This window comes from Nicotiana sylvestris, chromosome 5 (assembly GCF_000393655.2).
Source record: "Nicotiana sylvestris chromosome 5, ASM39365v2, whole genome shotgun sequence".
In the NCBI taxonomy this organism is placed as follows: domain Eukaryota; kingdom Viridiplantae; phylum Streptophyta; class Magnoliopsida; order Solanales; family Solanaceae; genus Nicotiana; species Nicotiana sylvestris.
The window spans coordinates 12,115,172-12,187,260 of NC_091061.1; the positions used below are offsets into that span (position 1 = coordinate 12,115,172).

At 38.9% G+C, this 72,089-nt stretch overlaps 1 protein-coding gene and 1 long non-coding RNA gene across 3 annotated transcripts; both read right to left on the bottom strand.

Annotated features, from left to right (window-relative positions):
- Positions 1-6,044: 6,044 nt before the first annotated feature.
- Positions 6,045-10,460, bottom strand: LOC104222364 (uncharacterized). Of its 2 annotated transcripts, none has more exons than XR_709920.2 (3): positions 9,996-10,460; positions 8,459-8,887; positions 6,045-6,302 (listed from the first exon to the last, which is right to left on the bottom strand). It is a non-coding gene; the product is annotated as an uncharacterized lncRNA (long non-coding RNA). The 2 variants fall into 2 exon arrangements; XR_011407505.1 differs by having other exon boundaries at positions 8,753-8,887; positions 9,996-10,437.
- A 6,853-nt stretch (positions 10,461-17,313) lies between these two features.
- On the bottom strand, positions 17,314-18,241 carry LOC104222363 (ethylene-responsive transcription factor 1). Its single transcript, XM_009773593.2, has one exon. It carries the CDS (start codon positions 18,122-18,124, stop codon positions 17,414-17,416), a length of 711 nt encoding a protein of 236 aa, XP_009771895.1. The 5' UTR covers positions 18,125-18,241; the 3' UTR covers positions 17,314-17,413.
- Between the last annotated feature and the right edge of the window lie 53,848 nt (positions 18,242-72,089).

The following is a 72,089-nucleotide window of genomic DNA, read 5'->3' on the forward strand; positions in this document are numbered from 1 at the left end:
AGGATTTCCTCTTCAATCACCCACGATTTCCTCTTCTAAAACCAGCGAAAATCTGTAATCACTCCACCATTGACAACCATTAAAAAGCTTTGAATTCGAATTTGGGTTTTCAAAAAACATTGTTTGTTCGGATTGGATGTTGTTGCAAAGAATTGAAAATTCTCTCTACGTCTCTCTCTCTATCTCTCAATCCCAAATTTCAGTAATATAAGAGGAAAGGAAAAGAGAGCAGCAATACCACCATTGACAACCATTAAAAAGCTTTGAAGCTTTGAATTCGAATTTGGGTTTTCAAAATCATTATTTGTTTGGATTGAGTGTTGTTGCAAATAATTGAGAATATGGTTTGGAGTTTATATCTCAATTTTGAGGGGTTTTGGTGAAGATTAGACTTGGTTTTGGCTGAATTTCATATTGGAACTCGAAGAAGAAGAAGAAGAAGAAGAAGAAGAAGAAGAAGAAGAAGAAGAAGAAGAAGAAGAAGAAGAAGAAGACATGACATACATTATATTACATAAATTGTAGAAAAATTGTATTCTGTTGTTTATTTATTTTTCTTTTATTCATTTAACTATTGTATGAAAGTTGAACAACATTGTATAAAAATTGTATTTAAGTGGTATTATATTGTAGTTGTATATAAGTTAGTAGAAATAATGTACGAAAATTGTAGATAAGTTGTATAATATATAATTAGTTGTATGAAATTTATTTTACTATGTATAAATCAGATACAAAATATATAAAAGACATATTGTATAAAATTTGTATGTAAGTTTTATGTTATTGTAATTGTATTTAACTGGGTGGAAATAATGTGTGAAAGTTGTAGAAAATTGTAGATAAGTTGTATTCCTCTATAACGGGAGATGTTGATATATCAAGTAACTTTAGTGTTCTAGACGAACACGCATGAAAATAAAGATAAATTCCGTTATAAACAGTTTGTAGAAATTTTGTAGATAATTTGTAGAAACATTAAAATTTTGTATTTTCATATTAATTTTTCGAATGATATGTAGTTTTACTGTAGAATAAATGTAGAAATTTTGTAGATATTGTGAAAATTCATACTGATATATATATTTACTCTGACATGTAGTTTATTTGTAGATAAAGTGTAGGACATTTATATACAAAAGAATTTGATATAAATTGTAACAGCAGAATACAATTTTTATACAATGTTGTTCAACTTTTATACAATAATTAAATGAATAAAAGAAAAATAAATAAACAACAGAATACAATTTTTCTATAATTTTTACAATATAATGTACTCCCTCCGTTTCAATTTATGTGAACACATTTGACTGGGCACGGAATTTAAGAAAAGAAAGAAGACTTTTGAAATTGTGGTGTAAAATGAAGCACATATATTTTGTGTGTCTATAAATCATCGCATAAAGGTAAATTGTTTCCAAATAGCAAAGATTTCATTCTTTTTGGCACGAACTAAAAAGGAAATAGGTTAACATAAATTGAAACGGAGGGAATATGTCATGTCGTCTTCTTCTTCTTCTTCTTCGAGTTTCAATCTGAAATTCAGCCAAAACCAAGTCTAATCTTCACCAAAACCCCTCAAAATTGAGATATAAACTCCAAACCATATTCTCAATTGTTTGCAACAACACCCAATCCAAATAAATAATGTTTTTTGAAAACCCAAATTCGAATTCAAAGCTTCAAAATCTTGCATTAATTTTTAGAACAAATTGGAGAAACGATTCGCTGATAATCAAAGGGTGAATTTTCGAATAACGAGGCTTATGATACAATTGCGAAAATATTTGGTGATGAAAACCAAGATTTGATGGATGAGTTTGCGTCAGTTCTGAAAATTAAGAAGAGGATAAGGGAGGAAGAGAATGTATCTTCACCAAGTAGTAGTAGTGAAGAAATCAAAGCCAAAAGGCAGAAAACTGCATAAGATGAGATGTTTGAAATTGACGTTCACTTGTCACGAGATTTGCGTTGTAAAATATTTGGAAGAATATTTAATTCTCTAATATTAGCGCGCCTAAATAAGGAAGCCTACAGGCTACAGCTACAATGATTCCTTATTTAATAAATTATCTATATTTTGTAGAAATACTATTAGCATGACGGATAATATGTAAACTATGAACATATCTGGTAATATAATTTCCTATATGGTATAGGAACGAAAATTTCCCTTTTTTAAACGGGCCCAATTTCTCTTCAAAGTTTTTTGCTTCAAAAGAGTAAATTTGACAACTGGGTTGGGCCGGAATAACTTGACAAACGGGCCAAGATAAAAGGGCCTAGGGAATAGGTTGGTGGGTCCAATTCCTCCTAAGATCCTAAGTCTGAACACTGGACTTCTTTAAGTGGGTTCAATCATATGTCAATTCATTTCAAGCAAAAGAAAAGTATTTTTACATAATTTGTAAAGAAATGTATAAAATTCATTTATTCTAAGATAACTGGCAAATGAAAAAAGGAAGGTCGCAGAAAAATAAATAAAACAAATATTAAAAGAAAAAATGGGACAATGGTAACAACGGGATGAAATATAATAGAACTGAGAAGTTAAAACTTACCGTTGTGTGGTTGGGTTGTTGAAACCTCTCCCCTATTAACCAGAGATCTCGAAATCGAGCAATGAGGATGAAAACGTAATAGACTTTCACTCCCCTTAGTTGGCCTACCCGGTATGAATCCGGACTAATCGGACCAATGATTTTCATATACCAAATGCCTAAAACCAACAGAGAAGAAAAAGATAACTAAAACTTGAATTCTAACACAAAAATCTTCTAGGCCTATTTTGTCATGAAGAATTGTTTCAATATTTACTACTCCCTCCGGTCCAAAATAAGTGATTTTTTTAGCTTTTTCACACAAATTAAGAAATCCACCTTTTAACATTAACTAGTAATGAAATTGACCATATTAACTTTTACTATCTCTTCACATAAATACTATTAACACATACTCCAACACTATTTACTCCAAGAGTAATGTAGGAAAAAAATAATTAATTTATTCTTGAAATCTGAAAAAATCACTTATTTTGGACCACAAAAAAAAAGACCAAAAAATCACTTATTTTGGACCGAAGGGAATACTAGTGAAAAACATTTATTTGTAAATGATCTTTTGACCATGCCCTTTTGTGTTTCAATTGAAAAATTGTTGTGTTCAAGTGGAATATTGAAATTTTTAGTACAAGATGTATTTTAGGGGAAGTTATAGGAGCCTAATTGAATCATAGTAAATATTATATAATTGAAATATAAAACTATGATAATTGAGAGACACAATTCTCAAAAAATAAAAATAAAAAGCAATAAAATTCTATTTAAAATGTTTATTAAATTTTTAAAGTAACTTGTATGTTTTGGTTGCATCACTTACTCGTACATTAATATAAAGAGATTATAAAGAAACGATTCTAAAAAGTTTACCTCAAAAGGTTGTGATACATATATAGAAATTTCAAAAGTTTTGGGAACAAGAAAATTAGTAAGTTCAAAAAAGGCTAAACCATCAAATAATAGGAAAAAGCAATTAGCTCATGAGCTTTTGGAGTTGCTAAAGTTAGACATATATCAAAATCTTCATTTGAAGCAAGAGAAAAAGGAATGGGTAAGTTCTAACCATATAATCGAAATTACCAAATTCAAAAGAAAAATAAAATTAGTTATAACTATCTATAATTAACACATAATTAACCAAATATTTGCTCAAAGCGTTGCGCAAATAACGTATTCACCACATGCAGATATGAATTTGTTCTGTCTTCTAATCGTAAATATCATCTTGAGTATACAGGTTCGTAGGAGTGAATGAAAGCTCGTTGAACTGTGTCATTCTCAAATTCACATTGCATGGGTGTAAATTCACACTACAAGAAATCAAACCTTTGTGGCGACCTTTGTCGCTACAAAAGCACAAAATATCGCCACTAAATTTTTTTAGTAGTGACCTTAAAAAGGGTGCTGCAAGTAACTACGTTACTGAATGTTTATTGTGACGACTTCTTGGGGTCGCCACAAAAACAACCCATTTGAGCCGACCATACTCGCCACCAAAGGCAGGCATGTACGTCACAAAAAAGGTTCCACAATATAAAATTTAAAGTGAGTCGCCGCTGAAGAATGCCTTGCAGCAGCGATTGTAGTCGCCACTAAAACCCATATATCTTCAGTGGCAACTTTTATCGCCACAATATCCTAATGTTTAGTGGCAACTCTGGTTGCCACAATTACTAATCGTTTTTTTGACTACGTTTGGTCGCCACTAATACATGTTTTTTCAACAATACTTTCCAAAATCTTATCGTTTCAGTAGCGCCCTAATTTATAAAATTAATATACATATATTTTTCTACCATTTGACAATCAATATTAAAAGCATCCGATATTATTCAACAGATACCAAAAAAAAATTCTCAAACTTAATTCTATAGATACTTCCATTACCAAAATGTCAATTAATTTGTACTACGCAATAATTCATCATTCATTGTCAATGTATCCTTATACATATGATAAGAAAAATAAAAACTGTAGTAAGATTTAAGGTCTTCAAACTCCTCCATTGTCGGCAACATTTGTGATTGATTAAGAATCTCATCCCTGTTATTAAGGGGAAAAAATAAGAGATCACTTTGACAATTCTCATAATTTGATTCTAACAAAAAAAAATGGTAGCCACAATAGATTGGAGTAAAAAGCAAAATTGTACAAATAAGTTTTCCAAGCGAACTAAGCTCAGAAATTTGAAACTATCAAACTGCCCAAGTGCTTCAAAGTGGAGCATCTAGATAACCAAACTCAAATACCACAAGCAATGAGAGTTTAAAGAAAACTCAATCCAGTTTCTTGTATAAAAGCTTCAAGAGTTAATCAACTTATTTAATTATACACAAAGTTTGTAAACTACTAAATATGATCATAAAAAAAAGTGCTAATCGGAATTTACAACACAAATAGAAAGAATGAACTTTATAACTGATTCAAAATATAGCCAAGACTTTCCACCAAAATTGAGAAAAGAAAGAGAAATAAACAAATAAATGACGGGGCCTATACTATCTGGAAGTTGATTTTAAGATTGAACAATAAACTTTATTCTGGAAAATCTTAGCTCAATTCAGCAAAAACTCAAACAATGTATGAAAAGTAAATAAGCACAACTGATCTCAACTCTGGTACTACACAAATAAATCAGCTGGTACTACAATTATCAGTTGGTATAACACGCACCTCTTTTTAGCTTATGTCAAAGTAAATAAACACAACCGATCCCAACTCCATCAAGATAAAAAGAATGAAAATGAAAAAGAAAACACATAAGTGGTAGTGCTAGTAATACTAACATAAAATCTGAATGAAGGGAAGGAGGAAAAGACTGGGCAGGTGTTTGCCAATGTAGGCAGAACTGGTGAATTCCATCAGAAGTAGGTGCACAATCTGCTGCCCATTGTAATACGAATGCTAATGATGTTTTGATGGTTGAGGATCAATTAATAAGTGCCAACATTGAGAAGGATTCAAAAAATAAGAAAGGGCAGCTTGTGGTAATTGAGGATGAGTGCAAAGTATCCAGGAACTCTATTGCACCTGCTACTGTTAATCTTACTGCAATTGGAGCTAAAATTCTGAAAAGCATGAATCCTTTGCAAGTTCTTCCTGGGTTTTTGCCTGATCCAATGGAAGGGCTGTCTCTTCAAGAGGTGAAGGAAAATAATGACATGGCAGGTGTTGGTCTGAATACATCCCAACATGATATCCCTTCCAATGATTTGTTTTTGATCGATCTGGCAACATGTTACAAGTCTCAAACGACCAACAAACTTTATCCACGATGTCGTCGGCAACAAAACAACCAAAAGAAGGGGTGTCACGATCCGGATTCCCCACTCTCGAGAGTCGTGATGTCGCCTACTAATGGGAGCTAGGCAAGCCAATTATCAAACAATTACCTTTTTACCAATTGTATTTCTCTTTAACAAACATAAAGCGATAACGCATAAATAACGGAAGTTTAAATTTAAGCGGAAGAAAATAATGAAATATCTGAAATCTGCATTTATTACAACTACTTAAGTCTTAATCACCCAAAACCTGGTGTCACAGTGTCACAGACGGTCTAAGACTGCTACATACAAAGTCTGAAGAAATAACAGTACATTGTTTCTGAAGTAAGGAAATAAACAGGGAATAAGGGATAGAAGGAGACGTCAGGGCCTGCGGACGCCTGTAGGTCTACCTTGGATCTCCGCGTGGACTGAAGGTAGCCTCCAAACTACGGTCCAAGAGCTACTCCGGGATCTGCACATAGTGCAGAGTGTAGTATCAGCACAACCGACCCCATGTGCTGGTAAATGCCTAGCCTAACATCGGCGAAGTAGTGACGAGGCTAGGACCAGACTACCTGTGCAATTCAATATATATGGCGGAAAAGAACTACAGAAATAAACAGTCAAGTATGGGAGGGGGAGCATGCTGCAGGGGAGATATCAATTCCAAATAGAAAAACATCAAGTAAACGAAATAAACAATATAACTCGGGTATCAACAAAGAATTAGAAATTAATAAATGCACGGCATCACCCTTCGTGCTTTTACTCCCGTCCTCACCAAAGCAATCATATAATAAAAATGTGCACAGCATCACCTTTCGTGCTTTTACTCTCGTCCTCACCAAAGCAATCATATAATAAAAATGTGCACAGCATCACCCTTCGTGCTTTACACTCTTTTCTCACAATCATACACGGTATCACCCTTCGTGCTTTACACTCTTTCCTCACAAAAATAATGCACGGCATCACCCTTACACATAGCAAATAGGACTCGACTCCTAATCCCTCAAGCTAAGGTTAGACCAAACACTTACCTCGATGCCACGAACACAATTCACAATTCAATTATAGCTTTCACAATTCAATTATAGTTTTACCCCTTGATTCAACCACCAATTCGCTCGTATCTAGTCACAAGTTACTTAATTACATCAATAAATGCTAAATGAATTAATTTGAATACATGAAAATGAATTTCCCAAAGTTTCACCCAAAAAGTTAAAAGTCGCCCCCGGGCCCACATGATCAAAACCTGAGGTTCGAACCAAAACTCGATTACCCTTTACCCTACGAATCCAAATATATAATTTGTTTTGAAATCGGACCTCAAATCGAGGTCCAAATCCCCAATTTTTGAAAAAACTAGGTTCTACCCAAAACACCCAATTTCCCCATGAAAATCATTGATTTTGAGTTGAAATCATGTTAAAAGAGGTTAATGATTGAAGGACATGTGTTAAAATTAACTTACAATCGATTTGGAAGAAGAGTTGCTCTTGAAAAGTCACATTTGCGATGTTTTTTAAAAGATGTGAAAATAGATTAAAATTCGTCTAAGTATAAAAGTTGCAGGTTGCAGATGTGGGAAATGCGAACATGGGTTCGCAATTGCGAACACCGACCTCTGTTAGCTTGGGAATTGCGTAGGGAGGCTCGCATTTGCGACCTCAGGCACCAAAGGAGAACTTTGCATTTGCGAAGCAGGCGTCGCATTTGCGACTGGGACTTCCGCATTTGCGAGCCAAATGGTCGCATTTGCGATCAGGCCTGCCCAGGTCCTTGTTTCGCATTTGCGATGGAGGTTTTGCATTTGCGAGCTCGCATTTGCGAAGCCTGCAGACCTAATACACCAGCTGAGAAATCTGCAATTTTCTAAGTCCAATATGCACCCCGTGGCCTATCCAAAACTCACCCGAGCCATCGGGGCTCCAAACCAAACATACGCACAACCTCAAAAACATACTACGAACTTATTCGCGTAATCAAATCACCACAATAACATCATGAACATTGAATTAAACCTCAAGATCAATGAAATTTCTCAAAACTTCTTTAAACATCAAATTTTGCATTTACGATCTGAATCACGTCGAATGGATTTCGTTTCTTACCAAACTTTACCGTCAACATATATAAATCATATTGAACTTGTACCCGGCTCCGGAACCATAATACGGGCCCGATACCGCAAGTTTCACATAACATTTCACTTTCAAAAACCTTTATATTTTACAGAAAACAATTTCTTTCAAAAATTCATTTCTCGGGTTTGGGACCTCGGAATTCGATTTCGGGCATACGCCCAAGTCCCATATTTTCCTACGGACCCTCCGGGACCGTCAAATCACAGGTCCGTGTCCGTTTACCCAAAACGTTGACCGAAGTCAAATTAATTCATTTTATAATCAAAATTTATCATTTTTGATAGATTTTCACATATAGGCTTTTCCGCGATGCGCCCGGACTGTGCACGCAAATCGAGGTGATGCTAAAAGAGGTCTTTAAGGCCTCGGAATGCAGAATTTATTTTAAAAATAAGTAATGACCTTTTGGGTCATCCCATTGACCGCGCAAGAGAACAACATGAAGACACGATTAGTGAAGACAAGTTAAGTGGTGAACCTGTCCAGAATTTAGACATGATCCTCTCTTTACATGAGGATGCCATCTAACCTCCTACCACCTCCATTTAAGTTCATATAATGAACCTGATGTGAAATTTCTACTGCCATTGTGAGAGGTAAGACTACTAAAGAATCATCATAGCCATGTATCTTTGCGGGAAAACTCAATATTGGACAAGATTGTGCATTAATGTCTTCTCCTGATATTTGATGAAAAAATATTACCAATCTAATTATGAGTGGAGATGGAAAAACGAACTCGCGGTTATAAGTCAACAAATTATCAAATGACCTGAAGTTCTTGGCTTGAAACAACATAAGGTAGAAGGCCGTGTGATAGCATCTCTCTCCACCACAGTGAAGGCAAGTCCTTTGTTGTAGTGTGAATCCCAGAACAAGCTATATCCACATAACTCTATAAAGATGACTGCCAAGAAGGACTAATCATCGTATAGTTGACAACTTTACATAAACTATATTAATTATTTTCAAAACCAAACACACATTAATTAATAAATCTAGGTGCAGAAATCGGTAATAACTAAATAGTTTCTTCCGGAGCAGGAAACTAACTGAATAGAACTTAATCTAAAGAAAAAGAAGATAATAACACTATTTCCAACTACACATTAGATCCCATTATTTCAGTTTACAAATAACTAAGAATTGCACGATTAAACATGGAGCACTATAATATTCTTTTGGGGTATAGCAGGAAAAGTTAACACAATCTATAGCAATGTTAAGCAAAAGCTACAAAATTGAAGAATTAGCCAACAAATAGTTTGGATTACCTAGCAACAGTAAAGGTCCATGGGGAGATAGGCTAATCTTCAGTAATTCTATCTTCTAAAAACATAACCTCGACACCTCCAACACCACATTTATCCTTCATGGCAAGAACAAAATTACCAAATTGATATATTCTCTCAATCAATCCTCCTTTTTCCGCTAATACAAGTACCCCCAATGCCTTTCTCTACTAACAAAATAAACTACAACAACAAAACAACAATAATCCACAAATAAACAACAACAACAACCCAGTGTAATCCCGCAAGTGGGGTCTGGGGAGGGTAATATGTACGCAGACCTTACCTCTACCCAATGGAGGTAGAGGCTGTTTCCAGGAATAACCCACAAATAAAAAACAAATAAATACCCAAAAACTATGAAAGTTCGTACTTCTGCTACCAAGAAAAGAACCAAACTCTTATAATTAACACAAAATTACTACTCGATTTTGCTAGAGAAAGAGATAGCGAGAGACTCGAAGCTGTCAAGACCGCGAATTAAAAAATAGTTTACTACTCAATTTTTTCGGAGGCCGAGAGAAGTTTAGCGTCGGACTGAAAAGCCGGAACATCCGACTCCTCACCACGGACTATTACTGTATGAATTTCCTTTTATTCCTATAGATTTTCAACTGGGTCAGAGAAATTATAGATGAAATATGCAAAATCATTGATATTATCATTCTCGCTAACTGTATATACCACTGAAAAGGGATTTGAGCTTGAGATTGGAGCACGTACCTGATGGAGTCAAGATTTTTGATTAGGGATTTTGTTTTGCTATCAAATGGATCACAATTTGTGATTTGAGCAGTTAAAATCGAGAGATTTGAGCAGAGAGGAAATTGAATGGGAAAATTTTCTATAGAGAGACGAGTAAGGAGAAGAAGACCTACATCAGTCTGTGCTTCTTTTTTCATTTAATAAGAGTGATTTTTCTTATAAAAACCTTTAGTAGTGTTAGAGGCGACTGAGTCGCCACAAAAGACCTTCAACGGCAACTTTATAAAAGTCGCTACAAAACTCTTAAGCAAAATTTTCGGTCTTAGCGGGAAAGAAAAATTCAGTGTTTAGCTAAACGTATTAGGAGCGACCTTTGAAAAGTCGCCATTAAAAGCTTACCTTCTGTAGCGATAATTATAATCGCCGCAAAAAGTCTAGCTTTTGTTGCAATAAATTAAGTCGCCGCTAAATCTGATTTCTTATAGTGTTAGCACTCAAACTTCGTACATCATCAAAATTCTAGAAAAACACATTCATAAATAACAAATAAATTTAACTAATTAAGCAAATCCAAGAAGATAATCACTCTCATGAAATATTTGGGAATAAAATAGACCTCAAGGATTTTGATTATGATTTATGAGCTTCAACAATTTTACTTTTGCAAAGTGGAGAAGAATAGATCTTCAATGATAAAACTAAAGGTAAAATCTAAATATTTTAACTTCCTTTTCGTCACTATTTTATTGGCATTGCAAGTGAATTCTTACTTAAAAGTTTGAGAACGGGAAGTTTGGTTTCCAAATCCTCTCTTTTATACTTTTACCATTTTGTCATGGCTTACTATTTGCATCAAGTGTTAAAGGCTTAGTATTTCAAGGGTTCAGATTCGTCCACGCGCTCTTCCGCTCTCTGAATCGAACAAACTGATAAGCTGAAACGTGTGCTAACTTGAAAATCGTGGCAAAACGAAACTTAGTTGTCGGTTGATTTTTCCTTTCTTTTTTTTTTGTGTGTGCTTATATGGAATCTCATTTTCTTTTAAATAGTCTAGTAGCCTATTTGGCCAAACTTCTTTAAGGTTAAAATCATTTTGTTTTTTAAAAAATAATATTTTTCTTTTAAAGTTGAAGTGTATGACCAAGCTTTTAGAAGAAAAAAAAAAGTATTTTTGAGTAGAAGTATAAGTAGTTTTAGAGAAGCAGAAAAAAGTAGTTTCTCCGTAAAAGCACTTTTTTGAAAAAGCATTTTTGAGAAAAATATACTTAGAGACACTTTTTAAAAGATGGATCAAATACTAGTTACTGCTAAAAAATGTTTTACAAATTAATTAGTCAAACACAAACTGATTGTCACCGTCTCACCGAAAGTACATTTGAGGAAAGCGCATTTGAAAAAAAATATTTCTCAAAATAAGCTGATTTTAGAGGCTTAGCCAAATAGACTATAGGTTTCACATTCTAGATGTAACAGGATTCATGACATGAACTTATAAATGAGGCAGAATCTATTATCTTAAAGTTAGGTTAGTAACTATGAGGGTGTTTTGGCTAAGCTTATAAGCTGGTCAAACTGGTTTATAAACACTTTTTGGCTTATCTACGCGTTTGGTAAAATTAAAAGTGCTTATAAGTTAAGTGCTTATAAGCCAAAAATAAACCAAAAGTCATAAGTTGGTCTCCTCCTACTTATCAAATTTTAGCTTATAAGCACTTTAAGTTTGACCAAAATATTTACTATTTTATCCCTAAAATACTTCTTTTTAAAACAAAACTCTTCGTATACCCAGTTCTTCAGCTGCATATTATTAATTTCAGCACTTTTATCCAAACACATAACTGCTTATTTTTTAAATCAATTTCAACACTTAAAAGTATTTTTCAGCACATGAAACAGGCTCTATTTCTTCTTCTCTTTTTCTATTCTTTGATGGCTGACAAATCAAGGAAATTTTTTTTTCCTGGGATCAGGGAATTACTTATATAAATTAAAATCCCAATTTACTATTTTTTCCAGTTGTCTGCCAGCTTTTTGCCTCTGCAGAGCATGATAAGGCCCTAAACCAAACAACTTTTTAACGTGTCAGATTGATGTTTCAGGAATAGCCAGTTTAAAATTCGAACAATCTCAAGATACAACTACAAACAAGCAAAAAGCAAATCTTTTGCTTATTAGCACGTCAATGGAAAAAAACATCTACTAACCTAAAATTAGCTGTTATAAAGAGGATTCTATTGCTAAGTTTTACCTGAGCCGATGGCGTATTGCAAATAGTGCCTTTATCTTTAAGGTAAGGATAATGTCAGCGTATACACTACTCTTCCCAAATTGCACTTGTGAGATATCACTAATTTATTGTTGTTGTTATTTTGTTTCTAAGCTCCAATATGCCAACTTTAGACCAAATGTCTAAAGTTTAAACTACACACAATCTGCTAATTTCAGATATTTAGGTCTGAAGTTAGTCTTTACAGTCCCAACTTTCTGACTCGTGAGTCTGACGTTTCAAATTTCATACTTATCCGTTTCAATTGATGTAAATCTGTTTAAGAAAAAATTAAATTTTTTAAAATTTGTGGTTCTAAACATGTCACAAAAGGAGCCCAAAGTATTTGTGTGGTTATAAATGTTTTTCATTAAGGGTAGAGTTGGAAGTTTAAGCTAAATTATTTTTAAATTTAGAAAGGGATCATTCTTTTTGGAATAGACCAAAAAGAAAATAAGTTCACATAAATTGAAACGGAGGGAGAACCAGCGATTCTCAATTATGTTGATTTTGAGGTGGCTAAATTTTAAAAAACTCCCACTACTCTTTAAATAGGGGTCTGAAATACGATTATTAGTGCCCTTGCCCGGTTGCCTCACTGCTGGTTCTATCTCTTTTTCTCTAGTAATTACATTATGTGATGAGAGATCAGTGTATCTATGACACCAGGTAGCCACTCTAAAAGGATGTTATTTGAAAATTAGTAGTGCATCTTGAATTTTACTTTTTCAGTTTCATTTTTTAGGAAAATAATATTCTGAATTGTCCTGAAATTAAAATTTTTAGTTTAAATTTCAGAACAAAATAAGTCATGGTTAATCTTTAAAAAGCATCCCTGAAAATAGTCATCCATACACTTGCACCGAGATCAGATGCCTTCAAATCCGGGAGAAATTAAAAAATAGCCAAATCTATAACTGGTCGTTCAAAAATAGCTCAGTTTCAAAAGTAATCGAAATTTAGCCACTTTTCATGTAAAGATAAATCTGAGCGAAAACACTGTTCAAAACTCAAAAAATATGTCAGTATATTATACTAGAGTTTCAGCATAAGTATGTTTTTCAGCATAAGTATGTTTTTCAGCTCCAGTATATTATACTCGAGTTCCAGGATAAGTTACACTAGAACTCCAGCATAATATAATGGAGTTCCAGCAAGTATAATTGTCCAGTATAATATACTGGAGTTTAGAGCACCGGTGCTCCAGTCTCCAGTATATTATACTGGAGTCAGCAAAGTATACCGGTCCAGCATAATAAGTTGGAGTTCATGCACATGTGCACCGAACTCCAGTGTATTATGCTGGACTGGTATCTGTCGCATCAAAATAATGACTATTTTTCATTAACTTCGTCAACCCTTACTATTTTTGAATGATCAATCCGAAAACTAGCTATACCGTGCTATTTTTACGAAACATAAGTTGACTTGGATAGTTGGATAGGTAACTTGACACTATCCACTATGGCCATGCTAAATGAGCAGGGTCGGATCATTTTCGACCTGTTATGTGTAAAATTTTATTAAAATTATTGCTTCCCTCCAAAAGTACTAAGAAGCACTCTTGAGTAAAATTCACTTATAACTATTTTTTAAAAGCTTGACCAAACACTAATTACTGCTCAAAAATATTTTTCAAATTAATTAGCTAAATACAAATTTCTTCTCACCACAAGCATTTTTTTTAAAAATACTTTTGAAAAAAATATTTCTCAAAATAAGTTAATTTTAAAAACTTGGCCAAATAAGCTATCAATCAATTGAGCACGGGTACTAAATGATTAAATAAAATACAAAGGAGTTCATTGTTATATAGTAACTCTTAATAATTAGGACAGTCTGAAACGTCAAAGCATCAACTTGCAAGAAGTAGCGTCTATGACAAATAATTAAACCTACATCTCGATATGTCAAACTCACAGTACAATTGACTATATGGACTACTCTACCTATGATTAGACCACACATACGAGAACGTGGAAATACATATATTATACGAAAAAAAATTTATTTTGTGTCTCATACAACTCACACTAGTTGTATGAGTCAATTTTTTTGTTTCATAATTTTGTGGACCCAAATTTCTGTAGAATTGGGATCCACAAATTTGTAAGATAAAAAGAAACCTCATACAATTATATTATTATAAATTGTATGAGACACAAAATAAAACTTATCGAATTATATGTATATCCACTTTGTCCGTGTACAATTGACTTTTGTTCATCTAAAAGGTTATCGACTTTAATGCCCCAACTAAATGGATAGGAAATTAGTATACAATGACATATTTCCGAATGGATTATTACAAACACAATAGCAATTTGACATTCGGGGGTGGGGGATTGGGGGAGTAGAAAGCGAAAACACATTTTGATTTCGAACAAAATAAGCCTGGATTTGAAATTTTGATTTTCTTATTGCACAAAGTGGCCTTGGTGCTTTACACGCAAGATATAAACTTAAGCCAAGTGCTCCCCTTAGCCCACTTAGAAGAGCCAAGTGCAATATTGTACTCCATTCGTTTCAATTTGTCTATTTCTTTTTTAGTTCGTGCTAAAAAGAATGACCACTTTATATATTTAAAAATAATTTATAGTCACACAAAATATATGTGCTTTATTTCGCACCAAGAGTTTAAGCTAGCGTTTGGCCATAGATTCCAAATTTGTTTTGAAAAATTTAATTTGGATGAAGTTTGGTTTTAGGATGAAATGTGTTTGGACATACGTTTTCAAAACATATTTTACAACTTTATTTTGGAAAAACATATATATAATTCCCAAGTTTTGGAATTTTGGCCCAAAATCAACAATGGGAGTGATTTTGGGGTTTGGGATTTGGGATTTTGCCAAAATGTGGGCAAAATTTATGGTCAAACATGAATTTTGAAAATAAATTCCAAATTTATTTTGGCAAAATTCATGGTCAAACGGAGCCTAAAAGCCTTCTCTTTTTTCTTAAATTCAATGTCCAGTCAAATAGGTTCACATAAATTGAACTGGAGGGAGTATATCTTTTCAAAGTGGAAGTGCACAAATAGTCATTTAGAATATAGCTAGTAGAGTTATTAAAAAATTTAATTGTTATAACAGTAAAGTTATAAAATAATGTTAATCACATAGAGTACTCTTTCCATTTCAAAATGATTGTCTAGTTTGACTTGACACAAATTATAATAAAGAAGATAAACTTTTGAAATACGAGGTCTTTAATAAGATATATTAATATTTATGTGGCTGTGAAAATTTTGAAATATGTTGTCTGAAAAACTTGTTAGCATATCACTTGTGTGGCTTTTAATGCTTCCTATTAAGAAAATATTAAAAAGTGTCAATCTTTCTTATAGCATATTTGGTCAAGCTTCTTTTTGGTCAAAAGTATTTCTTTTTTTATCAAAAGCACTTTTGGCCAAAAATTAATCGTAAAAAATTAAGGTGTTTGGCCAAGCTTTTGGAAGAAAAAAAAATGCTTTTGAAAAAGAAGCAGAAAAAAGTAACTTCTCTCCAAAAACACATTTTTAAAAGCAATTTTGAGAAAAGTACACTTAAAAGTAGTTTTGGAGAAACAGATAAAAGTAACTTCTCTCCAAAAATACATTTTTTAAAAGCAATTTTGAGAAAATACACTTAGAAGCAGTTTTTTAAAGCTTGATCAAATGCTAATTGCCGCTCATAAGTACATTTAAAACTAATTAGTCAAACACAAACTGTTTCTCATCAAAAACATTTTTGAGAAAAACAATTTTGAAAAAAAAAAACTTCTCAAAATAAGCTGATTTTTACAGCTTGGCCAAATGTGCTATTAAACAGACTAATAAGAAAATATAGTATTTCCTCCGTTTCAATTTATGTGAACCTGTTTGACTGGGTACGGAGTTTAAGAAAAAATGAAGACTTTTAACATTTGTGATCCTAAACAAGTCAAAAAGGGGCATAGAGTATTTGTGTGGTTATAAAAACTTCTCGTTAAGGGTAGAATTGTAAGTTTAAGCTAAATTGTTTCCAAATTTAAAAAAAAGGTCATTCTTTTTGGAATGTACCAAAAAGGAAATAGATTCACATAAATTGGAACATAGAAAGTAATATAGTGTCAATCCTTCAAAGAAGGGAGTGATAAACTTTACTTATTATTGTAGCGAATTCACATTGGTAGGTAGATATTTTTATTCTAGTGGATAAAATTTAGTTAATTTACTACCGTAATGTATAAGGTTTAATGACTTTATTGTTATAGCAAGTTAAATGAAGTTATTTTTAATTAAAATACTAATTAGTGACTTAGCTCTTATGCCATCTCCAACCCTAACATCAAATTTCACACTAAATTTATTCCAACCATTACATCATTTTTTATACTAAATCTTCTTTCTTTTCTATATTATATTATTATCTTCTATTTACTTTTCATTTTTTATTTCCTTCAAACTAATACTATTTTTTTTTCTTTTTTCCATATTCATTATATATAATTCACATTCACCACTTATATAATCATTTATTACAAAATTATTTTAAAGGATAAATCAATTAAAAGTAAAATTATTAATAAAAGATAATTAAATAAATATTACATCATAGTCAAATTTAATTTAAGTACCACATAAATATTTAACTTTCGTCTCTATTCTCCCATAAATACTCGATTAATGCATTACGAAGTGCGAAATGCGCATTATTAGATATCTTACATTTGCATTTTTTTTTTAAATAATGGTTATATCTCTTTTTATACAATTATAATAATAATAAAATTAACTTATAATTTTATATAATATAATATATACAAAATTAATATATCAAAAAATAGGATATAAATTAGAATTATAAAAGTCTTAATATAAAAATTAATTATATACACAATATATGATAAATTAAAAGTCCAAAAAATAAAAAGATTGAATAAAATGGTAATAAATCAAATTTGGAGTGATGAATAGTGTTAATGGTGTAAGATTTAGTGTTGTATTGGAGCAAAAAAAAACACCATTTCTTGCACAAAATTTAGATTTGGTGCAAGAAATGGTGCAGCCTTGGAGATGGTCTTATACTGAATAAAGATCTGTGAATATACGTTGCAATTAACCCTCCTGTCATATAATTAACATGAGAATCAAACTGTACAACTTTGGAGCGCAAGAGTACCACAATTGAATATCCTAAGTTCATACTTAACTGACTAATAATTGATGTCGACGTGTCAATAGTTCAACTTGACATCCAGTTTGCAAAACATTTGATTTACTCTCCACTTCTACTGCTTCAGATTTCTCAGCTGCAACAGCCTTTCTTCTCCGTTTAGGTGAACTATTTTCCGACGAACTAGCCGGTTCAGGCGATGCTCGTCTTTTCGCCGTAACTCGAACCGGTTCCGGTTCATTTAAACCGATTCTATGTGGAAAATTTAAATGAGCCTTTGAACCGCGCATTCTATAAGCCGCTTTATCATAAGCAATTGCAGCTTCTTCATCTGTTTCGTATGTTCCAAGCCAAACCCTAGCTCCATTCTTCGCCGGATCCCTAATCTCCGCCGCAAATTTCCCCCACGGCCGTCGTCTAACACCTCTGTAATGCCTTCCCCTAGGTAACTCAGCCGCCGGCGCGGCCGTCGTCTCCGCCGGAGAAACCACAATTTCTTCCTCCCTCTGCTCCGATTTTACTTCGCCGGCGCTGAAATTAAACGGCGACCATCCGACGTTAAGAGCGTCTTTTAAGAGAGTATAAATTACCATATCTTCAGAATCGTCGACTTTTAGTGGTAAGTCGCCCCATGTTTCAGTTAAACATGGGATTAGACGACTGAAGCTTGAATTCCGGCGGTACACCGGAAAGTCTCCCGGAAAATTCGCCGGCGGCAACTCTGTATAAATAGGTTGATTCATTTTGCTTTTGAATTTTAGTTCTCTTGTGTTTTATGAGGTTTTTTGGTTTTCGTTTATAAGAAAGGGTTTTGATTTTTGTAACATAATGAGTGGGGAATATATATAGAGAAAGGATTGAAGAAGATTCATTGCACCTGAGCAGAGGGAACTGTGATGTTTAGTTAATTAATTATGTTTAGTTAATCATAATTAATGGATTAATCAGTAATGGTAAGATAAGGGGCTTCTATGAAGTTTCTTTTAATGGGCAAGTGGGCAAGTTGTTTAGGTAATGTTTTTATCACGTGGCCAAAACAAAGGACACAACTTGAAGAAGGGGTAATGATGATGTCATTGCTTGACGAAAGGCCACCATCTATTATTTTATTTGTCAATAAATTTACGTTTCTTTTGTACATTTTTTATTTAATAATTATCTTTTACTTGAAATTCTTTATCCGAACAACAGGATGTCTCAACAAAATTAGGGGCCGAAAGCCAAAGTTAAGAGAGGCCCTGAGTGAGAATATCATTCATAAAATAAGTTGATATACAACAATAACATACCCACCGAAAACATACAAAGTGAGGTCTAGGGAGGTAGACCATCGGCTTAAGAGAAAGCATGACAAAAAATAAAGTTTAGATAAGAACAATCAATTCAACGCAATATGAAAATGAAAGTAACGAAAGCGAATAAGTCATGATAAAGTGATCTAAAATGGAGCAGTAACTATCACATATAAATAAGATAATCGAAGTACAAGCGACAATAGATAGTATCAGAAATTAAAGGGTAAGAAATTATAGAGTAAGATAAGTTGATATAATGATATCGAAAAGTGTTGCATTGCTTCGATAAAATAATTGCTTGTTGTAATGCTTTGAAGAAGACAACTTGTAAGCCGCGGTAAGTTGCCGATTGGGAGACTTCTCAATATTGAAAATAAGAATAGTAAAAGAGAGAATGAAAAAGGTAAATATATAAATAATAATATGTGCATGTATTAGTTGTTAGGACTTAGGATATTAATGAGGCAAAAAAATAGTTATCCTACCCATGCATGTAAGGAAACACTTCATTAAAAATTATTTCATTCTCTAAATATTACAACGATCCTCACATTAAAGCTATTGTACTTTCGCTCCCAAAATTTGTTGTAAATTTAATTTTTTTTAATAATACATATACAATACATCTTTAAGGAAAAAATTGGATTTCCAAAAAGTTGGGGCCCGAAACGATTGGTTTACTGGCCTTATAGTCGAGCCACTCATGCCTAATAATATAGGACTTCGCATAAAGTAAACGCATTAAGGATGTAGGATATTTCAGAAATAAAAAAATAGTCACAGTTTTAAAAATAATCGAAATTTAGCCACTTTTTCATGTAAAGATATAATCTGAACAAAAACACCTTTAAAATCCGGAAAATTTCCAACATAATATGCTGAAGTTCGAATTTTTTACATATGAGATTCCAGTATAATAAGATAGAATTTTATAATGTGGTGGAGTTCCAACATAATACACTAGAAGTTTAAATGTAGGAACTCCATAATCCAGCATATTATGCTGAAATATTTTCGTATTGGAGTTCCAAAATAATATGCTGGAAGTTTATACGCAAGAGCTCTATAATCTAGCATATTATGCTGGAACTTTCCATGTTTCAGCAAAACATTAAATATTTTTTAATGACTTTGCAAATGCAGGCTATTTTTCGATTACCCGTCCGAAAACTAGCTAGACCGTACTATTTTCACGATATTTCCTTACAGAAATTTAAATTTGAGATCACTGATTAAGGGTGTCACAAGGTTAACGGGTAGAGCAATCTCAATCATTCTACCGTATTAATTGAGTACATTTAGGGGTCGTTTGGTAGGGTGCATAAAAATAATGTTGAATAGGGTGTATTAATAATGTTGGTATTAGTTATGCTTGCATTAGTTATGCTGGTATTTGTTATGCTGACATATTTCTTATCTATTGTTTTGTTTGATGTATTAAAGCATTGCACAATTTCTAAAAGAATTATTTGTTTACAAAAATGACCTCAAAACCAGTCCATCACTCTAACTTTTTAAAAGAAACATATGTTGAGAAATGTTTTTATATGAAAAAAATTTTAAAAAATTATTTGATTTGTCTACCTATATTGTAATATAGAACCAAATATTTATTTATAAAAAAGAAAATATGCTAAGTATTTGTTTATTTATTTACTAGAGATATAATTTTATTTCTCACTATTTGGATTATTTTATACTTGCATTAATATATTAACTAGCATATTTTAATCAAACATAAATTTTGAAGGCCAATTTTATCTTTAACTAAGCTAATGCATGCATTAAAACCCATTGCAATGCTAATACCATTATTTCTATGCATTAATTATGTATAAGATAATACCAAATATGATGTATAACTAATGCATGCATAACTGATGCATATGTCCAAAATATCTACCAAACAAGGTATTATTAATACACAAAACTAATGCATGCATTATTTTATCTAATGCATTCTACCAAACAACCCCTAATTTTCCTTCCTTTCATAAGATAATTTCATTAAAAATAGAGAATATTCTACTATGTTAAATTTCTCAGTCCCTATTGGCTAGAGGCCAATCATATATAGTAGAGAAATTTCAAAGATCTTTTTCCCTTTATTAGACAAACTTAAAAGCTAACATTTTATTGACTCTGTACTTCTACTTCAAACGTTACGAATTAAACAACTAAGTTGTCTTATTCATTGATCAGGATACAGTATGTTATCTAATCCTCCTTGTAACATACAGAGTCGAGTCGAGCTAGCATTTTAAGTTTATGAATTTAAAATTTTAATTATTTTAAATTATTAGGTTCTAAATAATATTTGTACAAAATTAATGAAATTTTAAAAATAAATGCAAAGTTTAAACCAAATTTATTGAGTTCAGCTAAACACGTAGCAGGTACTGTGGCTCCGCCCCTGATAACATTTATAATGGTGCCTATTTTTATTCACCATAGATGGTAAACAATAGATGAATCGAAATTGATTTTCATCAACCCCTTTTCATATCTAATTAACTGAATTTTTGTTTATAAAACTTGATTGGCAAATTTAAAAGGGGAATCTACACAAAATATCCATAAAATCTAAACTACTTATTTACCCTCAAACTAATTACAAAAACTACTCATACGGTTAAAAATAATTATCCGCTCCTTCACTTATTTTCTGCCAAGGCGTTGCATTCACAAATCATGACGTCATTGTTGCTGTGACCATCTTCCACTATTTCTCACTTATGTGTTTAACTCATTATTTAGTACAACTATTTATAGAGATTATTATGATGACCCGCCATGTAATCATACCACATAGACGCCATTTGGTATATATTAATACTATATGGAAGCTTACATAAGAAGAAGGCTAGCATTTGTGAGAAGATTCTAGAGAGGTATAGACATTTCTTCATGAAGAACCTAGATCCTTATGGATTTGCTAGGAAAATCCTTGGAATCTTCTAGGCTTGTAGAGAATTCTAGAAAAAGCCTTTATCTTGTAAATATCAAAGACTTGTGTAATAATTAATATTTACATACTAGCCCCTAGTAGACTAGTATATAAAGGGGGCCATTCATTTGTAATTCATCAAGCAAACAATTCAAGTTCTCTCTAATACAAGTGTTCTTTCTTTCATTCTCTTAGTGATCTTGAGTGTAGTAAGGCTGACTTGACATAGCAAAAATGTGAGCAAGTTGTGCAAGATCGTGAGCGAGTTGTCAAGTGCCGCACATGTACTTAGTTAACAACTAAAGACGTAACAACGTGGTATCAGAGCGAAGGTTTCAACTAAGGGAATGGCGAACGACAGAGAAATTAACATTGCCAACACCCAAGCCAACGTCATCCAGGATGTTGCTGGCAAGAGCGGCCGTAGCAAAAAGAGGAATGCCACCAACAAGAGCCAAGAGGTGCCACCTGAGTCAAACGAAGGGCTTACATCCCAAGGACCATCTGCCACTGAGGCGAGGATGAAGTGGAGGTCCTTCCAGAGGACGTCTAGCTCGGTAAAGAGTGGGTGATGAAGATGAACGCGAGGATGGACACCGTGGAGATCTTTGGCCAACGCTTGGGGAAGGTGGAAGACACCCTTAATGTTCTTGAGGGGCACACTCTTGAAGAGATTGAGAGTATCCGAAATGACTTGGAGGGACGTACACAGACTGAGATGGAACTAAGGCAAACCATCACTGCCTTAGAGTGCAGACTCATGGAGGCTTTGAGTACTATCGATGCTATGAAGGCAAAGATAGAGTCACTCGAGGAGCATGTCAATGCTGGCGTGACCGAGGTAGTCAGCAATGTTGTAGTGACAAGGGAGGCCAAGATCGAGGCTCCCAAACCCCCGGTGTTCAAAGGTATTCGTGATGCACAAAAAGTGGAAAACTTCCTTTGGCATTTGGAGAACTACTTCATGCATGACAAAGTGAGGGACGACGAGGCCAAAATCAATATTGCAGTATTGTACCTCTCAGAGACTGCCATGCTATGGTGGAGAAGGAAGATGGCCGATGTGGATAAAGGTCTATGTACTATTAGCACATGGGATCAGTTCAAAACGGAATTTAAGCGACAGTTCTTTCCAAACAATGTCTTGTATGAGGCAAGGCGCAAGCTTAGGGAATTGAAGCAAAAAAGGGAGCATACGTAACTATGTCAAGGAGTTCACTACACTTATGCTTCAAATCCCCAACCTAACCAATGATGACTTGTTGTTCCACTTCATGGACGAGTTGCAAAATTGGGCTAAGCAAGAGTTGCAACATCGATAAGTCACTGATATAGACCAAGCCATAGTGTAGGCCAAATCATTGATGGATTTCAGGCATGACAAGCACGACGAAGGCAATGGCAAGGAGTCAAAAGTTAACAATGTCAAAGGTGGGGGAGACCATGGCAAAGTCAAGGAGATACAACAACAATACTCCAAGACTCAAGATTTCAAAAGGTCGAGTGATCGTCAGGGCTACGCTGAGAAGAAGGCGCAGGTCGAGAAGAAGGGATGCTATATATACAAAGGGCCACGTGGCTTCAGGAATTGTCCTGACCTCAAGAGCCTCAGTGCCATAGTACGTGAGCGGAAGGAGCAGCCACAAGGAGAGAGTCCGGGAACCACACAATTGGGTTTGATCGGATTATGTGGTGCTGCCACGAAGCAAGCTATCCAACCTACCGAGAATGGCAATCAGTACGTGGATCTCACCATCAACAACAAGCCCGCTCGTGCAATGGTGGATACTGGAGCAACTCATAATTTTGTGACTGAGGCTGCCACAAAGAGACTAGAATTGAAGTTTGCTCCAACCAACTCACACATCAAGACCGTGAATACCAAAGTACAAAATGCCCGTGGGGTAGCTAATGGAGTTGGTGTCAAATTGGGAACTTGGGAAGGTATGAAAAACTTTACCGTAACCGATATGGATATCTTTGACATCATATTGGGGCAAGAGTTCTTTAAACATTGTCATACTTTAATCGACCCCTACCTCCAACGTCTCTTGGTTATGGAGCGAGAAGGAGCTTGCATGGTACCTACAGTGACTATGTCATACAGACAAATCCAAGCACAACTCTCAGCTATGCAGGTTGTCAAGGGGATCAAGAAGGGGAAGCCGACGTTCGTGGAAACCATTGCAAGTCTAGAGGAAGACAAAAATTTTCAAGAGACAGTGCCGCCTTGCATAGAGAAGTTGCTTAAGGAAAACAAAGATGTCATGCCCGAGGAGTTGCCTAAGCACTTGCCGCCCAGGCGAGAGGCGGATCACAAGATTGAGTTGGATCCAGGGGCTAAGCCACCCACATTCGCCCCATATCGTATGGCACCTCCCGAGCTAGAGGAGCTCAGGAAACAATTGAAGGAGATGCTAGATGCTGGTCACATTCGCCCATCAAAGGCACCTTTTTGGCGCACCAGTATTGTTCCAGAAGAAGGATGGATCATTGCGTTTGTGCATAGACTACCGAGCACTTAATAAGGTCACCGTGAAGAATAAGTACCCGATCCCACTCATTACTGACTTGTTTTATAGACTTGGGCAAGCCAAGTACTTTACCAAGGTGGATCTTCGAAAGGGCTACTACCAGGTTCGCATTGCGGAAAGGGATGAGTCAAAGACACCATGTGTGACGAGATATGGAGCCTTTGAGTGGTTGATGATGCCTTTCGGCTTAACCAATGCACATGCCACATTTTGCACACTTATGAACAAGATTTTTCATCCCTAACTTGATCAGTTCGTGGTAGTCTACTTAGATGAAATAATCATCTACAGCAACACCTTGGAGGAACACATGGAGCACTTAAGGAAGGTTTTCCAAGTCTTGCGGGAGAATGAGCTATACATCAAGAGAGATAAGTGCGAGTTTGCACAATCAAAGGTGCACTTCTTGGGCCATGTCATTACCAATGGCAAGCTACACATGGACGAGGCTAAGGTACATGCTATCCAGGAGTGGGAGGCACCCATAAAGGTAACTGAGTTGAGATCCTTCCTTGGCCTTGTTAACTGCTATCGTCGGTTCATCAGTGGATACTCAGCAGAGGCCGTACCATTGACTGAGTTGCTAAAGAAGAACAAGCCATGGGTTTGGACGGAGCATTGTCAAAAGGCATTTGAATGCCTTAAGGCAGCTGTAACAGAGGAGCCAGTTTTGGCATTACCTGACTTTGCCAAGACATTTGAGGTGCACACAGATGCCTCAGACTTCGCCATTGGGGGTGCCTTGATGCAGGATAAGCATCCCATATCATTTAAGAGCCGCAAGTTAAATTAGACGAAGCGGCGTTACACGGTACAAGAGAAGGAAATGACTGCCATTGTACATTGCCTTCGTACTTGGAGACATTATCTGCTCGGGTCGAGGTTCGTGGTCAAGACTGATAATGTGGCTACTAGCTACTTTCAGATACAGAATAAGCTCACACCAAAGCAGGCTAGGTGGCAGGATTTCTTAGCCGAGTTTGATTATGCGCTGGAGTATAAGCCGGGAAAAGGTAATGTTGTATCTGATGCCTTGAGCCGGAAAGCCAAGCTTGTTGCAATCACTTCAGTGAGATGGGACATTCGGGAGGCTATAAAAGAAGGCATGCAGCATGATCCAGCAGCCAGACAGCTTATCGAGTTAGCTAACAAAGGCAAGACGAGACGGTTTTGGATAGAAGAAGGCCAACTTACCACAGGTCGGCGGGTCTATATTCCTAAGTTTGGAGACATTAGACGATGGATCATAAGGGAGAGTCATGACACAATGTGGGTTGGTCATCCGGGTCAATGTCACACTAGGGCCTTGGTGGAGTCAGTCTACTATTGGCCACACATACGAGATGACATAGAGTGCTATGTGCAAACTTGTCTTGTCTGTCAACAGGACAAGGTTGAACAACAACAACCCGGAGGACTTTTGGAGTCACTACCAGTTGCAGAGCGTCCATGGGAGAGCGTGACTATAGACTTTATCACTTGCCTACCGAAGTCTGACGGTTATGGTACTATTATGTTGGTCGTGGATAGATTTTCCAAATATGTCACCTTCATGCCCGCCTCACCGGGTTGCATAGCTAAGGAAGCCGCCAAGCTATTCTTTAAGAACGTGGTAAAGTATTGGGGCTTACCAAGGCATATCATCAGTGATCGAGACCCCCGCTTCACTGGAAACTTTTGGAGAGAGTTGTTCGATATACTTGGCACGGAACTGCATTTTTCTACTAGTTTCCACCCACAGACGGATGGACAAACAGAACGAGTCAATACCTTACTAGAATGCTACTTGAGGCATTATGTAAGCGTGCATCAGAAAGATTGGGCAAAGCTCCTAGACATCGCCCAATTCTCTTATAACTTGCAGCGGAGTGAGTCCATTGGGCGGACACCATTTGAGCTAGCCACAGGCCAACAACCATAAACTCCACATTCATTACCAGCCGCATTTGAGGGAAAGAGTTTGGGGGCTTATCATATGGCCAAATGATGGGAGGAGTAGCTCGACACTGCTAAGTCCTACTTGGATAAGGCAGCTAAGAAGATGAAGAAGTTTGCGGACCGTAAGCGGCGTCCCACATACTATAGAGTTGGGGACATGGTCATGGTGAAGTTTAACCCAAGACAGTTCAAGGTACTACGGGGCATGCATTAGAATCGGATTCACAAGTATGAGGGGCCATTTAAGATCGTCGCCAAGGTAGGCAAGATCTCATACAAGCTTGACATGCCATCGTATCTTAAGATCTACCATGTCTTCCATGCCAGCATGCTTAAGCCATATCATGAAGATAAGGATGATCCGAGTATGGGCCAATCAAGTCGGGCGCCAGTGACTATCACCGCCTCGCAAGATCGAGAGATTGAGGCTATTATAGATTACTAGGCCAGGCGAAAGCAAGGGCAAAAAGCCACCGCTATGTTTCTCGTCCATTGGAAAGGGCAATCACTGGAGGAGGCCACGTGGGAACCATATGAAGACCTGTGGCAATACAAAGATAAGATTCGAGAGTTTATGCAGCAGCATTACGTCGCAGTCGTCGCAATATTGGGTGGGGGAGTGTGTGATGACTCGCCATGTCATCATGCCACATAGGTGCCATTTGGCATATATTAATGGCATGTGGAAGCTTACATAAGAAGAAGGCTAGCATTTGTGAGAAGATTCTAGAGAGGTATGGAAGGAAGAACCTAGATCTTATGGATTTTCTAGGGAAGTCTTTGAAATCTTCTAGGCTTGTAGAGAATTCTAGAAAAAGCCCTTATCTTATAAATATCAAGGACTTGTGTAATAATTAATATTTATATACTAACCCCTAGGAGACTAATATATAAAGGGAGTCATTCATTTGTAATTCATCAAGCAAATAATTCAAGTTCTCTCTAATACAAAGCTTCCTTTAACAATTCTCTTGTGTTCTTTCTTTCATTCTCTTAGCGATCTTGAGTGTAGTAAGGCTGACTTGACATAGCAAGAACGTGAGCAAGTTGTGCAAGATCGTGAGCGAGTTGTCAAGTGCCGCACGTGTACTTAGTTAACAACTAAGGACGTGACATTATGGTGTTATCACTATTGTCCTAACATATATGATGAAAATATATCCTTTTTGTGGATTCTCACGGGGAATTGTCTAAGCTTAAGCATTTATACACGTAGCCCGAATGAGTTTTTTTTAAGTAAGATGCTATGCTATAGTAAAAGAAAGGATATTAATCATACGGAAATTTGGTTTCATTTGGAGTTGATTTAAGGTGCTTGGGATTGAATTTGTAAAAGACCCACCATTGTTGAATTTGAAGCTTTTGAATTGAAATTTCAACTTTAAGATTTGTTGTTTGATTCAAAGTAGATATTTTTAAAAGGTTATTTATAAAAAAAATCAAATGCACAATTGAAGGAACTTGAGCTGAAAACTCATGTAGTGGCTTGTTGAATTTGTAGTTATTTTGAGCTGATTCTGCTTGGGGTTTCTTTGAAATGTTGATTAGAAGTTGAAGCAAAAGCTTAAGCCAATTTGATGGAAATTTTGCATTAGAATTGTGAAATTTGGGTTAAAATTAAATTGAACTAGCGGAGAAGATGGATTTGTACTGTATAACAAAATGGTATACATGTATACCACTTTAGTACATAATTTTTAATTTATACAATTTATTCCAATAGTATACTCTTATAATATACAATATAGTGTAATTTTATTCCGTTATAATTTGGTCCTTTTTAAATTTATTGAAATTTTTCATTGAAATCTTTTTAAATGTTTAATGGAGTTTTCATGCCTTTTTCAAATTTTATTAAACCAAAAATATTTATTTTTAAATGTTGAATGGAGGTTGTGCCTAAAGTTGAGCCAATTTGGTGGATTTCTTGCACTATAGTTGTGAAATTTAGATTGAAATTGAGTTGAACTAGCGAAGAAGATGAATCTATACTATATACCAAAATAGTATACATGTATATCGATTTGGTATCGTAGAGGACTGAGCTCTCTTTTGAAGGAATGAACCATACCTATATCATGTCAGTAATGATATATACCATTGGGTATCATAGAGGATTGACAAGTATTTTTTTCTGTTAAATGAATGAACTAGTCCTCTATGATACCGGTTAGTATATGATATATACCAGGTAGGTATCTTTTTCATTAGAACCTTTTTCAATGTTTCAATAGAGTATTCACACCTTTTTTTTTATTTTTTTCTTAAACAAAAATTCTTAGTTTGATATGCTGAATGGAGACAGTGGCAAAATTTTTAGCTAATTTGGTGGAGATATTACAGTAGAGTTGTGAAATTTGGGTTGAAATTAAGTTGAGGTCGTGTAGTAGAAGAATTTATATTGTATACAAAAAATGGTATACTTGTGTATCAGTTTGGTATCAAAGAGGACTAGGCTCTTTTTTGAAATAATTAACCAGAACTCTATCTTGTCATCATCTAATATATACCATATGGGTATCATAGAGTACGGACGAGTATTTTTTGTTGAAGGAATGAATCAGTCCTCTATAAGATCCTGTTAGCATATGTTATATACCAAATTGGTATCATCGTGACTGAGTGTTATCTTGGAAGGAATTCCACATTATACCATATGGGTATCATAATATAAATGATATAGTAAAAAAAAAGAGAAAAAAGAACAAAAATAAAGAGCCAAAAAGATGTGTAGAAATAGATTATGAGGAAAAATAGGAAATACAGAAAAAATAATTTAAAAATAATATTAGGAAAGGAGAAAAAAGAAAAAATGCAATGAAAAAGGAGAAGAAAAAACATGTATAATGTATAAGTTATTCTAATAATTGATTTAGAGAAAAAAATGAGATAAAAGACATAAGGTATATTATATCTATTATATTAAAAATAATGAATGAATGTTTACTATATTAGTTATCTTTTATTACTATATAAAATAAAGAAGAATAAAGAAAGGGAACAAAAAAAGTGAACGAGATTAGATTATGTAGGGAAAAAAAAGAAAAAACGAGTTAAATAAAATTAGAAAAGGAACAAGAAATATAGAAAAATGAACAAAAGGAAAGAAACAAAATAAAAATAAAGGAGCCAAAATTGAGTATGGAATCAAATTATGGTAAAAGAAAAAAAAATATGATTGAAAAAACATAATAGAAAGGGAGAAAGAGCAAAAAATAACGAAAAAGAAGAAATAGAAACGGAGGAAAAGAGTCAATTAGATAGTTACAAATCGTAATTCTATTCTGAATCCATAATAGCTAATTAGATAGTTACAATTTCTTTTTAAGTTGCACGTGTTTGTGTCATGAGTAAGCAATAAATTCTTCTAGAAGAAAATATTAATTGCAAAAATTGTTTTTAATCCCCAGCTTTCTTCTAGAATTGCCGATTGCGTGCGATTACCTTCTTTTCCTTTTTAATATTTTAGAAGTTTTCAATTTATTCTAGAACTTGTGTGACTTAAAGATTAGTTTTTGTTTCTATTCTGACTTGCCTATGTAAATCTTTGAGGGGTCGTTTGGTACGCGGACGAAATTATTCCAGAATTACAATCTTGGGATTATTATTCTTGGACTAATTTATCTCATTTATGAGGTGAGATAATATAATCCCAAGTTTGATGTGATAAGATGGGATAATATCACACCTTATCCCGCGTACCGAACGACTCTTGAGATTTTTCCGTTTTTATACGAGTCTATGGTATTTTGATGAGTCGATATAGCCACTCTCAAAATAATAGTCAAAGATTTTTATATTTTTGTATTTTTTTTTGTGTGTATGTGTATATATATCTTTGAGATTCATTTATTTATGTATATTATATACAAAAAATATATAAATTTTATACACTTTTGTAGCTATCGAATGTACATAATTTCGACAGTGGGGTAAAAGTGAACTTTGATCTATTTTGATCTTGCCTATTTTGATAATTAATTGATTATCTGATCAATCATTTGTAATTTGCAATAGTTTTCGTCGATCATTTGTTAATTTTTCAGATACGGATTAAAGATTTAAATTTGATGAGTTCGAATACAAAATTCTACCCCCATTTCATGTAATTTATTGGGTTCAAAATCTGATAATTATTCTTATGTAATGAGTTTTTAATACAAATACTTGGTCATAACTAAAGCTACTAAATTCTTAATGAACCCATAGTTTATTCACTAGATGCATCCCTACTTCCAAGTTATAGCTAATAAGAATTGTATATTTATCATGTGAATATATTATTAATAATTTCTCTTTTATGTTTTTTATAAAATGTAAAATGGATTAGATTCCTAAAGTTCGTGAAATGGCTTATAATATGACGTGAAATATTAGCTACGCCTTATGTAATATAGTGAATTTGGTAATTATGTTTGATTACTGATTAGCGTTAAGATACGTAACTTAAACACAAATTAAACAGTGTCTTATGTGAAGACCACCTGTTAGCTTAGGAAATCTTTTCTCTAATTCTTTATGTCAGCAGCATAGAGTGAATGCGATTTGTTTAATTAATTACGTGTTTAACACAATTCATGTCATAATCAGATAGATCATGCGTAAGTATAACGTTCGTTGATGTTTATCCCAAGCAAAGATTAAAAAAAGGGCTAATTAACAATTTTATATTAAGATTCGTTGTATAAGCTAATTAACAATTTTATATTAAGATTCGTTGTATAAGTGCCGATAGGAGCGTTGAAAGTAAAATATTTTCTATCCATCTTCTGTCGATTCAAAAAGAAATTAAATCAGATATTATGGGATTTGTCTTTGGCAGGTTTTTACACTACGTGTCATTTACTCCCCGTCTCATATTATCTGTCGTATTTCACTTTTATACGCTCCTTAAAAAAATATTAAATAGGAAAGATTTTTGACTATAATACCGTTATTTATGTCTTAAGATTTAATTTATCTTCATTCAATACTTAGTCATAATTAAGGTATTTGTAGTCTTCAAGAACAATTAATATTAACGGTAAAATAGGGAAAACATAATTAATTTACTCTTGAACTTTTAAAATGACAAATAATTTTGAGACAATTATTTTTAGAAATTACGACAAATAATATGAGACGGATGGAGTATTAATATAAAGGGCAGTTCGGTGCACTAAATTCCCACTATGAACGAGGTTCAGGGAAGAGCCATGGTCTATTGTACGCAGTCTTACCCTACATTTCTGCAAGAGACTATTTTCACGGTTCGAACCCGTGACCTCCTGATTACATGTCATTTATTAAAATATTTAATTAATTGTATTAAATCACCTTCTAATTCTATATATCACATGTGTCACATACTTTTTTCTTTCTTGGCGTTAACAAGAAAAGACGATTTTAGCTGATTTAACAACAAAAAGTGGCTGGTCTAATACAAAATTGTACATTTAATCGTCCTTGAAGGCATTGTCATTATGTCATATACGTAAATTACATAATTAGTTTACTGCTTCTAATTTTGTCAGGGTTACAGATATCAGATAAGGCTTGTAGTCCTTCTTTTCTTTACTTTTTTTTCTTTTTGGTATGTACACGCGGACGCGCAGATCCAAAATTTAAATTTATTGGACTAAAATGGCCCAATGATATTTTTAATAGGGAGAATTCAAAAATAGCCAGATTTACAAGTGGTCATTCAAAAATAGCCACAGTTTCAAAAATAATTGAAATTTAGTCACTTTTCATGTAAAGATAAATCTGAATGAAAACACTATTCAAAATTCGGAAAATACTCCAGCATAATATACTGGAGTTCCAACATAAGTATACTGGAACTCCAATATTATAATGGAGTTCCAGCATAAATATACTGGAACTCCAGCATAATATACTGGAGTTCTGGTATAATATACCGGTCCAGTATAATACGCTGGAAGTTCATACATAGGTGCTCCAATCTCCAGTATATTATGCTAGAACTTTTCGCGTGTTAGAGTTCCAGCATAATATGCTGGAAGTTCATACACATGTGTTCCGATCTCCAGTATATTATGCTGGACCAGTCCCTGTTGCAGCAAAATAATGGCTATTTTTCAATGACTTTGCAAACGCCGACTATTTTTAAATGACCAGTTCGAAAACTGGCTAGCATGTGCTATTTTGACCTTTTAATATGGTGTGATATTGTCCGTTTTGGTTCAAGCCCGCACGATTTTCTTCAAAAAACATCACACCATTAAGAGATCAATCGATCCCTACACCTCATATGTAGACTCCCAATCTTTTCAGCTACCAATGTGGGACTATATTTGCATAACTAACAATCTCCCCATCGAACTAAGTTCCACGTGGCCCCTACCACGATCCCGGTTCAATTTTCGAGATTCAGTATGTGCCACCCACATCGTCAGAGTATTTATGGTAACCGAAACCCGCAACTAGCTTCTTTTTGTGTGCGCGCCTCCAAGCTCGTAAGGGTAAAGAAACCGAGCCCCGCGCTATCATTCTGCCATCACCATACTCGTCCCATTGAATCTGGGCTCTAATACCAATTGTTAGGCTAAAACGCCCCAATGACACTCTTAACATGGTGTGATATTGTCCGCTTTTGGCCAAGCACATACAATTTTTTCAAAGGGCCTCACACCTTAAACGTAGACTCCCAATCTTTCCAGCTATCAATGTAGGACTTTGTTCGCACAACCAACACAACTCTATTCGTTTGGTACGAGAGATAAGTGATAATTAATTCCGAGATAAAATTTGAGATGAGTTTATCTCATATTTGTGTAACACCCCACACATTTGGATTAGGTATGAATGAGTTAAAGGAGTAGAAAGGTTATATTTTGAACATGTGAAGTTCCATCGGGATGATTATGGGTGAAAATAGTTGTTTCAAAATCAAGATGAAAAGTGAGGTGCATAAGATTTGACAAAATCGACTAAGTTTGCACAAGGTCTGTCTTCCATCAGCGTTTAGTGAATATGTGTAAGGAATTTGGAAAGACTCAAAGCATTAAAGTTGTAGGCCTTTGAAATAGCTTTCCAACTATATATTATGGAGCCCAAATGGAGCTCTGTGCAAAAGGTTATGCCTATTTTACAGAATTGTATGTAACCACAGCGGTCCTGCCGCGTTTTTACCGCGACCGCGGTGGTAAGGTAGTGTCCCAGCAATTTACTGCGATCGGGACCGCGATCGTGCCAACTGGGATGCAGTGGACGACTTGAGAAGTTATTTTTAGCCCTATTTCGTCCCCCACAACTCCAAAACATAAAAACTTGCTCCAGAAAGGAAGACTCTCAAAAACCTAACTCCTTAAGGGTCCCTCTACCACCCAAGGTAAGTTTTAATGGTGATTCTAAGTTAATTTTAATTTTCAAACATCTTATTAACATGGGCAAACCCTCTATATCATTAGATATTCGATTGGGACATCGTTGTTGAGAGAAGAAACCCTAGAACTTGAATTCAAGAAGATTGAACGTCAAAAAGGTAATATCTTCACCCTCTAATTGATTCTATCATTGAATTAATGATTATAGAATCTAGTTCATGAGATATGAGTTTATGGGTTTGATAGAAAAGCATGAACGGTTATAGGTTTGGGTTATTGATTGTTGATTGTTGGTTAAGGGTGTTGTTTGCCTTATGGGTGATAAAGAATGATGTTGATTATAACCATTTGAGACTTTAGAATTTATTTAAGAGCAAGAGAATGAATTATTGTGTGTAGAGATACCATTAATAAGGTCTATGAAGCTTTATGCCACCAAGTATTTGATAAAAAACCTAAGTGACCAAAACATGACCATTGTTGCTAATTTGGAATCCCTTTGACTTGTATTGATATAGATTAAAGTTGAAAGGGTTGACGAATGTTGTATTATGCTCAAGAGCAGGAAGTTAAGGTATGCGAGGCTAACTCTCTATGTTTAAGAATTTTAATGATTCTCCTTATACTAAGTTTCTTTTACGATGTTACTAATTGCCTCAGAACTATAATTTAGCCTAGTTCCTTGAATAGTTGTAGAACTTCTATTCTTTAGCTTCATAACTCGTTCATGACTTTCATTCTTAACGTTGTGAGCTCAGTGCGTATTCAATATAGACTTGGGTTTGATGCCCTCTAGTCTTAGTATAGATTACTTAGTATGCCATAAACAATTGAAGTTTCAGTGTTCATAATCAGTTCAAGAATACATGTCCCAGTCTAGTCCTATTCAGTATTCCAGTATTATCTAACTCAGTATGATCCAGTATTCCAGTATCATGTAACTCAGTGTGATTTAGTATTTCACTATCATATATTGCAGTATGATTCTTAGTTCCTGATTTTAAATCCCTGAATGTTGAACACTTGTATTTGGGCCTGAGGCCGCAGTTTATACTTTATGCATTTTGGACCTGTCGCAGTTATGTATACTTATACTTGGACCCGAGGCCGCAGTTTGTGCATATATATTTATTAGGCCTGAGGCCGTAGTTTAATATTCAGATAAATAGGTTGTTCATCATTCAAAAGAGGGAGTATTCATATCCTCACTTTCTTTCAGTTCAATTATTAGTTACCGTTCAGTTATCAGTTACCAGTTATTAGTTATCAGTTCAATTACCAGTTATCAGTTCATTTATCAATTGTCAGTTATCATTTTATTTTCAGTTTCAATAGTTATTATTTCAGTTATCAATTATAAATTCTCAGTTATCAGCTTAGTTTCAGTTTCAGCATTTATAATTCTTTCTTTCATTTGCTTTACATACCAGTACAATTCAAATGTACTGACATCCCTTTTGCCCAGGGCCTGTATCTCACAATACAGGTAATGATTTAAGGTTGATGATTCCGAGCGCTAGGATTCTCATACCAGCTATTTGGTGATCCCTAGTTCTTTTGGGGCATTATCAGTACTATAGTTTTCAGTATTTTCAGACAGTCAGTGTTTATAGTACTTCATTAGAGGCTTCATAGACAAGAGTTAGACAAAGTCACAGGCTTTTCACATTAAGCTATGCTGGCTACAAATATATTTCAGAAATGTAATAGTATTTCCGCACTTTGATTTATATCATTCAGACCTTCAGTATATCAACATGTGTTAGTTTATCTTTCGCATTCAGTATGTTATGATATCACATGTTGATTCAGCCAGCCAGTTGGTTCGCTCGGTCACATGTAGTCAGGAACCGAGTGTCGTGTTACGTCCAGGCCCAGGTTCGGGGAGTGACAAAGCTTGGTATCAGAGCACTAGGTTCAAGTGTCCTATGGAGTCTGTGAAGCTATGTCTAGTGGAGTTTCCTTTATTTGTGTGTGTCGGCCACTCATATAAATGGTTAACTACCAAAACATCCAGGATTGTCTCACGTCTTTCTACTTTATATCGTGCCATGAAACTTATAGCAAAAGGTAACCTTCTTTTCCTATCGAATTCCAAACATATTGGATTCCCAAGCGACGCGTAAGAGAAACGTAAGGTCCTAGAGAGGATAATTGCTCATTGGGGTATAATCATGGAGTACATGTTGGTAAATATGAGACTTTAGAGGATGTTAAAAGTGGGATGCAATGGATAGTATTACAGATTAGAGCATAACCTTATCAGAAAGTACAAAATCAATTATCATGTCTTATGGTTATCAGTTTTACTCAACTACCAGTTATACAGTCTTTCAGTTAGCATGTTTATGGTTATTCAGTATGCCAGTTATTAGTTATTCAGTTACCAGGTCTCCAATTTTCAGTGTATCAAAATTCTTATGACTGGTGAGTATGCAGTGATGCATATGGGTTCTCAAAGAAAATGTAAGTAACAGTGACTATAGAGAAACCTTCGCATATTTTAGGTTTGGATTAAGACCCAAGACTCATCGGACGATACATGAAGTGATCTATCTGATGATGGTATACTCTGAAGGACAAGTTGTGTATGGTAGTGTATTCATATGTGTTTTACTTCATTAAACATTCTCATTTCTAACTATTGGAAATGGAGCCACAAGTTGGATGATGATAGTTCAGATGTCATACCCTAATATTGGTCACTATAGTTTTGGACAGAAAAGAGCCTAAGAACAAAATACCTAGGAGTCAAAAACGATTGTTATTATTAGAGATGTATTTTTCGTAGAAATCATGCAAGTGACTAGAAGATATGATGTATGCAATGAGAACTAAGAGCAGCTAATAGTGAATTTCAAGAAACGATTTTAAGTTGTTTAGATTTATACAAATCAGAACTAGAAGTACAACATTAGTAAGTTACTATAAGAAGTGGCTATTATTGTGAGATAAAAGGTATGACAGTTCCTCTTCAAATGATATGAATATGTGTTTAGGCCTAAGTTTTATAGTCTGAAGTGATTTTGAAGTATATAGAAAGTTTGGGGATTAGATATTCCAATTTCTTTTAAGATATATGAACTTTCCCTAAGTGTGATATATGTACATAGTTCAAAGAAAGATAGTATACGACTTCACAATAGGGTCGAAAGATAAGGGAAGTTAGAAATAACCTTATGCTTCACTTTAGTTATTCAAAACAAAACAAGAATACATGACGCTAGCAGGTGTTTAGCAAAAGAATAATGAGTAAGTTTTGAGTTGATATAGTGAAATAGCTGTCACACCTCCTTTTTACCTACACACTATAAAGGAAATAAATTCAAGAGAGTTTTTTCAATTAAAGGACAATCGAAACGGGATTGTTTATTTATTAATTCAGAGTCGCCACTTGGGATAATTTATGGTGTCCCAAGTCACCGGTTCGAATCCCGAATTGAGGAAAAGCTTGAATCTGTTTAACAGTCTGCGAACCAAAAATCCGGGTAAGGAATTCTGTTAACCCGGGAGAAGGTGTTAGGCATTTCCGAGTTCCGTGGTTCTAGCACGGTCGCTTAGCAATTTATACTTGGCTTAAATTATTTAAATACTCATTTTTAGGATCTATGTGCATTTATCTATTAACCGCTTTAAATCACTTGATTATTCGTAGTTAAAGAATTGAGTTACGCGTATGTATACTCTTTTCCTTTTGGCGCGTAAAAAATTATGTCACGCGAACGTGTCCATAATTAATAACGCTTATTATTATTAAGAAAGTTTAGCCGAAGTTGCGCGAACGCATACTCCGATTTCGTTTTTAGAAATCGTAATCATGTCACGCGAACGTGTCCACAATTATGACGGTATATTGACGGGCCTAAAGCAAACTACGAACATTTGTTATTTTATATCTAAATCAAAAGAAATTAGTAGATGGCCATGTATTTTAAGAATTTGAACTAACTATGGAAGGCCACTATTATAACTCGCATAATATGACTCACCTCGAAATCACCTTAATAACCCAGTTAATTTATTAAAGGACTACTTGAACTTCTGATTTAATTTCAAACCAAACTAATTTGCGATTTGAAAGCTAAGTGATTATTAGAAACGGAACCCACGTTTGATGGTTAAAAGAATTTAGGCTAGCTATGTGCCTAACAACCAATTGCCAATAGTTTGAACAGGACATGAGAATGCAATTAGGCTCAACATAAAGCCCAAATCAAAAGAAGAGCCTGCCGCTAAAAGAAAAATTCAGTAACTGGACTAACGATATTAAGCTCATGCAATATATGATAAAATAACTCCCATTTACAAACAACCCCTATACTCATGCTCAAGCGATTCTGATTTCCCAAATGAATTTAACAGTCCAAAGCTAAAAGTAAACAATATACTCATTGGAGAAATAAGCTCCCGATATCACAAAGTTAAATCACAAATCTAAAGCAAATATCATTCATGCATTCAAATACTGATGACAGGGAGGCAAAATTCAAGTACTGACTTTAACAGGGGTAAATACAATCCAAAAATAGCTCTCAAGAAATTGCATTGAGCTTTAAAGTTTTTCAATAGAACTCCCAGCATCAGACACTTAATGCTTTCACCCCTGGTGCTCACAAGCCAAACAATAGACTCTGAAGCCATTTAAACCCAAAATATAATAAATGACCATAAAATTAACCTGGGATCAAACGCTACCATACAACTCACGTATTGTTCAACTAAGTCAAATCCATATCTCAACAGCCCAAGGTTAAATACAATGGCAGGAATTCAGAGATTAAACTACGGAACGATTAAGAAGTACTATGAATCTGGAAGTAACACCATGTAATTCAAAGAAAGACAACTAGATTATAAACAGAGAATTTGATGTCATGCTTTGAACATCCTGTCACACCTCCTTTTTACGCACCCGCGAGGGTGCAGGGGAGTTTTTTCCAATTAAAGGACAATCGAAACGAGATTTGTTTATTTATTTCAGAGTCGCCACTTGGGAGATTTAGGGTGTCCCAAGTCACCAATTTTAATCCTGAATCGAGGAAAAGAATGACTCCATATTACAGTCTGCGTACCAGAAATCCGGATAAGGAATTCTGTTAACCCGGGAGAAGGTGTTAGGCATTCCCGAGTTCCGTGGTTCTAGCACGGTCGCTCAACTGTTATATTCGGCTTGATTATCTGATTTTATACAAGTGTGAACTTATGTGCAAAATTTAACTTTTAACCGCTTTTATCATTTACTGTTTTTATCAAGAATTGCAACGTTGTGAAAATGTATCTCGAACCGCGTTACAATCAATGTACCCGTGGTCGTCGACACACTTTGACTCCGTTGAGATTTGGATTTGGGTCACATCAATGTGCACCCGAGTTTAAGGAAATTAAATTATTAAAGGCGCGCCTAAAGCGACTAGCGTATCATTTACTTTGGGTAAGGCCGTGGAATTTTACTAAACGGTCCATCCCGAAGTCTAAGCAATTTTTAAGGCAAATATTTATTGAGGGCCCCACGATTTTGTATTTTTATTTGGCGAGGCTCATCTCATTCTTATTTTTAAAAGGAATTGGAAACGTCATGGACATGCATCTTGAACCACGTCACCATCAATGTGCCCGTGATTAGAAATACATTTCGAATCCGTTGAGATTTGGATTTGGGTCACATAAATGCGCACCCGGATTTAAGCAGGTAAAATTATTAAATACGCGCTTAAAGAGGATATCACGTTATTATTCCGGGAGGTCGTGAGATTTTCTAAACGACCCACCTTAGGGACTGAATGCTTCAATATATACATTTAACGAGGGCCCCGCAATTTGTGCATTTTCTTTATTTTTGTCGAGGCTCATCTCGTCCTTATTTTAAAAGGATATCCTATAGCAACTACGTTTCTTGTCGCGTTTGTCTCTACTAATTGAAAACAGTAGATAGCCCTAGTTAATTACATGCTTGCAAGTTATTTATAACAGAATTCCGAATGCTTACGCAAAATCAGAAGCGCGGCTACGTGCACAGTCAGCCGAGCAAATAATCAAGGGCCCAAATCCAGCCCATGCGTGATGGGCCAGACCTGGGCCATGGTTTGTTCGATGCGGGCCTGCTTGGTCTGTTTCGACCTGGGCTCGACCTTCGTGAGGTTGAGATTGCAAGCTCTGTGTTCTTTGTCTTAAAACATGGTTTACCAGTTATATGAAACAGTTTATCAGAAAGGAAAGAACTTAACTAGTAGAGTACGATTTTCATGCTTGGCCTACATTAAAGGACATACTACAAAGTTAAACTAAGTCTAAGATACAACCTATTACATTGGGAATATTTTCACCTATCAGCATACATATATAAACTATCATTCAGCTAATCTACACTGATATATACTGGGCATACATGCTACTTCTATTGTCAACAGAGGAATGAAAATTATTATACAGTACATGATATCTAATGTAACAATCTATGTATGAAAGTCAACTTCAGGTCTTTTCTTTTTGTATTCATGCTCAATTATCCAATTACATTTGACAGTGTATTGGTTGTGTACCTGGTATAGAGAACAAAAGAAGAAAGGAATGATCAGCTGGGTAGTATGCAACAAACACAGCAACAGCAGATACACAACAACAACACAGCAACAAACCAACAACCACAAGTGTTTTCCACAGTCCACAGACAACCAGCAACAGTTTTCAGAACAAAAAACCAATAGATGGTCGAGCACCAAACAAGCGATCCCAGAAAAGAGTAGTGAACAACAGAAATAACAGAGTATTCGATGCAGCAACACCAGTAGTTCAACAATCACAAGCAGCTCAATCAGGGCAAACAACAGCACTTGGCCAAGACAGCTTGACCAATGTGAATTCTTCTGTAGTTTTCAGACAGTGTTTGGTTACAGTATTTCTGGAAATTTCCTTATATTTTTTCAGTTTCCTTTAACTCACAAGACCTCTCTCAAGACTAAGTTTCCAGCCTTTTTTAAGTTCTGAAATAGCCTATTTATAAGCCAAACCTACCAGTGCAGTCAAGCTGCCTGGATTCTGCCAATTTGCAGACTGCCCATACCCTTTAAACCCCATGCCTAAGCATCTTTTGATGCCAGCCCCTTGTTCCCCACGCCTGACTTATTCCTTTTGTTCAAGAGTATGGGTTCATTTAAGTATTCATTTTAAACCCCATACTCCTGTGTCTTGTTCCCCATTGACATTAGTTTAATCCTAAATTAGTACCCTACTTGTCAGCTCATTTAAACTAAGTTTTCTGTTCTTTTCAAACTCCAGACTACCCCTGTTAGCCCTTGATTATTACTGTCCTGCATCACTGCAGCCTCAGGGCATTTTGAACTTCTGAAAGTTCAATTTCAGAACTGCCCTAGCCTGGTTCTTTTAATTGTTTACAATGCAGTTACAAACTAGCATTCATAGATAATGTCCAACATTCAATTCACAATACAGGTTCGTTCAGTCAAGTGAGGTTGTACGCATTGGCATATCTGAACATTCAGTCGTAGGAAGTTAATCGATGACATTTATCAAGTCGACCATACTAATTATAACAGGTAACAATCGGTCGTTCATATAAACAATACGTACATGGACCCAAAGGGCTTCGGACAACTTTTGTTCGATTATTGAGAACCTATATGAATTATTTATGCGACGACTATCCTAATCGAACATGTAGATCACAGAATACGTACAGAAAATAATCGACCAAATAAAAGGTCTTTACAAGGACGGAAGAAATTAAGAAAAGTATCAGAAAATACCGAACAAATACAACAGAACATGCTAACAGACTCAAACAGCATTCAAATAAAACAAAACAGAAAAGGAAAACTTACTAAAAATGTTCAAAGCAGGCCGACCCTAGTCTGAATTAGATTTGACCATTTGAGGCCAAACAAACTCTAACCAGGGTGTTCTCAACCGAGAATATCTTGGTTAAGGTCTATTAGACCTCAAACCCTCTGTGAAGCAGGTCGGATTCCTCAGGCTCTTGTGTTCTAAGGTTCAGATTCTCAGATTTGAGTTTTTAGGAGTTGTGGGTAGATTTGGACCAAACCAAGCTTGGTTTGGTCACGAGGGAGGTCAGGGGATTGTCTAGTGTGAATCTGGGGTGGTTTGGTATAGATCGAGTCTTGTCTTGAATCTTCAAATGAAGATTCAAGAAGGTGGGAGAGGATTCGAGGCTAGGGGTAGCAGATTTGGGTTCGGGGTGGTGAGATGCATCAGGGGTGTTAAGGGGGTGGTCACCGGCGTTCATGCCGCCGGCTTTAATAGCGAGGGAAAAGGGGGCGGCGTTAGGGTTTCATGGGGTTCGGGGTTTGGTGAAGACGACGAGTGGAGGGGTGCTGGGATAGGGGGCGTGGGGTATGATGGAGGGTTTATATACGGAAGGGGAAGAGAGATTGGAGCCGTTAGATCAAGTGATCTGAACGGCTTGGATCTATTGGTGGGTAACAGGACGGGGTCGTTTGGTATGTGAACGGGGTCGTTTTGGTTTAGGTGAGGGTTTGGGTTGACCAGAGTAAATAGGTCGGGTTATGGGTGTAAGTGTGGACCGTTGGATGAATGTGATTGAATGGCTCAGATCAGATGCCTTATACGGCGCCGTTTTGGGATGTGCCTGGGCAGGCCTGGTTTGGACCGGGTCTTGGACGTGGTTTTGGGCCCATTTTGTTTCATTTCTTGGGCCCAAATAAATTTTTATCACTTTTCTTTATTTTCTAATTTTAAAAACAAAAAATGAAAAATAACAAATAAATAATAAAACAAATGAAATTAAAACAAACAACAATGTAACACTTCAACACCATTATCATGCCAAATTAAAATGTTTAAGCAAGTTAAATCACAACCTAAAACGAACGATGCACATATATTTTTTGAATTTTCTTTTAATGACCGAATTACGGTTTGATTACCATGACAGACATACTTTGTATTTTGATTGATAATATCAAATGCAACATGGACCGAACCACAAATGACTGACAACACATGCCACGAAAAATCGAAAAATTGTACAGCGGAGTCATTTGTCACTATTTTTGTTTTCTTTTGGAGCGATTGTCCGTGAAGCAAAAATCACGTGCTTACAGCTGCCCCTCTTTGCACGAAGACACGAAGGGTTTTCGCGCAAAGATAAAGCGAGCGATTTTTGCCCGTCCGAATACTCCGTGTGAAGCATTTTTGAAAAAGATTTGACCGAACCTTTGCTTCAGAGGTTTCCTACATATCCTGGGCTGAACAGGAATCAGGTCAATGTAGTTCGGGAAATTTTGGTAGCTGGGACTACCGTGTGACTGTAGTGCTCGCTGCTATTGTGCGCTGTTGCATGCTGCTGTAGGATGCTACCGCTCAACCGATCTCCCTGTTACATTGTTCTGAAAGGAAAAACAAGAAGCTAAGCTAGACTATGGATCATGAGGTCTCATCTATCTTCAACTTGTTCTTGTTGCCTTGCTTTCTTGTTGGCTAATGCTTTCCTCCGATGCCTTTATTTTGTGGACTTGGGGGATGATACTGGTCCTTCACCTTTTCTGAATGCCAGTTTTCATCCCTTCGCTTGCTTTGCTGGGAACATGGCTCTCTTCTTTAAGCCTTTCAATGGTTTCTTCAGTGGTATGACTTTCTTCATCAAAACTGTTATGCTGGGCATGCTATAACATTCCTAAAATGCTTCTTCTGAGACGCGTTCCTTTTTCCTTTTGAATCGCGCGCTTGCTTTTGCAGCCTTCTGCTCCTTGGTGCTGGGGATTTTATTGTTTCCTGCTTGGGGATCTCTGTTGTAACCTTCCGTCTTTAGGTGGGGTTACTGATTCCAAAATCTAGAGCTGAAAAGTATTCCCGCATTTTACTGGTGGACGACCTAGAACTTAAAAGTATTCCCTCATTATACTGGTGGGCGACCTAAAACTTAAAACTATTCCCGCATTATACTGGTGGGCGACCTAGAACTTAAATGTATTCCCGCATTTTACTGGTGGGCGACCTAGAACTTAAATGTATTCCCGCATTATACTGGTGGGCGACCTAGAACTTAAATGTATTCCCGCATTATACTGGTGGGCGACCTAGAACTTAAAAGTATTCCCGCATTATACGGGTGGGCGACCTAGAACTTAAATGTATTCCCGCATTATACTGGTGGGCGACCTAGAACTTAAATGTATTCCCGCATTATACTGATGGGCGACCTAGAACTTAAATGTATTCCCGCATTATACTGGTGGGCGACCTAGAACTTAAAAGTATTCACGCATTATACTGGTGGGCGACCTAGAACTTAAATGTATTCCTGCATTATACTGGTGGGCGACCTAGAACTTAAATGTATTCCCGCATTATACTGGTGGACGACCTAGAACTTAAATGTATTCCTGCATTATACTGGTGGGCGACCTAGAACTTAAATGTATTCCCGCATTTTACTGGTGGGCGACCTAGAACTTAAAAGTATTCCCGCATTATACTGGTGGGCGACCTAGAACTTAAATGTATTCCCGCATTATACTGGTGGGCGACCTAGAACTTAAATGTATTCCCGCATTATACTGGTGGGCGACCTAGAACTTAAAAGTATTCCCGCATTATACTGGTGGGCGACCTAGAACTTAAAAGTATTCCCGCATTATACTGGTGGGCGACCTAGAACTTAAAAGTATTCCCGCATTATACTGGTGGGCGACCTAGAACTTAAAAGTATTCCCGCATTATACTGGTGGGCGACCTAGAACTTAAATGTATTCCCGCATTATATTGGTGGGCGACCTAGAACTTAAAAGTATTCCCGCATTATACTGGTGGGCGACCTAGAACTTAAATGTATTCCCGCATTATACTGGTGGGCGACCTAGAACTTAAATGTAATCCCGCATTATACTGGTGGGCGACCTAGAACTTAAAAGTATTCCCGCATTATACTGGTGGACGACCTAGAACTTAAAAGTATTCCCGCATTATACTGGTGGGCGACCTAGAACTTAAATGTATTCCCGCATTATACTGGTGGGCGACCTAGAATTTAAAAGTATTCCCGCATTTTACTGGTGGGCGACCTAGAACTTAAATGTATTCCCGCATTATACTGGTGGGCGACCTAGAACTTAAATGTATTCCCGCATTATACTGGTGGGCGACCTAGAACTTAAAAGTATTCCCGCATTATACTGGTGGGCGACCTAGAACTTAAATGTATTCCCGCATTATACTGGTGGGCGACCTAGAACTTAAAAGTATTCCCGCATTATACTGGTGGGCGACCTAGAACTTAAATGTATTCCCGCATTATACTGGTGGGCGACCTAGAACTTAAATGTAATCCCGCATTATACTGGTGGGCGACCTATAACTTAAAAGTATTCCCGCATTATACTGGTGGGCGACCTAGAACTTAAAAGTATTCCCGCATTATACTGGTGGGCAACCTAGAACTTAAATGTATTCCCGCATTATACTGGTGGGCGACCTAGAATTTAAAAGTATTCCCGCATTTTACTGGTGGGCGACCTAGAACTTAAATGTATTCCCGCATTATACTGGTGGGCGACCTAGAATTTAAAAGTATTCCCGCATTTTACTGGTGGGTGACCTAGAACTTAAATGTATTCCCGCATTATACTGGTGGGCGACCTAGAACTTAAAAGTATTCCCGCATTATACTGGTGGGCGACCTAGAACTTAAATGTATTCCCGCATTATACTAGTGGGCGACTTAGAACTTAAAAGTATTCCCGCATTATACTGGTGGGCGACCTAGAACTTAAAAGTATTCCCGCATTATACTGGTGGACGACCTAGAACATAAAAGTATTCCCGCATTATACTGGTGGGCGACTTAGAACATAAAAGTATTCCCGCATTATACTGGTGGGCGACCTAAATGTATTCCCGCATTATACTGGTGGGCGACCTAGAACTTAAATGTATTCCAGCATTATACTGGTGGGCGACCTAGAACTTAAATGTATTCCCGCATTATACTGGTGGGCGACCTAGAACTTAAATGTATTCCCGCATTATACTGGTGGGCGACCTAGAACTTAAATGTATTCCCGCATTATACTGGTGGGCGACCTAGAACTTAAATGTATTCCCGCATTATACTGGTGGGCGACCTAGAACTTAAAAGTATTCCCGCATTATACTGGTGGGCGACCTAGAACTTAAAAGTATTGAAATTGTTTCCCCGTTCTTCCGAGAAAATTTTCGACAATCGGCAGAAAATTTTCTGCCCCGGTTTTTGGTAACTTCCATGGCATTGCATCTTGTTGCCGTCATCAATTCTTTGCTCTCCTGCAAAAGACAAAAGGTTTTAGTCAGTTTTAATCGTGGGGGTAGAGGGTGCCTTTCTGGCGAGCCATTTTTCTCTCTTCCCCTTTTCTTGCTCTTTGTCCCCATAATTGGTTGGCAGGCAAAGTTGCCTGTTGGGGATCTCTAGCCTGCTGGGGATATGGTTTTCAATTTATCCCCTTTTCTGCTTTCTTTTAAAACACATGATGTGGGAGTCTGCTTCTAACTCCCGAAACCACTCCCTTTGGAGCTTACTTCTTCCAACATTTCCGAGCACAATCCCTGCATCGCCTGGGACCGACCTTTAAGACTGTTTGTGTTATCCTGCATTGGATGAATTCCCCTTCGGTTTCTGGTAGTAAGCTTTGAAAAATCCTTTTCAAGACAAATTTTTAGGAAAATAAATAAAAGATAGAAAAGGAGAAAATCTTTCTGAACCAATATTTGGCGGGAGAAGAAACTCAGAAGAACTTATCTGGAGGACATGACTGGTCCTCGTGATCATGACGTGCACCACAGATTCCCGACCCAGTCTATTTGTATCAATCGATTTGCCCGATGGTCTGACTTGCTGGGGATGATAAAGGAGTGTCCATTTCGTTTCGAATGTGGTAGCTTTTGTTGATCTGTCTTGTCGCCTCATAGTGCCCTTCGAGGGGTTTTCACTAATGAGACTCTCTCTTTTCTCTCATCTCCCGGCGCCTTATGGTGCCTGTGAAGGTTTTCACCAATAAGACTCTCTCATTTCATATCCCTCATCTTACATCGCCTCTCGGTGCCTGTGAAGGTTTTCACCGATAAGACTCTCTCATTTTATTTCTTTCGAGGAATCGGGGTGTTGTCGATACGACCCTCTCTTCTGGAGATTCCTTTGACCACCAATTCATTCCCAGTCTTACGGTCCTCTTCTTTGTTGGGGATCAGTGTATTATTCTCGGCCTTATTTGCCTGACTTGGCATCTCTTGGACATTGATCGGGAGGTCTTTTGGACGTTGATGTTGGTTTTGGTGTGGGGCTAAAGAAAGGCTATAAAAATGAAAATAATTTGATGGGTGATGTGCTACAACTTTTGGAATCAAACCTTTGTTGGAACTTAAAACATAACCTCTGCCCCAGTTTTCTTGCTTGGGGAATTTATTTTTTACACTTATGTTGCGCTATGTGCGTTACGCACACTGTGCCTATTATGCACACTATGTACATTATGCATCCTATATTCACTATGATGCACACTATGACCGAGCCGTGAGGCGCCTACGTATCCTCTTTGAGGAATCAGGTCAAACGTAGTTCCCACGGTTTTGTATTTCTTATGATTTTATCTTCTTTTTCTTTTCTTTTCTTTTTTTTCTTTTTTTTTCTTTTCTTTTCTCTTTTTTTTTCCTTCTTTTTCTTCTTCTTTTCATTTCTTTTCCATTAGTGATTCCAAAAGAGTGGTATGAAAGAATAACTTAAGGCTCAAAGGGGGAAGCAAGGGTTAAAAGTGTTTGGATAGAAGAAAGAATTGCCTCCGTCATCTCATTATCCAATAAATGCCAAATACAAACAAATGAACCAAAAATTGCCATAATTAAAGAAATTACGCATAATATCTCTTGACTGCATCTGAATTGATAGCCATGTCGACACATCTACCCTCGACATCTGTCAAACACAAAGCACCGTTGGACAATACTCTGGTCACGATATAAGGCCCTTGCCAATTTGGGGCGAATTTGCCTTTTGCCTCGACCTGATGTGGGAGGATCTTCTTCAATACCTGCTGCCCTACTTCAAACTTCCTGGGGCGCACCTTCTTATTATATGTTCTTGCCATTCTCTTCTGGTACAGCTGACCATGGCACACTGCTGCCAATCTTTTCTCATCTATCAGGCTCAACTGTTCCAATCGAGCTTTGACCCATTCATCATCATTAATCCCGGCTTCAGCGACAATTCGGAGGGACGGAATTTCGACCTCCGCTGGTATTACGGCCTCAGTTCCATACACCAACAAATAAGGAGTTGTGCCTATGGAAGTTCGGACGGTAGTGCGGTAACCCAACAAAGCAAAGGGTAATCTCTCGTGCCATTGTCTGGACCCTTCCACCATTTTTCGCAGTATCTTCTTGATATTCTTATTGGCTGCTTCGACTGCTCCATTCGCCTTGGGACGATATGGGGTGGAATTGCGGTGTGTAATCTTGAATTGTTGGCATACCTCTCTCATCAAGCTGCTATTAAGATTCGCACCGTTATCCGTGATGATCACTTTTGGGATCCCAAATCTGCAGATGATATGGGAGTGAACAAAGTCCACCACTGCCTTCTTGGTTACTGATTTGAAGGTTTTAGCCTCAACCCATTTGGTGAAGTAATCAATGGTCACTAGAATGAACCTATGACCGTTGGATGCTGCCGGCTCGATGGGCCCAATGACATCCATGCCCCATGCCACAAACGGCCAGGGTGCTGACATCGTATGTAACTCTGTTGGCGGAGAATGAATCAAATCTCCATGTATCTGGCACTGATGGCATTTCCTCACGAAAGTGATACAGTCGTGTTCCATGGTGAGCCAATAACACCCTGTTCGAAGGATCTTTCTTGCCAATACATATCCGCTCATGTGTGGCCCACAAACTCCAGCATGTACCTCTGCCATAACCGTCGTTGCTTGACTGGCATCTATGCATCTCAACAATCCCAAATCCGGGGTTCTTTTGTACAATACTCCTCCGCTGAGGAAGAAACCATTCGACAAACGCCGAAGGGCTCTTTTTTGGTCTCCAGAGGCATGTTCTGGATATATCCCCATTCTGAGGTATTCCTTGATATCATGAAACCAGGGTTCGCCATCTGCTTCTTCTTCTATGGCATTGCAGTAAGCGTGCTGATCACGGACCTGGATGTGCAGAGGATCAACATACATTTTGTCAGGGTGGTGCAGCATTGATGCTAAGGTGGCCAAGGCATCTGCAACCTCATTGTGAACTCTCGGGATATGTTTGAACTTCACCGATCGAAATCGCTTGCTCAGATCATGCAAGCATTGTCGGTATGGTATGAGCTTTAGATCTCGTGTTTCCCATTCACCCTGAATTTGATGTACCAAGAGGTCCGAGTCTCCCAAGACCAAGACGTCTTGGACATCCATGTCAGCAGCCAAGCGCAGACCCAGAATGCAAGCCTCATACTCGGCCATATTGTTGGTGCAATAGAAGCGTAGTTGAGCCGTAACAGGATAATGCCGTCCTGTTTCAGAAATGAGTACTGCTCCTATTCCAACCCCTTTTGCGTTTGCAGCTCCATCAAAGAAAAGCTTCCAACCCGGTTCCTCAGTTAATTCCATCTCATTTGTATGCATTACCTCTTCGTCGGGAAAGTACATTCTTAAGGGCTCGTACTTTTCATCAACGGGATTCTCTACCAAATGATCGGCCAGCGCCTGGGCTTTCATGGCTGTCCTCGTCACATAGACGATATCAAACTCTGTGAGCAGAATTTGCCATTTTGCCAACCTTCCCGTGGGCATAGGTTTCTGAAAGATATACTTCAATGGGTCCAAACGGGATATGAGATAAGTAGTATATGAAGACAGGTAGTGTTTCAACTTCTGAGCTACCCAAGTTAGGGCGCAACATGTTTTCTCGAGTTGAGTGTACTTGACCTCATGTACTGTGAATTTCTTGCTAAGATAGTAGATGGCCTGCTCCTTCCTTCCTGTGTCGTCATGTTGCCCCAGCACACAACCAAATGAATTTTCCAAGACCGTCAGGTAAAGAATTAAGGGCTTCCCAGGCTTAGGCGGGACCAATACGGGTGGATTAGACAGATACCCTTTGATTTGGTCGAAGGCCTCCTGACACTCTGCCGTCCAACCTACCGCAGCATCCTTTCTCATCAGCCGGAATATGGGCTCACAAGTTGCTGTGAGTTGAGCGATGAACCTGCTGATATAATTGAGTCTACCCAGCAAACTCATTACCTCTGTTTTGTTCCTTGGTGGTGGCAAATCTCGGATGGATTCAATTTTGGATGGGTCTAACTCAATCCCCCGTCGACTGACGATGAATCCTAGCAACTTTCCTGATGGAACCCCGAATGCGCATTTGGCCGGGTTAAGCTTGATATCATACCTCCGGAGTCTTTGGAAAAATCTCCTTAGGTCTGCTACATGGTCCTCCTGACGCCAAGATTTGATGATCACATCATCGACGTACACCTCGATTTCTTTGTGTATCATGTCATGAAACACAACAGTCATTGCTCGCATGTACGTTGCCCCGACGTTCTTTAACCCGAATGGCATTACCCGATAGCAGTAGGTTCCCCATGGCGTAATAAACGCTGTCTTTTCCGCATCCTCCTCGTCCATTAGGATCTGATGATAACCCGCATAGCAATCTACAAAGGATCCGATCTCGCGCCCAGCGCAATTATCGATCAAGATATGGATGTTGGGCAATGGAAAATTGTCCTTGGGACTTGCTTTGTTGAGGTTGCGGTAGTCGACGCACACCCTGATTTTTCCATCCTTCTTTGGGACTGGTACCACATTGGCCAACCACTCGGGATATCGAGTGACCCGAATGACCTTTGCCTGCAACTGCTTAATCACTTCTTCTTTGATCTTTACACTCATTTCTGTTTTAAATTTCCTTAGTTTTTGCTTGACGGGAGGGTATGCCGGGTCAGTGGGCAATTTGTGAACCACTAAATTGGTGCTTAATCCAGGCATATCGTCATATGACCATGCAAAAACATCTTTGAATTCCATGAGGGTTTTGATCAATTCTTCCCTGACATTCGGCTCAATGTGGATGCTAATTTTGGTCTCTTGGACGTTATCAGCGTCTCCTAGATTCACAGCCTCAGTGTCATTTAGGTTAGGCTTGGGTTTCTCTTCAAATTGGCACAGTTCTCGGTTTATCTCTTCGAAGGCTTCACCTTCGTCACATTCAAATTCATCGTCACCAACGACCTCTTGCATCATTGAGTCAGATTGATTTATTAGACTAGGTCGAAGATCCGCTGTGCATGCCATGTCATTAGAACCAGTAAAAAGAGAACTGTTCAGAAAGAAAAAAAGAACAAAACAAAATTAAAATGGGACAAAAGAAGAGAACTTTATTAAACTTGCGGGATAAAAGGGTTCACACTTTTACAAAAACGAAAGTAAAATTTGGATTACACCCTTGAATAATCCGAACAAACAAACAAACAAAACATAAATCAAAGCCTACTACCAAGACTCCCCTCGGACAGGAAGAGGAGTAACTGTCCAATTGTTGGTCTTGGCCTCAGGCCCCACAAACTGTATCTCTGTTCCGCTGGAACCTTCTCCAGCTTCCACCATACTGACATCAGCGAATAGCCTCTCAAAACTCTGATTCAGGTCCTCATTTATACCGATCAATGGTCCTAGAATCTTCGGGACCGGTGACCCCCTGGCACTTGCTTTGACAAAAGACCTTGAGAGATGTGGCACCGGTTTGGGCAGAAACCAAACCTTCTTCTTCATTTTTCGCGTTTGCTTCCTATCTGCTATGGTTGGTTTGAACCCCAATCCGAAAGTTTCCAGATTTTTAGGAAGGGAGACAGGTTGGATAATCCCTTGAAGCTCGACTCCCAGGCCTTTTCCTCGAACAAATCCATTACCCAGCATTTCTGAGACCATCATGGCTGTTGCGGCAGCTACCCTAGGGTGCAGGATGATTTCTCCTTCAGAAATTTTGTTGGCCGACCCTGTATCGAAAATCTGGTAGACCCAAGGACCTTTGTCATCAGCGGTCTTTATGAAAGGTACAATGGTTCCGCCCGTGGTGCACGTTGTATCCTCGCCATGTAACACGACTTCTTGTCTTTCCCACTCGAACTTCACCATCTGATGTAGGGTGGAGGGCACTGCTTTGGCTGCATGAATCCATGGTCGTCCTAACAGCAGGTTGTAAGATACTGTGGCGTCTAACATCTGGAATTCCATGGTAAACAGGACTGGACCGATGGTCAGTTCAAGTACAACATCCCCCACAGTGGCTGTTCCGTTTCCGTCGAACCCTCGGACACAGATACTGTTCTTGTGGATCCTTCCGTGGTCGATCTTTAGTTGATTCAGGGTAGATAGTGGGAAAATATTGGCACTTGAGCCGTTGTCCACCAGTACTCGAGTTACCACCGAGTCTTCACATTTGACAGCCAGGTACAAAGCTTTATTATGCTCCGTACCTTCCACCGGCAGATCATCATCTGAGAACGTTACCCTGTTCACCTCGAAAATCTTGTTGGCAATGGTTTCCAGGTGGTTTACAGAAATCTCATTGGGTACATGAGCTTCGTTCAATATCTTCATCAAAGCCCGTCGATGCTCCTCAGAATGGATCAGTAATGACAGCAACGAGATCTGGGCCGGTGTTTTTCTCAGCTGTTCGACCACGGAGTAGTCCTGCACTTTCATCTTCCTCAGGAACTCCTTAGCCTCTTCTTCGGACACAGGTTTCTTGGTTGCAACTGGGTTGGTTCTTCTTAGCTCCACCGGAGCAAAACATCGACCTGATCGAGTCAGTCCTTGCGCTTCACAACTAACTTCTTCTACCTGTTTTCCTCTGTACATCACCACCGCCTTTTCATATTTCCAAGGCACAACCTTGCTATCAATCATCGGCAGCTGGACTACAGGTTTTACGGTGACCAGTTCTCTATATGCCCCCTTTAACACAACAGCAGGTGCGGGCGGAACCCCTGATATTACCAACTTGTTTGGCTCGGGTTTGCTTGTTATGGCGGACGGACTCTTTCCCAATATCACTACTGGCTTGACGCTTTCTCCCTGTGACTGTACCCTCGTTCCCCCACTGGTTGAAACTTCCTTCGGGGCGGCTTGGATCATTATCACTGTTTGTGAGGGTTTTCTCAACTCTCCTCCCTCATATACCAACTCGATCATATGCGTCTCGTGGTGTGCTGGTAGTGGGTTCTGGTTGATGTTAGGAGCCTCCGGTGTCTAGACCTCGATCTTATTGGTGTCAATAAGATCCTGTATGGCATGCCTCAATTTCTAACACTTCTCGGTATCGTGCCCGAGCATCCCTGAGCAATATTCACAACTTATTGATCTATCCAAATTCTGAGGTGGGTGATTTGGTTCTCGAGTCTGGACAGGACTAACCAAACCCAATTGCCTCAACTTGTGGAACAAAGCGGTGTAGGTTTCTCCCAACTCCGTGAAAGTTCTCTGTTTCCGCAACCTGTCATTCCTAGCATCTGGATTTCCCCGAAAGCCTGCCCCTGAAGGGTTTCTATACGCCCTTGGTGGTGGATAGGTATTTTGTGGTGGTGCATATATGTTCTGGGGAGCCGGCGCGCGCCATTGCGGGCAAACCGGAGGCTGGGTTTATGCCTGGGCCTGGTGTACAGAACAATGTGGTTCTCGAGGTGGATAGAAATTTTGTGGTGGGTTGTATGGGTAGTTTGACCTGTGAGGTCTGGGTTGGTTGTAGTGCGGCCTGCCAGCCCTGGACCAACTGCCTGCCTCGATCGTGGCAACCTCTTCTTTCTTTCTTCTCAGCGCACCTCCCGTGCCGCTTTGAATAGCCTGGGTTGTGGCCTTGAGTGCCGAATAGTTCAAGATTTTGTCAGACCTCAGACCCTCTTCTATCATGACCCCTATCTTGACCACCTCGTTGAAAGATTTTCCAACTGTTGTCACCAAGTGACCAAAGTAGGTTGGATCCAATGTTTGCAAGAAATAGTCCACCATCTCTCCCTCTCTCATGGGAGGATCGACTCTAGCTGCTTGTTCTCTCCAGCGGAACCCGAACTCGCGAAAACTTTCCCCGGGTTTCTTCCCAGTTCTTAATAATGTGAGACGGTCAGGGACTATCTCGAGATTGTACTGGAAATGACCTGCGAAAGCCTGGGCCAGATCATCCCAAGTATACCACCTACTGGAATCCTGCCTGGTATACCATTCTAGTGAAGATCCGCTTAGACTTTGGCCAAAATAAGCTATCAGCAGCTCATCCTTGCCGCCTGCCCCTCTCATTTTGCTACAGAATCCCCGCAAATGTGCCATGGGATCACCGTGCCCTTCATATAAATCAAACTTAGGCATCTTGAACCCAGCCGGGAGTTGGACGTCTGGGAAAGGGCATAGATCTTTGTAAGCTACGCTGACTTGATTGCCCAGTCCGTGCAGGTTCCTGAAGGACTGCTCCAGGCTTTTGAACTTTCTCAATACCTCATCCTGTTCAGGGGCCTTGACCGGCTTCTCAATCTCCGCCGGCACTTCCAAATGTGGATTGTAAGCCTGTGGCTCGGGAGCATGAAACGTATGCTCGGGGGGATAGTATTGTGTATCGTGAGCCTGAAACAATGGCTCACTGGTCGTTCTTTGCAAAGGGGCTGATGTTGGTCCCATAAAAATGGGAATATTGGGCGTTGGGAGAGGTTGATGGGGTGGTGGAGCTTGGGAATCATGAGGGCTTCTTTCTTGATGATAAAGGGGATTTGGGCGGCTTGTGGAAGGGCCGGAGTGAGGATATTCCTGCATGTGCCCCAGTGGTTCAGGGCTCTTTTGGGCTTTGGCTAGGGCTAGCTGCATTGCATTCATCTCTAGTCCCATCCTTTCGATCTTTTCCATTGCTTCTTTTAACAACTGGCTCATCGGCCTTTCTTCCTCATTACTATTCTCTGAAGTAGTCATGCTTGTTGCTACCGGTCCTTTGGATCTGGTTTGGTATGAGTGTGTTGCCAGAGTTCTTTAACAACTAACTTGTCTGGATCAGACAACAACAAACTTTGTTAGCGTTAGAGTTTAACAGATTTGATCATAACACATAGAGGATGCAATGCTCCTAGGCAGTTAACCGTTTCTACATGCTTTGCTTCAAACAACATGCGTCATCCCGGCTTGCTCATTTGTCCCTTTTTATTTATTTTTGTATTTTCTTTTCTTTCTTTATTAAAAGCGGTCGAATCTTATGAGGATTGCCTACGTATCACGTCCCCGCGCGAATCAGACTAGGCGTAGTTCGGCCTCAAAGTAAAGACATACAGAATTCTTGTGAAACCATTGAATCATTCTCAAAATTTTGCTATTACAAATTACTTCAAACAAAGAATAGCAACAATACAGACTCCACGGTTCTTTGACCCTATTTGATTAAAGGAAAAATAGAAAACAACATATGGGAATGCAACAAAGCCAAGTGACAGGATTTCAACCACGGATTAATTTTCCAACTTAGGGATCCACGAGGCATCATTCGGCCTTTTCGCGGCTCTAGGTGTGAGGTCTTTCTGCAAGCTTTTTAATTCATTCATGATCCGGTGGACGCCGCCCATGATGGAAGCAAGAAGGGTCTTCCAAGGCATTTGCTCGCATGCCAGGCATTTCATGTAGATGTAATGCCCAATTTCGTCGATCCTTCCTCGAATGTCGTCCCTTTCTGCGAACAACTGCCTTATCTGTCGGCTCTTTAATCCTAGCGTTTGTGCATTGGTGGCGAGCTGATCCTGGAACATCTCCATTTGCCTTTCCATCCTGGTCATTGCATTGTAATAGCGTCTTCTGTCGGCTTGGGCATCTTGTGTTTGCTTGAAGATCCGCTCTTGCAGAGCGGAATTCGTTTCCTTTACCGTTTTGACGCTCAGTTCACAATCCCTCATGACTTGCTATAGGCGCTTCCTCCGGGCCATTGTACCTTTTGCCCACTTGGTCCGCAGTCTTGCTGTTCTAGCCTCGGATCTTTCCAAATCTTCCTGGCATTCCGCAACCTGATCCTTTAACCCTGCTATTAGTCTTTTATCCGCCCGGCTCCTTGGCTGGTTGTTGGCCTCCTTTCCCATCTTCCGGATCTGAGCTTTGAGGACTTCGCATTCTTTGGTTAATCTGTTCTTCTCTCCTTTGTGGGCGGCGGACTGTAATTGGTATTCAAACTTCATGTCTTGAACTTGCTGTTTGAGTTTGCCTGTTTCGGCAAGATATTCCCGCTCTTTGGCCAACCAGCCCCACTGCTCTTGTGAAGATCTGGCAAACTCTTGCAGGTGAGGTCTTTTGGTCAGCCTTCCAGATGATGGCTCCCCTTTGTACCAGGCCTGATACCCGGGCGAAACCTCCCCTTTTGCCTGATTCATTACACAAGTATTTGCTTCTAAGTATTGACACTGGCTCCAAATTTGGCGAACCCTCGCTTCAGGAAATTGGCCGTTGGGACTGATCTCAATCACCTGGGTGCTTAAATCCTCGTCTTTCGGCACTATCTGACACCTCCCAAGTTGCCTTAAAACCCGATGCGGCGCATATGGTTGAATGCTCTTAAGTCCCATTAAGAGAAAATGGGGCCTGACTGCTGGCATGTATATGACTTCGTCGATTGGTAACCATCCTAGCGCCCACTGTATTTGACTGGCGTCGAGGGTACGGAAATATGAGGTCCAGGCTGTGATTCCTTCAGGTAGGTAGGTCTCATTCACTCTAGTATAGAACTCCTCCATGCAGGTCCTTTCAGCGGATCCATGGTTCAGAAACTGGGCTCGGTGACACAGGTGTTCGGTCATCCACATTTGCAACAACAAATTGCAACCTTCGAAAAAACTTCCTCCGGCTTTGCAAGACGTGAGAGCCCGGAACATATCAGATACTATCATGGGCGCCAACGTACTATCTCTCTGTGTGAGCAACGTACTGACGACCCCTGCTATCTTTATGTCAATATTTCCCGTCTTTTCTTGGGAACACTAAGAGCCCTAAGAAAGTTATCATGAAAGCAATCCGTCTATGTTCTTCCCACTTTTGACGATTACTTTTGCTGCATAACTGGTTTTCTGGCTTGTCGAATCCTCCTATGTGACCATATCTTTGATATATGAAACTCATGCTGCAAAAACCTTTCGCCAAGTCAGGGTTATGAATTGTTCTGACTATCTTTAAGGAGTCCAGAAACCGGTGTATTGCTACAGCTCTTGGAGCAATCAGATATTTGTGCCTCAAAGGAGTCTCAGCGCTGCCGATATACCCTGCTATTTCTTCTAAAGTTGGGGTAAGTTCAAAGTCCGAGAAATGGAAGACATTGTGCGCAGGATCCCAGTGGGGGACTAGTGCCCTTATGATATCTCCTCGTGGCCTGATATCCAATAAACCCGTGAGGCCTTTCAGATACTTCTTGATTTCGTCATGCCCTTCTTTGCCTAAATCATTCCACCAGAGCCGCAATTGGAGGGGGATTTTATTCATGATTGAAAAGGGTTCATTTGGAGTCGTGCTCATTCTGCACATTTATTAATAAGATTTTAACAAGCGAAACTTATTCTGATAACAACAAAAATATATGCAATTTTTCTCGAAAGGATTTCTGAACACGACCTCTCAGCACTTCATGAACGAAGATTTTTAAGGTTGTGTGAGAAAAAACGAGGTGGCCGTTTGTACCAAGGCAGCCTTCCGGAGTTCCTTTCGGGAACATTTGGCTATTTTTGACATAAGCGGCATCACCCGGACTTGTTTATGACTCTTTAAAATTTGACATATTCGTTTTTGCTATTTTTGTAAAAGGGGGAAGTTACATCACTAGACTTATTTATGACAAAATTAGAAATCTTGGACATGTTTTTTTCTTTTTCCTTTTTTATTTATTTATTATATTTTTCATTTTTCTTATTTTAGAAAAAACTGAAAACTTTCTAAAAAAAAGTCGATAATGGAAAATATTTTTGGATTATTTGTTTTGAAAATTGGGATTCTAAAAACTTTTGGCAAGACAAATGTTCTTGCAATAGATAAAGATATATATTCATTTTTGGAAATAAAACTTTTGGATAATATATGCATGTATATATTTGTGACAAATAATGAAAGACTCTTTTTTTTATTATAATTATTATAAAAACCATTTTAGAAATAAGACTCTTTTTGATTTTTGTTTTTATACCAAGACAAACTATATATTTCTATATTTTCCGAAAAACAAAAACAGAACAACGATTCTCTTTTTTTCCCTTTACCTTTAATAAAACAAACTAATAAGACGTTTTTTTTTGTTTTTTTTTTCAAAATTTTGGCAGAGTTTTGACAGTATTTGGGTATTGATTTTTTTTCAAAGATAAACAATCAATTCCTTAACCGCTATTTCCCTTTTTTCCAATTTCACAACATTCGTACTATTCAAAACACCGGTCAGCATGCGTGCACGAGACAAATAAATGCACGGAAAACAAATAGGATGCATCAGGATGGCCTTTTCATATCGGGTCGCTAGTCCTAGACGGACCCAACCCCTGTGTTGAGTCCCCTAAGTCAAATGCAATGTGATGCAAATAAGCGTTCCTACTAGGGATCCGACATGTAGTCACGTTATTCTATGTTCAAAACCTGGGTCAGTGTTCTAGACAGTATACCCGAGCGGACAACTCGAGCTGAGGAAGGAGCTCCTTTCCGGGAACCAAAAGGCCAGCCGACTTAGAAGCTTTCCGAGCCTATTTTATTTAGGGTATGACACTAACAGAATAGGGAGTCTCGACCAGTAAGCACATCCCCGGAGGTAAGAAGAGAAAGGTTTCGACACAGTTTACATACAGTTCAAATATTATCAAAGCGGTAAAAGCAGCATTTAGCACATTAGGCTCAAAACATATAATAAAATCAGATAATAAATAAAGCCAAATAATAACAATAATTCTAAGCTCGAATTCTTAACCCTGAACCAGTGGTTCTGAGATTTCTTCCCCAGCAGAGTCGCCAGAGCTGTCACACTTCCTTTTTACGCACCCGCGAGGGTGCAGGGGAGTTTTTTCCAATTAAAGGACAATCGAAACGAGATTTATTTATTTATTTCAGAGTCGCCACTTGGGAGATTTAGGGTGTCCCAAGTCACCAATTTTAATCCCGAATCGAGGAAAAGAATGACTCCATATTACAGTCTGCGTACCAGAAATCCGGATAAGGAATTCTGTTAACCCGGGAGAAGGTGTTAGGCATTCCCGAGTTCCGTGGTTCTAGCACGGTCGCTCAACTGTTATATTCGGCTTGATTATCTGATTTTATACAAGTGTGAACTTATGTGCAAAATTTAACTTTTAACCGCTTTCATAATTATTATTATTATTTTTTACAAGGAATTGCAACGTTGTGAAAATGTATCTCGAACCGCGTTACAATCAATGTACCCGTGGTCGTCGACACACTTTGACTCCGTTGAGATTTGGATTTGGGTCACATCAATGTGCACCCGAGTTTAAGGAAATTAAATTATTAAAGGCGCGCCTAAAGCGACTAGCGTATTTATTTTGGGTAGGACCGTGGAATTTTACTAAACGGTCCATCCCGAAGCCTAAACAATTTTTAAAGCAATATTTATTGAGGGCCCCGCAATTTGTATTTTTATTTGGCGAGGCTCACCTCGTTCTTTATTTCTAATGAATTTGCAACGTCATGGACATGCATCTCGAACCACGTCACAGTCAATGTACCCGTGATTAGAGAGGCATTTCGAATCCGTCGAGATTTGGATTTGGGTCACATAAATGTGCACCCGAGTTTAAGAAGGTAAAGTTTATTAAAGCGTATCCTAAAGAGACTAACGTGTTGTCATTTTAGGAAGGTTGTGAGATTTGCTAAACAACCCGTCCGGGAAACTAAATGCTTCAATGATTTACATTTAACAAGGGCCCCGCATCTGCGTGTTTTGTTTATTTTCATCGAGGCTCATCTCGTTCTTATTTTAAAAGGATATCCTATAGCAACTACGTTTCTTGTCGTGTTCGTCTCTATCAATTGAAAACGGTAGACAGTCCTAATTAATTACATGATTGCGAGTTTACTTATAACAGGATTTAAAATGCTTTTACAGAATAATAAAATGTGACTGCGATTATGGATAACTAGCCGAAAATTATGGGCCCAAACCTAGCTCATGCGAGATGGCCAGACTTAGGCCCCCTTTTTCGATATGGGCCTAACTGATTTGTTTCGATTTGGGCTCGGCCTTCATGAGATTGAGGCCTAGGACTGATTCTTTGTTCTGATAGCCTCTTTAAGCGCGTATTTAATAATTTTACTTTCTTAAATTCGGGAGTGCATTTATGTGACCCAAATCCAAATCTCGACGGATTCGAAATGTGTTTCTAATCACGGGTACATTGATTGTTACGTGGTTCGAGATGCATGTCCATGATGTCGCAAATTCCTTTTAAAAATAGAATGAGATGAGCCTCGCCAAATAAAAATACAAAATTGCGGGGCCCTCAATAAATATTTGCCTTAAAAATTGCTTAGACTTCGGGATGGACCGTTTAGTAAAATTCCACGGCCTTACCCAAAGTAAATGATACGCTAGTCGCTTTAGGCGCGCCTTTAATAATTTAATTTCCTTAAACTCGGGTGCACATTGATGTGACCCAAATCCAAATCTCAACGGAGTCAAAGTGTGTCGACGACCACGGGTACATTGATTGTAACGCGGTTCGAGATACATTTTCACAACGTTGCAATTCCTTGTAAAAAATAATAATAATAATTATGAAAGCGGTAAAAAGTTAAAATTTGCACATAAGTTCATATATGTATAAAATCAGATAATCAAGCCAAATATAACAGTTGAGCGACCGTGCTAGAACCACGGAACTCGGGAATGCCTAACACCTTCTCCCGGGTTAACAGAATTCCTTATCCAGATTTCTGGTACGCAGACTGTAATATGGAGTCATTCTTTTCCTCGATTCGGGATTAAAATTGGTGACTTGGGACACCCTAAAATCTCCCAAGTGGCGACTCTGAAATAAATAAACCAATCCCGTCTTCGATTGTCCTTTAATTGGAAAAACTCCCTTGCGCCCTCTCGGGTGCGGAAAAAGGAGGTGTGACAGCTCTGGCGACTCTGCTGGGGACATTGACCCAGAACCACTGGTTAAGGGTTCAAGAATTCGAGCTTAGAATAATTGTTATATTTGGCTTTATTATCTGATCTCTATTACATGTTTTTTTGCATAACGTGCTAAATGTTGTCTTTTACCGCTTTGATATTATTTGAACTGTATATAAACTGTGCCGAAACCCTTCTTTTCTTACCCCCGGGGAGAAGCTCGCTGGTCGAGACTCCCTATTCTGTTAGTGTCAATACCTGAAATAAGAAAGAGGTCGGACAAGTTACAAAGCTGGACGATCTCACGGGTCCCCGGTACGTAGCCCCCTCCTCGACTCGAGTTGTCCGCTCGGGTACATAGTTTAGAACAAATACCCAGGTGGTGAACCTAGTATAACGAAACTTCATGCCGGATCCCTAGTAGGAACGCTTATTTGCATCATGTTGCATCTGACTTAGGGGACTCAACACAGGGGTTGGGTCCGTCTAGGACTAGCAACCTGAAATGAAAAGACCATCCTACTGCATCCTATTTATTTTGCGCATCTATTTGCTTCAGTTCCGCATTGCTGGCTGGTTTCTAAAAATAAGGGATAAATAGCAACGTAGGGAGATAATTACTTCTTTTGGAAAAACCAATGTCCGAGTAGTGTCGAAAATAATATAAAAATTACTTCTAGTTGGATTTTAAAAAAAATAATATAAAAATTTTCTTTTTATCACTTTCAAAATCAAAAAAAAAAGAGAAGGTATTTATTTAAAAGTAAAAAAAAGGGAAAATTCATAATTCAAAAATGTTGTTTCTTTCGTAGTACCCCTTTTATAAATTCAGACTAATAGTCCAAATATTTCCTAAAAATAAATATTTTCTTTAGTCTTTATCTCTTTTCAAAAGAAAAAATAAATAATAAAAATATATATTCTCGTTTTCTAGGTTTATTTGATTTTCTCTATTCACGATATCCCGAACTACGCCGGTTTGATTCTCACCGGATGTGAGATACGTAGGCAACCCTCGTCGGGTTCAACCAAATTTTTGCTAAAATAGCCAAAATCATTAAATATATAAATAAAAAAAAAAGAGAAAAGATGTGTCAAATTTTAAAAGAGTCATAAATAAGTCAGGTGATGTTGTTTTGTCATAAATAGCCGAATGTTCCCGAAAAGGGACGCCGGAAGGCTGACTTTGCATAAACAGCCACCTTTGGGTCTTGTTTAGCATTTTTGTCCAGTTGACCCACACAGCCTTAAAATCTTCGTCCCCGAAGTGTTTAAAGGCCGTGTTCAAAACTTGATCCCCTTTGTAAAATATTTTTGAGTCAAGTCATTTTGTTAAAATCACCTTAATAAATGTGCAGGATGAGCACGATGCAAAATGAACATTTTTCAATAATGACCAAAATCCCTGTCAAGTTACGGCTATGGTGGAATGATCTAGGTGTTGAAGGACAAAATGAGGTCAAGAAATATCTGAAAGGTCTCGTGGGTTTGTTGGAAATCCAGCCTCGGGGAGATATCATAAGAGCTTTGGTTACCTACTGGGACCCGGCGCACAATGTTTTCCATTTCTCTGATTTTGAACTCACCCCGACTTTGGAAGAAATGGCCGGGTACATCGGGAATGCTGAACTTCCGTTGAGGCAAAAATACTTGGTCGCCCCAAGAGTTGTCACGGTACATCGGTTCCTAGATTCATTGAAGATACCCAGAACGGTCCACAACCCGGATCTGGCAGCCGGATTTTGTACTCCATGCTTCATATATGATAGGTACGGTCATGAGGGGGGATTCAATAATCCAATCAACAAACTGTGCAGCAAAGGTGTTCGTCAGAAGTGGGACAAACACAGACGGGTAGCTTTCATGATGATGTTCCTGGGCCTTCTGGTATTTCCAAGGAAAGACGGAAACATTGATTTGAAGATATCCGGGGTCGTCAGCACTTTACTCACGCAAAATGACAGTACTCTCGCACCTATGGTGGTATCTGACATCTTTCGAGCTCTTACAGCTTGTAAAGCTGGGGGAAATTTCTTCGAAGGTTGTAACTTGCTCCTACAAATATGGATGACCGAGCACCTCTGCCATCATTCCGAGATTTTGAGCCATGGTTCCCCAGAAAAGACTTGCATAGAAGAATTTTACACGAGAACCAAAGAGATCAGTTTGCCCAAAGGAGTCCTGGCATGGACCTCGTTCTTTCAAGCTCTTACTGCCAGCCAAATACAATGGACGCTAGGATGGTTGCCTGTTGATGAGATCCTATATATGTCGGCAGCTAAAACTCATTTCTTACTGATGGGGCTTAAGAGCATTCAACCTTACGCACCCTGCCGAGTTTTGAGACAGTTTGGAAGATGCCAGACAGTACCTCATGAGGAAGATCTTAGCACTCAAGCAGTTGAGATAAGTCCTAACGGACAATTCCCAGAAGCGAAGATTCGCCAAATCTGGAGTGAGTGTCAATATTTGAAATCAGATACTTGCGTGCGGGATCGAGCCAAAGGAGAGACGGCGCCAGGTTACCTTGCATGGTATAGAAGGGAATTTGAGCATGAAAGGCCGGCTAAGAGACCCCGCATCCGAAATTTCACCGAATCATCGCAAAAGCAGTGGGATTGGTTGGCGAAGGAAAGAGGCTATTGCGCCGAAATCAGCAGGTTGAAGCGACAAATGGAAAGCTTGAAATATGAGCACAATGTGCAAGTTGCTACCAATTTGGGAGAGCGGAACAGGTTAATTCAGGAAAACGAAATGCTCAGAGCCCAGATCAAACAGATAAGGGAGGATGCGGATAAACAGCCAAGGCGTCGATCAGACGAGCAGCTGATAAAAAGGCTAAAAAGTGAAATCAGGGAATGGCAAGATGGTTTGGAGAAATCCGAAAACATCATAGCAGAGCTCAGGGCACAGTGGGATACAAGAGAAGATAAGCATCGCCGATACCTGAATCAATTGGAAGGCGACCACGAGAAAACTATTGCTAAAATGAAGAGAGAGATGGCTACACTTGAAATCAAAGCAGCTAATCAGGCCAAGGATCTCCAAATTGAGAGCAGATACTGGTACGACTTGTTGGCCCGAATGAAGTTAGAAGTACGGCAACTGAAGAATCAGCATATCCAGGATGCTCAGGTATTCAAGATGTGCAGCAATCAGATAAAATGCCTACTTACAGAGAAGAAGCAAACCAGAAATAGGATCAAGGCCATTGCCCATGCCATCACCCGACGATGTCTACGATGTGAGAACATGACCAGTGTTACCGTCCTCTCGGCAGTGATGAGTTATGTCAAGCAGACCATGTATGATCTGGAGCAACTTGAGAGGGATTTCGCACCTAGGACTGCGGCAAGGCCGAACGACGCCCCGCGGACACCAATTTTCAAAACCATAATGTACTCATAAGTCAGAGTCTGTATCTTAGCACTTTTTGCTTGTTTTGTTTTAGGGTGATTTCTGGTCTATATTTGAGTCTAGGCTTATTTTCAAAGTTTGCTCTTTCATTTGCAAAATGTAGTTTGTAAAAGGCCCGTTCAACAATAAAAGGTTGTTTGCTTTTACGCTCATTTGGGCAGAACTACGCCTAGTCTGATTCGCGCGGGGACGTGATACGTAGGCAATCCCCATAAGATTCGACCGCTTTTAATAAAGAAAGAAAAGAAAATACAAAAGTTAATAAAAGAGGGGGACAAATGAGCAAGCCGGGATGACGCATGTTGTTTGAAGCAAAACATGTAGAAACGGTTAACTGCCTAGGAGCATTGCATCCTCTATGTGTTATGATCAAATTTGTTAAGCTCTAACGCTAACAAAGTTTGTTGTTGTCTAGAACAGACAAGTTAGTTGTTAAAGAACTCTGGCAACACACTCCTATCAAACCAGATCCAAAGGACCGATAGCAACAAGCATGACTACTTCAGAGAATAGTAATGAGGAAGAGAGGCTGATGAGCCAGTTGTTAAAAGAAGCGATGGAAAAGATTGAAAGAATGAGACTAGAGATGAATGCAATGCAGCTAGCCATAGCCAAAACACAAAAGAGCCCTGAAACACTGGGACACATGCCAGAATACCTTCACTCCGGCCCTTCCACAAGCCGCCCAAATCCCCTTTATCATCAAGAAAGAAGCCCTCATGATTCCCAAGCTCCACCACCCAATCAACCTCTCCCGACACCCAATATTCCCATTTTTGTGGGACCAATATCAGCCCCTTTGCAAAGAACGACCAGTGAGCCCTTGTTTCAGGCTCACGATACACAATACTATCCCCCCGAGCCTACGTTTCATGCTCCCGAGCCACAGGCTTACAATCCACATTTGGAAGTGCCGGCAGAGATTGAGAAGCCGGTCAAGGCCCCTGAACAGGATGAAGTACTGAGAAAGTTCAAAAGCCTGGAGCAGTCCTTCAGGAACTTACACGGGCTGGGCAACCAAGTCAGTGTAGCATACAAAGATCTGTGCCCTTTCCCAGACGTCCAACTCCCGACTGGGTTCAAGATGCCTAAGTTTGATTTATATGAAGGACACGGTGATCCCATGGCACATTTGCGGGGATTCTGTAGCAAGATGAGAGGGGCAGGCGGCAAGGATGAGCTGCTGATAGCTTATTTCGGCCAAAGTCTGAGCAGATCTGCACTAGAATGGTATACCAGGCAGGATTCCAGTAGGTGGTATACTTGGGATGATCTGGCACAGGCTTTCGCAGGTCATTTCCAGTACAATCTCGAGATAGTCCCCGACCGTCTCACATTATTAAGAACTGGGAAGAAACCCGGGGAACGTTTCCGCGAGTTCGGGTTCCGCTGGAGAGAACAAGCAGCTAGAGTCGATCCTCCCATGAGAGAGGGAGAGATGGTGGATTATTTCTTGCAAACATTGGATCCAACCTACTTTGGTCACTTGGTGACAACGGTTGGAAAATCTTTCAACGAGGTGGTCAAGATAGGGGTCATGATAGAAGAAGGCCTGAGGTCTGACAAAATCTTGAACTATTCGGCACTCAAAGCCACAACCCAGGCTATTCAAAGCGGCACGGGAGGTGCGCTGAGAAGAAAGAAAGAAGAGGTTGCCACGATCGAGGCAGGCAGTTGGTCCAGGGCTGGCAGGCCGCACTACAACCAACCCAGACCTCACAGGTCAAACTACCCATACAACCCACCGCAAAATTTCTATCCACCTCAGGAACCACATTGTTCTGTACACCAGGCCCAAACATACACTCAGCCTCCGGTTCGCCCGCAATGGCGCGCGTCGGTTCCCCAGAACATATATGCACCACCACAAAATACCTATCCACCACCAAGGGCGTATAGAAACCCTTTAGGGGCAGGCTTTCGGGGAAATCCAGATGCTAGGAATGATAGGTTGCGGAAACAGTTATGATGATCCAGGCAGCCCCGAGAGAAGTCTCAACCAGTGGGGGAACGAGGGTACAGTCACAGGGAGGGAGCGTCAAGCTAGTAGTGATATTGGGAAAGAGTCCATCCACCATAACAAGCAAACTCGAGCCAAGCAAGTTGGTAATATCAGGGATTCCGCCCGCACCTGCAGTTGTGTTGAAGGGGGCATATAGAGAACTGGTCACCATAAAGCCTGTAGTCCAGCTGCCAATGATTGATAGCAAGGCTGTGCCTTGGAAATATGAAAAGGCGGTGGTGATGTACAAAGGAAAACAGGTGGAAGAAGTCAGTTGTGAAGCGCAAGGGCTGACTCGATCAGGTCGATGTTTTGCTCCGGTGGAGCTAAGAAGAACCAACCCAGTTGCAACCAAGAAACCTGTGTCCGAAGAAGAGGCTGAGGAGTTCCTGAGGAAGATGAAAGTGCAGGACTACTCCGTGGTCGAACAGCTGAGAAAAACACCGGCCCAGATCTCGTTGCTGTCATTACTGATCCATTCTGAGGAGCATCGACGGGCTTTGATGAAGATATTGAACGAAGCTCATGTACCCAATGAGATTTCTGTAAACCACCTGGAAACCATTGCAAGCAAGATTTTCGAGGTGAACAGGGTAACATTCTCAGATGATGACCTGCCAATGGAAGGTACGGAGCATAATAAAGCTTTGTACCTAGCTGTCAAATGTGAAGACTCGGTGGTAACTCGAGTACTGGTGGATAACGGCTCAAGTGCCAATATTTGCCCACTATCTACCCTGAATCAACTAAAGATCGACCACGGAAGGATCCACAAGAACAGTATCTGTGTCCGAGGGTTCGACGGAAACGGAACAGCCACTGTGGGGGATGTTGTACTTGAACTGACCATCGGTCCAGTCCTGTTTACCATGGAATTCCAGGTGTTAGACGCCACAATATCTTACAACCTGCTGTTAGGACGACCATGGATTCATGCAGCCAAAGCAGTGCCCTCCACCCTCAATCAGATGGTGAAGTTCGAGTGGGAAAGACAAGAGGTCGTGTTACACGGCGAGGACACAACGTGCACCATGGGCGGAGCCATTGTACCTTTCATAGAGACCGCTGATGACAAAGGTCCTTGGGTCTACCAGATTTTCGATACAGGGTCGGCCAACAAAATTTCTGAAGGAGAAATCATCCCGCACCCTAGGGTAGCTGCCGCAACAGTCATGATGGTCTCAGAAATGCTGGGTAATGGATTTGTGCCAGGAAAAGGCCTGGGAGTCGAGCTTCAAGGGATTGTCCAACCTGTCTCCCTTCCTAAAAATCTGGAAACTTTCGGATTGGGGTTCAAACCAACCGCAGCAGATAGGAAGCAAGCGCGAAAAATGAAGAAGAGGGTCTGGTTTCTGCCTAAGCCGGTGCCACGTCTCTCAAGGTCTTTTGTTAAAGCAAGTGCCAAGGGGTCACCGGTCCCAAAGATTCTAGGACCGTTGATCGGTATCAATGAGGACCTGAATCAGAGTTTTGAAAGGCTGTTCGCGGATGTCAGTATGGTGGAAGCTGGAGAAGGTTCCAGCGGAACAGAGATACAGTTTGTGGGGCCTGAGGCCAAGACCAACAATTGGACAGTTACTCCTCTTCCTGTCCGAGGGGAGTCTTGGTAGTAGGCTTTGATTTATGTTTTGTTTGTTTGTTTGTTCGGATTATTCAAGGGTGTAATCCAAATTTTACTTTCGTTTTTGTAAAAGTGTGAACCCTTTTATCCCGCAAGTTTAATAAAGTTCTCTTCTTTTGTCCCATTTTAATTTTGTTTTGTTCTTTTTTTCTTTCTGAACAGTTCTCTTTTTACTGGTTCTAATGACATGGCATGCACAGCGGATCTTCGACCTAGTCTAATAAATCAATCTGAATCTGACTCAATGATGCAAGAGGTCGTTTGTGATGATGAATCTGAATGTGATGAAGGTGAAGCCTTCGAAGAGATAAACCGAGAATTATGCCAATTTGAAGAGAAACCCAAGCCTAACCTAAATGAAGCTGAGGCTGTGAATCTAGGAGATGCTGATAACGTCCAAGAGACCAAAATTAGCATCCACATTGAGCCGAATGTCAGGGAAGAATTGATCAAAACCCTCAAAGAATTCAAAGATGTTTTTGCATGGTCATATGACGATATGCCTGGATTAAGCACCAATTTAGTGGTTCACAAATTGCCCACTGACCCGGCATACCCTCCCGTCAAGCAAAAACTAAGGAAATTTAAAACAGAAATGAGTGTAAAGATCAAAGAAGAAGTGATTAAGCAGTTGCAGGCAAAGGTCATTCGGGTCACTCGATATCCCGAGTGGTTGGCCAATGTGGTACCAGTCCCAAAGAAGGATGGAAAAATCAGGGTGTGCGTCGACTACCGCAACCTCAACAAAGCAAGTCCCAAGGACAATTTTCCATTGCCCAACATCCATATCTTGATCGATAATTGCGCTGGGCGCGAGATCGGATCCTTTGTAGATTGCTATGCGGGTTATCATCAGATCCTAATGGACGAGGAGGATGCGGAAAAGACAGCGTTTATTACGCCATGGGGAACCTACTGCTCTCGGGTAATGCCATTCGGGTTAAAGAACGCCGGGGCAACATACATGCGAGCAATGACTGCTGTGTTTCATGACATGATACACAAAGAAATCGAGGTGTACGTCGATGATGTGATCATCAAATCTTGGCGTCAGGAGGACCATGTAGCAGACCTAAGGAGATTTTTCCAAAGACTCCGGAGGTATGATATCAAGCTTAACCCGGCCAAATGCGCATTCGGGGTTCCATCAGGAAAGCTGCTAGGATTCATCGTCAGTCGACGGGGGATTGAGTTAGACCCGTCCAAAATTGAATCCATCCGAGATTTGCCACCGCCAAGGAACAAAACAGAGGTAATGAGTTTGCTGGGTAGACTCAATTACATCAGCAGGTTCATCGCTCAACTCACCGCAACTTATGAGCCCATATTCCGGCTGCTGAGAAAGGATGCTGCGGTAGGTTGGACGGCAGAGTGTTAGGAGGCCTTCGACCAAATCAAAGGGTATCTGTCTAATCCACCCGTATTGGTCCCGCCTAAGCCTGGGAAGCCCTTAATTCTTTACCTGACGGTTCTGAAAAATTCATTTGGTTGTGTGCTGGGGCAACATGACGACACAGGAAGGAAGGAGCAGGCCATCTACTATCTTAGCAAGAAATTCACAGTACATGAGGTCAAGTACACTCAACTCGAGAAAACATGTTGCGCCCTAACTTGGGTAGCTCAGAAGTTGAAACACTACCTGTCTTCGTATACTACTTATCTCATATCCCGTTTGGACCCATTGAAGTATATCTTTCAGAAACCTATGCCCACGGGAAGGTTGGCAAAATGGCAAATTCTGCTCACAGAGTTTGATATCGTCTATGTGACGAGGACAGCCATGAAAGCCCAGGCGCTGGCCGATCATTTGGCAGAGAATCCCGTTGATGAAAAGTACGAGCCCTTAAGAATGTACTTTCCCGACGAAGAGGTAATGCATACAAATGAGTTGGAATTACCTGAGGAACCGGGTTGGAAGCTTTTCTTCGATGGAGCTGCAAACGCAAAAGGGGTTGGAATAGGAGCAGTACTCATTTCTGAAACAGGACGGCATTATCCTGTTACGGCTCAACTACGCTTCTATTGCACCAACAATATGGCCGAGTATGAGGCTTGCATTCTGGGTCTGCGCTTGGCTGCTGACATGGATGTCCAAGACGTCTTGGTCTTGGGAGACTCGGACCTCTTGGTACATCAAATTCAGGGTGAATGGGAAACACGAGATCTAAAGCTCATACCATACCGACAATGCTTGCATGATCTGAGCAAGCGATTTCGATCGGTGAAGTTCAAACATATCCCGAGAGTTCACAATGAGGTTGCGGATGCCTTGGCCACCTTAGCATCAATGCTGCACCACCCTGACAAAATGTATGTTGATCCTCTGCACATCCAGGTCCGTGATCAGCACGCTTACTGCAACGCTGTAGAAGAGGAACCAGATGGTGAACCCTGGTTTCATGATATCAAGGAATACCTCAGAATGGGGATATATCCAGAACATGCCACTGGAGACCAAAAAAGAGCCCTTCGGCGTTTGTCGAATTGTTTCTTCCTCAGCGGAGGAGTATTGTACAAAAGAACCCCGGATTTGGGATTGTTGAGATGCATAGATGCCAGTCAAGCAACGACGGTTATGGCAGAGGTACATGCTGGAGTTTGTGGGCCACACATGAGCGGATATGTATTGGCAAGAAAGATCCTTCGAACAGGGTGTTATTGGCTCACCATGGAACACGACTGTATCACTTTCGTGAGGAAATGCCATCAGTGCCAGATACATGGAGATCTGATTCATTCTCCGCCAACAGAGTTACATACGATGTCAGCACCCTGGCCGTTTGTAGCATGGGGCATGGATGTCATTGGATCTATCGAACCAGCAGCGTCCAACGGTCATAGGTTCATTCTAGTGACCATTGATTACTTCACCAAATGGGTTGAGGCTAAAACCTTCAAATCAGTAACCAAGAAGGCAGTGGTGGACTTTGTTCACTCCCATATCATCTGCAGATTTGGGATCCCAAAAGTGATCATCACGGATAACGGTGCGAATCTTAATAGCAGCTTGATGAGAGAGGTATGCCAACAATTCAAGATTACACACCGCAATTCCACCCCATATCGTCCCAAGGCGAATGGAGCAGTCGAAGCAGCCAATAAGAATATCAAGAAGATACTGCGAAAGATGGTGGAAGGGTCCAGACAATGGCACGAGAGATTACCCTTTGCTTTGTTGGGTTACCGCACTACCGTCCGAACTTCCATAGGCACAACTCCTTATTTGTTTGGTGTACGGAACTGAGGCCGTAATTCCGTCCCTCCGGATTGTCGCTGAAGCCGGGATTAATGATGATGAATGGGTCAAAGCTCGATTGGAACAGTTGAGCTTGATAGATGAGAAAAGATTGGCAGCAGTGTGCCATGGTCAGCTATACCAAAAGAGAATGGCGAGAACATATAATAAGAAGGTGCGCCCCAGGAAGTTTGAAGTAGGGCAGCAGGTATTGAAGAAGATCCTCCCACATCAGGTCGAGGCAAAAGGCAAATTCGCCCCAAATTGGCAAGGGCCTTATATCGTGACCAGAGTATTGTCCAACGGTGCTTTGTGTTTGACAGATGTCGAAGGTAGATGTGTCGACATGGCTATCAATTCAGATGCAGTCAAGAGATATTATGCGTAATTTCTTTAATTATGGCAATTTTTGGTTTATTTGTTTGTATTTGGCATTTATTGGATAATGAGATGACGGAGGCAATTCTTTCTTCTATCCAAACACTTTTTAACCCTTGCTTCCCCCTTTGAGCCTTAAGTTATTCTTTCATACCCCTCTTTTGGAATCACTAATGGAAAAGACATGAAAAGAAAAAAAAGAAGGAAAAAAAGAGAAAAGAAAAGAAAAAAAAAGAAAAAAAAAAGAAAAAGAAGATAAAATCATAAGAAATACAAAACCGTGGGAACTACGTTTGACCTGATTCCTCGAAGAGGATACGTAGGCGCCTCACGGCTCGGTCATAGTGTGCATCATAGTGAATATAGGATGCATAATGTACATAGTGTGCATAATAGGCACAGTGTGCGTAACGCACATAGCTCAACATAAGTGTAAAAAAATAAATTCCCCAAGCAAGAAAACTGGGGCAGAAGTTATGTTTTAAGTTCCAACAAAGGTTTGATTCCAAAAGTTGTAGCACATCACCCATCAAATTATTTTCATTTTTATAGCCTTTCTTTAACCCCACACCAAAATCAGCATCAACGTCCAAAAGACCTCCCGATCAATGTCCAAGGGATGCCAAGTCAGGCAAATAAGGCCGAGAATAATACACCGATTCCCAGAAAAGAAGAGGATCGTAAGACTGGGAATGAATTGGTGGTCAAAGGAATCTCCAGAAGAGAGGGTCGTATCTACAACACCCCGATTCCTCGAAAGAAATAAAATGAGAGAGTTTTATCGGTGAAAACCTTCACAGGCACCGAGAGGCGACGTAAGATGAGGGATATGAAATGAGAGAGTCTTATTGGTGAAAACCTTCACAGGCACCATAAGGCGCCGG

What these genes read in the sequence shown, in the direction of transcription:
- LOC104222363 (XM_009773593.2), bottom strand. Translation starts at nt 18,124, where the DNA reads ATGAATCAACCTATTTATACAGAGTTGCCGCCGGCGAATTTTCCGGGA.